Genomic DNA, 72,089 nt, shown 5'->3' with positions numbered 1-72,089 from the left:
TCCATCTATGGCAACACCTTTATTCACCACTGGACCAGTTGTGCTATTAACATGTTTGCCAAAGTGACAAACATATCCTTCAATCTCTATATAGGAAACTCAACATGTCTACCTGGCTAATTTGGTGCATATCTTTGATCTCATGCACCTAAGGCAACTTAGTGTTTCACCAGTTCATTCGGTGTGAGCCTTCAATCACCTGCCTTTAACCTTTTGTCTTATCTCAGAGGACTATGATGCATTCCATGCATAATAGGAGATAAGCTCCACTTACCGGTGGTAGTGGATCCTTGTCATCTGCATCCTGCAATGCACTCATGTGGCTTCCCTATTTGTGCAACATATCTTCAAATAGGCACATGTGATCTGATGTGGGAACATTCAAGGTGAATCATCTCTTCACATGGTGACTACATCTTCATCCGGTGGGAGTCATGTTGTTTTGCATCCACACAACATATCGGTGACCAATACATTCTTCTCCTCTCGTGTTGATGTGATTTAGGTACCATTCTGTTGCTTCATCATAAACAATAGCTCAAGTTACTTGGTCATCCTACTTGTACACTGGTCATATGCTTGCTGGTTGGAAACTACTCACTGTCAACACAACTCTTACCAGTTGACATCCTTTCCTTACCAGTGATCTACAACACAAGGTGATATCAAATATATCACATCCATTATGCATCCATGACAGTGCTACCCATACATCTCTTATATGGGTAGCCCTTCTATACCGGTTGACATCAATGATAACTCAATGCCAACACCTGTAATGTTTGTCAAGTAGTCATCCCAAGGTACTGAAGATGGAAGATAAGGAACATCTTATTGCAATGAATCACAAGAAGGAAAAACTATTGCTATATCTACATCATCAATTGCAATAGGTTATGTGCTATCAATAGGAGGAGATGAAATGCAAGGCTCAAGAATGGGGTCACATGTGAGAATCCCCAAGTTCAAGAACCCAAAATTCTCCTCGATATCTGAATCATTAGCATATGAAAAATTGAACTCATCAATAGGACCAAAATGTGAAAAGGAGCACAAGTGAGATGCATGATCAACCACCCTAGTTGCAATAATAGCTCTAGTCTCAAAGTCTCTAATGATAGTTGAATTAGGTGTGAACTCCACAATTTTCCTTGTTGCCCCATATGAATGATTTGATAGATGGAAAGAAGATTGTTTGTCAAGTGGGGTATGCACAACACATCATTAAAGGAGTTATCCCTAATGGCAATATATCCTTTCCTGATCACATCCATGTATGTATGATTTCCCATCAAAATTTGTGGCATGGTACAAGAATCAAATAAAGAGAACATAGACTGCGAAGATGTCATATGATGAGAAGCTCTTGAATCTAGAAGCCATCTCCCTGAATCATGACTTTTAGTAGCACAAAGATCTTGTCCTTTATTTGTCCCAAAAGTGTGATCCTTCCCTTTATCCTTTTCTTTGGAAGAAGAAGCCGAATTAGACATTCTGGAAGGCAAACTAATTTTATTCTTCTCAAGAAGATGTTTCAATTCATCAATATCCTTCTTGTACCAATGGTGTTCATCATGTCCTGACTTCTTGAAATATGCACAAAAAAGGTTGTCCTTATATGATTTCCTCTTAGGTGAGGATGCAAAATCACCTTGTTGTGGAGAGGATGATTGTGCTCCATCTTGTTGTGGCTTTATCTTAGATAGCTTTTGGTTCTTGCCTTTCCTTGATTGCTTTGATTCCCTTTATTAGCCACCAAAGCTTGTGACTTTGAAGATTTGAGAATCCCCATCTTGGTCAACTTAGATTGCTCAAGAATCAACATCTTTGTGAATGCATCAAATGATGGTGAAGTGTATGAGGTACCTTGATCCAACCAATGGGTGTGAAAGCTAGAAACAAAGGTTGCATACTCTGATGGAAGCTTGTCCAACATGTTGTAAACCAATTGAGCATCCTTCTTATCAATGCCACATTCCTTAAGCTTTTCTCTTAGCTCATTTTCTTTAGTGACATAATCTTGGATTGTATCAAAATTCTTGGGATCTAATGTTGTGAGTTCACCATCAAGCTTATAGCCCATAATCTTATCAACTTGACCATACAATTTTGCATAAATATCCCAAGCCTCTTTAATTGTAGTACATTTCTCAATGTGAAAATTGAGGTCATCTAATACATATTTTCTTAAAGTTCCAAGTGCCATAGAATTTTTCACGAGCCATTCAACTTGAGCATTAGGATCAACCTTAGGATCAAGTGGTGTTGTTATTGTTCCATTTACATAATGAATGAGTCTTTTTTCCATTAACTTACTCCATGCTTTAATTTTCCATGATGAATAGTTATGTGGAGTTAAAAGTGTAAATTGAGGAGAACCCATAGCACCAAAATGAAAAAACACAAGATAGAGAGAGGAAAAATCACACAAGATACCCTTCCAAATTACTCAATCAAAGAACCCCCCCCCAAAATAAATAAATAAATAAATAAATAAAAATGATGATTTGGCACTTTATACTTAGTGCGATTACAATGGGCCACTTGAAAAAAATGACAAAGTGGCCTTCAGATTTCAACTTTACAACTTCCTTAAATAGGCTATAAGGGACTCCAAAAAATACTTCAAGAGATATAAACTGAGATCCAAGAAAAATAAAAGTACCAAATAGGCCAAAAATGACCAAATAATGAAAGTACAATTTCTACTCAAAATCACTGCAAACAAATGGCAGATTATGAAAGTAGACGAAAAATTATGCACTTAAAAAAAAAACACTTGAAAAGGAGATCATATGAGCCCAAACGAAGCCTCTGAAGTTGAAAAATTGAGGATTGGACATGTATAGTCATGAAAAACTAAAAATTGTGAAAAATTTGTTCATCAAAATCAGAAAATTCCACCACCACTGTGAAGAGCACAAAAAAGTAGCCCAAATAAAATTAAAAATTGCACCAAAAAAGCAGCTAAAATGAGCAAGTTATGGGCCTCAAAAGTTAGCCTGTAAAACCAAAAATCTCAATGAGAGGGGGCTGATAAATTTTCAAAAATTATTGACGTAGTGCTGACATCGGTATTTTACGATGTTAAATTTGATGATCGTATGACTATCATCAGACTGTCGCACCCCCTACATGGCTATCTGTACCATACAAAAATCTGAAACATGGAAAATACTATTTGATTTGTATGGGTCATGTGTCATACAAAATGATTACATGGCTACTGACATGGACTGGATGTATGGTGAAGTGGCTGACTACATGGCAGTATGGATGCTGATTGGGTTTTGTGTGGCCTACTAATTGAGAAGGACCATACATTGATGTGGTATATTCATGGTGTTTGTACAAATATGTGGCCGAGTCAATCAGTGCCACCTATGCACTATTGTGGCACTGAGCTCGGAAAGGGAGCAACAAAGGTGTTGCGTAGCAGTGGGTGTTGGAGTAGGCACACACAAACGACGAAGCAACAACCATAGGAGCTACCAAAAGAAAGAGGATCCTGACCAGGAAGAAAATAGGAGAGTAGTAAGTGACATCAGGCATTAAAAAACCATAGGCATAGGCGCTACAGGGGTGGTGCAACGATGACCGCAGAGTTGCCGAAAGAGTGAGCAATGGCGGGGCGATGAAACCACGAGCAGTTGGGGGCGCCGATGGTTGGGGCCGACAAGAGACTGCCAAAAATCACAACCAGAAGTCTACAATGATTGGTCAGCAAGAGGTAGGGTTGTACCCTGCAATAAATAATTTTGCACAGGGGGTACAGTACGAGGGGGCGGGGACAGGGTCCCCCCCCAAAAAAAAACCAAAAAATTGATTTTTTATTTAAATAAATTTTTTATAATAATGACCTTTTACAAATAAAATTTTAAAAACTGTGAATTTAAAAGGATATAGAAATTATAAAATTCACAGAATATATATATATATATATATATATAAAATAAAATCGTATCGTCAGGCAGGTAGGTCGTATGGCCTGCCTGCAAATGTTTTTTGCCCTGAAAACAACTTTCACCAAAAATAGCCGAATTTATACTTAAAATTCATGGAAACTACCTCTTGGACTCAATGGTGAGGTCTAAATCACCATAGGATGCCCCCAAAATGTGCATCTTCCCAGATCCGAAATATGAATGGTCCAAAAGCTCTCCAAAAAGACTACTCAATGAAGCCCTAATGGCTCTAATACTATGTAATAATTTGTTGAAATTAACCAAGACTGAGAGCATATTGAATAGCACAAATGAGAGACAAAATATTTGATAAGAATAAACTCTATTCAAATCAAGTTGCAAAATATTGATCAACTGGATCATCAAAAGTTACATATAATGTAGATGAGCCTGCTTATAAAGGCAAGGCTAGGAGACAAGAGAGAAGACAAAGATGACTTCTAGCTGAATGAGATGCAAGGGTGGTGTTGACAGGTGTTTTTTCACACTCACTGATAGCTAGGTAGGACAAGAGAATATATACCACCTCTCTTGAAAAGTAGTCAATCTTGAAAGACTAAATACTCCAAGGTCTCTATAATCGGGTCACGACGATGTTGGATCACTCAGTGGATGATGTGATTGTACATGTCAAGGCGCCTACTAGTTGTAACTAAGTAAACAAAGTTCCCTTTTTTTGTATTTTTAAATTTTCACTTCAATCCAAAAAATGTCAAAAGATAGATCAGGGTAACAAGAGATGATAAGAAAATCAATGCTTAACAACTGAATGAACTATGAAGTCAATGTACCACAGTAAGGTATTATCAATAACACTTAATTAACATTCAACGTAATGCTCCAACAAATATGCAAAGTTAGACAACTTACATATAAAAGAAATGAATATCATAAGATCATATAATTGCTCTACCGTTTCATTCCTCATATACCATTAACATGCGTAATATGATTCACAAAATAATAAAGTTGAAAGGACAAGTTGCTGATTCAAATGGAAGAAGATACTAGACTACAAAGAACAATATCCAAGAGAACACATGTTGTAGATTAGGCAATCCACAAGTTGCTTTTGTATTAAACTTTGTAAAATGAATAACAATATTTCAAGAGTTTGTGAGAAAGAAATTGCATAAAACTAAATTCTCTAGCTAAATGGCCTTGAATCATCAATTCACGGACCCTCAAAATGACCCAAATTCTACAATTTATAGAGTTTTACCCTATACTCTAAGAAAGAATCATGCCTATAATCTAGGATTATAAAAAGGGAGGAGTCGTAATCGACATGCAAGTCGCTGCCTATGAACTCTAGTTAACTCGTACTAAAATACTGCCAGCTATTCATTTCTATGATGGTGCTCCAGAGGAAGGAACTTTGAATCATGCAAAAATAATGCCCAAAAAGAAAGTGTAAGATGCAACATCAGTTAAAGGCATATTTGTGGTGGTAGTGATGGTGATCTAACATGCTTTTTCTTTTTATAACTACCTATTTATCATTCGCTTCTTCTTATAGTTTTGGTAGTTGTTGATGAAACATTAAATGGAAGCGGTAGGTGGATCAACAATATATTTTATTCTAAACTTAGATGCTCTAAGTATCTCCTTTACACTTTCCAACTTACTAACCATATCATCCATTATTACCTCATGTCCCTAACATTGGAATACCACATACATATATCTGTTCATTGTTTCCACAGTGAATTCCATAGTGGCTACAAAGTGGTCAACAATATAAGATTCCCATCTACTGAGTATGTTCTCTTGATGTAACACACATGCTCCATTATTTTCATCTTTAAATCCAATTTATCTATACATGATTGCAAACTATTGATACCTTCTCCTCCTAGTAGGTCCTCTTTGGCAATCACATCCTTTCCTAATCTTCAGATTTCGTAAGAATCTTATGTTATTTTGAAAACCGAAGAATCTATCATTCCCATTGTGCAGAACAGTAAATAAGACCATTCTCATTGAAATGAGTTTCTTCAACTATCTCCATTGTATCTTGCAGGAACATTTTGACTTTACTCAACTGATCCTGAGCCTAGGTTTCAAAAGTAGTTGCCACTCTCCTCATCTCGTATAGTGCTTTTAAATCACCTTGTGGGAGGAATGAAGTAGATGGAAACGTGTCCTCAACCCTAGACTTAAGTGGTTTTTCTATTTTCCATAATCAATGGTTTATATTGCCTTAGTTGTGCTTTAAATTTTGCTTTGGTTTTATGCTCTTTCTCCATCCTGGTTTGAACAGTTGAAGTAGTAGCAAGTAGAGTGGCAATTTCTCCCCGCTTGGTCTGTTTACCCAAATTAACACCTCTGAAACTTGACACCTCGGGGTGGCCTAAGGTTTTCCTTCAACATCTTGTACCGGGGTTGCTATACTCGCAATTACGTCTCCCAAGTCAATTCTGAAAAGATGATGAATTATTTTGGTCCTCTTGGCTCTTCTTAGAGACTCAGTGATTGCTTGTTGTAGAGTGATACTTGGGAGGATGACTTTCTCTTTTTATTGAAAGTGAAATTCAACCATTGAGGCACATTGTTGTCTTTCTTCTTTCCATGTACAGTTACTTCTACAGTGATCCTATGGGCCTCTACATGTTGTTCTTGTTCTTCCTCTTCTTCTTGAAGTTCCTGTTGGACTAGAGGATTGTGTGGCTATTGTTGGAGTTTAGCTACCTGTTGAGAAAGGTTTGCTTGAAGAACTTTATCAGGAGTTAGTTGTTGTTTCTTAACCAGCTCCTCCAATCTCTCAATAACTTCCTCTCCAAACACCCTTTCTGATTCATCTGTTTGTTTCTCCTCACGTCCTTCTAACTAGATTAGTAGGTTCTCTTGGTCTTGAGGAGTGAGAACCATCCTTTCATCCTGTTCATTTGGTTCATCCTCCTCCACCAATTGCACCGATGCCTCCATGAACTGTAGTTGAATCATAGGTTCTTCTTGAGCCTTGGGTGTTGTGTGAGTTGTATCAGGCTACCTCTTGCCTTGTTTGACCCCTTTTCTTTCGTGCAATTACTGCAATAGGCTCATTGTCTTGGTCAGAATCAGTTTCAAAATTATGAATAATTAAATGTTCTTATGTTGGGATAGGGGTAGGTATTGATGTTTGTGTGATGGGAGGGACTTGTTCCTTAGTGGTTTCAGTATGCATAGTACCCTCTCCTAGTACCATTCCAATGGTAGGAACAATGGGATGAATAGAATCTTGAGGAACCGCTTACAATCCCATGGTAATCTCGTGCTAGACAACTATTTTAAGCAATTAAGACTCTTTCATTTTTGCATCCAATTACCTCAAGAGCTCTTGATCATCAACTGTTGGTGCAACAGTCTCAGGATCAATAGGAGTATTTTTTATTGATTCTGATCTCGTCCTACTAGTATACTCCTTGGTTGTTTTGCTTTGAGGATTATTCGTAGCTTTTCCTTTCTTATTTTATTTTTTCATGCTTGGTCTAATCCTCAAACCCAACCATTGCCTTGTCCTCTCTATCACCTTTTCCGAGACTATTTCTATATCGACAATTTCTTGGTCTGACCATCGGATAGGGGAGACTGGCCTCTTCTCAATCTCTTTTCTCTTGTATATTAGGTCTAATATTTCCCCATAATCTCTAAGTTCCTAAGGAATATTGGTTTCTATTTTAAAGTTCCTAATCTGAGGAACTATCAATTTGTGGTATCTTCTCTCACGAGCCTCAAAAATATCTTGTATGCCTGCACAAAAATCCTCCAAAGCTGGTTGGTGACCTATATATGAAATGGGCATCATCTGCTTTAGTTTTCCCAAAGGATCCTATTTCTCTCTTGCATAATATAATTCTTTTAAACTGAGGTCCTACAACTCTTGTTTAACTTCTTTAGTTGCTTACAAATTATGACAAAAATAATACTCTAGTGAAATGAGGAAGGTGACCCCAGTTTTGTGCTTGAGGGTTAGAAGGGATTGCAACCCTACAATCTGTCATGTATACTCAAGAATAATTATTTTATTATACAAAACCTAGGAAGGAGGAAAGGCCTTCCAACAATTCCACTTACCCTTATGCAAGTAGAGCATTGATTTTGAAGGAGCCAACAACCCCACTCCTTGATCATCTCCATTGCCTCTGGTGAAATTCTATACCCTACATCACCTATTAGTTTATATATGACTACATATATAAATGTGTCATTTATCCTCTTGAAATGAAACTTATCTTGTGTGATGAGTAATTGAGTGTAATATTCCCACACCTTGTTCTGCCTTGGCTCTTCTCCTAATTTGCCTTCTTTGTTTAGACCCAGGTATTTACTAGCTCGAGCTAATACCCATATGACATAAGAAATCATGAAAAACTTCTTCATTTGCAAAACTGTAGTTATTTGTTTATGAATATTATCAGAGATAATCTGCGACCAATAAAAATATTCTTTACTCTTAGGATTATGTGCATGTAGTGGAACATCCAAAGGTAGAAATGCTAATCTAGTTTACTGAAGGCACGAATTAGCATAATCACCAAATCCTTTGGTGCATCCTTGAAATATTCTCTTAGGATATTTGTTGCCTTTAAACATATCTTTCTAGGTTCTTCTAACCAAGATTCATTTATATGACATTTGTAATTAGAAACAGTCTTGTGGAATATATATGCCTCTTCTTCTGTAGTTTGATGAGCTTCATCACTTTTTGGGTTGCCAAATGTCATCCCAATCATCTCGGGAGAGAGGTAAACTATCACATTACCTACCACATCTACACACTTTCTAGTTTCCTGATTATAATGTTGAGCTATTGTGAGAATTAGCTCAGGAGATTGTACATCCTATGGGAAGATTTTAGCTTGGACTAGCCCGGATCTCTTAATCCATCTGTATGGTGCTTCTAGGTTAGTTTTTGTCACTTCTTTTTTGATGTCTTCAATTTCAATGTGACCCACATTAGTATCAATCACCCATTGCACCTCATTATCAATCTTGGACACCAAGGTTTGACCTTGGTACTGGTTCTTCATTGTAGGTCGGTTTTTCTCCACCTTTATCTCATCCCTTGTTTTCTTTTGATTTGATGCAGATGCTTCCATAAGAATGCTTTACTCTGCAAGAAAAGGCACATAATCGATTTACTCATTTTAGAAAAATACAACAGACTTTGGGATTCTGGGAATCCAAGATCCCGAGGTGTAAAAGTACCATTTACAAGCAATTTTGGGATTCCAGGATCCCGAGTTTACAATATAAGAATAAAAAGATGTTGTGGGGTTTTGAGATTCTATGATTCCAAGGTGAGAAAAGGAACTGAGACAATTGATTCCGGAACTCTGGGGTCTTGGGATTCCGAGGTGTAAAATTATCAAAAAGGGGGCATTTCGGAACTCCAGGGTTTCGAGGTTCTGTGGTGCTTCAAAACAATCTAAAGACAATCTTTAGGATCTCGGGGTTTCGAGATCCCGAGTTCAAAATTTGGGTGTCCCAAGAGAATTCTGGTTTTGAAATCTTGAGATAGGATAAGTTCTTTGGTAAGACTGATTTCAGGATTTTGGGGTCTCGGGATCTCGAAATGGGTAAACTTGGGCAGGTTTTAGGCGAATCAATACTTCGGGATTTTGAGATCTTGAAGTGGGAAAAATAAGGCCAAATTCCTAAGGGGTTGAAAAAAATTCTATTTATTGACAACAAGGAAATCTATTTTAAATCTAAACTAGGAAAGCAATGAAAAACATGAAACAAGAAAAAGAACACAAGACCAACCTGGACAAGGATGGTCGACAACAAACTCGTGCACCGCGGGAGAGGAAATCGTCAAAGGAGAGCTCTAGTTTCACGAAGACTGAGTGCACAAATGAGTTTAAAAAAATCATCTAACCCTATTTATACTCCCTTTGGGTGACCATATGGCTCTATTAAATGCATGCAATTTTGGGGTTTCGGGATTCCGGAATGTCGAAGTTGACAACAACATGCCACAAAGAAACTCAAAATTTTGGGGTTTCGGGATCTCGAGGCTCTAACAAAGGGACGAATGAAGACCACCTTGGGACTCCCAGGTTTTGAGGTGCAAAACAACACAAAGATAGAGAACACGGGATTTCAGAAGTCCGAGATTCCGGGATAGAAGGATAAAAATGACTAACAGACTTTGGGATCCCAGGGTTTTGAGGTTCCAAAATCTATTAACCAAGATAAAACATGAAGAACCCAGGATTTCAAAAGTCAGAAATCTCAAAGATTTTAAAGAAAATGACCAAAGAAGACTTTGGGATCCTAGGATTCTGGGATTCCAAGGTCTTGAGCAAGAAAATAAAAGAGAACAAAGGAAACTTTGAGATTCCAGAAACCTAGAGTTCTCAAGAACACAAAAAAGAGAGAAAAAGAAAAGAAAGAAAGAGCTTCGGGATTTCAAGATCTCAAGATACTGAAGTAGGACAAAGAAACCAAAGAAACAAAAAGAACACTCTAGGATTTGAGAGTTCCAAAATTCTAAAGGAGCTGAACAAAAACAAAAAAGGAAAATAGAGAAAACAAAAGGGGGGACCCGTATTTTCAAATCAAAGAAAATGATGGGGCTAGATATGAAGAGCATAATAGGTAGGTAAGGGTAGGTAAGAGAAATAATAAAATATTCTACATGAGGTGGATCACCCATCAAAGGTGGAATTATCATACCATAATAAGTGGATATGATAAAGTAACAACAATATCACACCATAAAAGATGTAATTTCTCCTAGATACATCATCCCTATATGCACACTTCCCTAAGTGTCTCATATCCAAACTACTATGAAATGCATTATCCTAAGTCAACATAAGTAAGGCGTAATTATATCCTATATGAATAGATAACTACACCAACAAGAACAATAGGGGCTTGGGTTACTTTCCTGTACCTAAGATCACTGTCACTGGTGCCCAATCAGAACCTCCTACTGAAGTCGAAGACTCTGACGAAGAGGAATTTCATGAAATTCCTCTTGAATATCTTGATGACATATTTGATGATGTCCACATTAACACCATCACTCCTATCACCCCTTCCACTACATTCAAACTCAAGCTTCTCCATCCTAAGATTATTTATTGGGATCAATGAGGACAACCCATTCTTGATATATATGTTGATGATGATTCCCTCTTGGCATTACTAATTACCATGCAAGATCTTGAGGACCACACATCTATTAATGGGATTCGACTTCATCTGGAAGCCTACTTTGGTAGTCAAGTCAATTTCCTCAGTCACAAAAATGAAAATGAAAAGAAAAATCAGAAGTCCCTTAGTGAAAAACTCTTGGAGGCAACTTTGAACGAAGAAAAAGTAAAAATAAAGGACACATCTTCTAGTGAAAACCTAGATCAGGCTCTAGAATATGGGGGTCTTGACTTGCCTACCATGGTTTTGTTGTATCAGGAAAAATCACCACACTTATTGAAGAGACCAACACCATCAATATGGGAACACAAGACAAACCAAAGAATCTACTTATAGATAAGTCCCTCACGGATCAAGAAAAACAAAATTTCATGAGCTTTCTATGAGAAAAACAAATCAATTTTGCTTGGTCTTATGCTAACATGCCAGGACTTGATTCTGAATTAGTAGTACATAATTTTGCAGTTTGACCAGATGTTAAACCTATCAAATAGAAGCTACGCAAGATGCATCCTCAAGTGGCTCTTTTATTCCAGATAGAACTACAAAAGTGTTAGACCCAATATGGAAAGCTAATGTATTGAGAGGGGAGGGGTGAATCAGTACTTAAAATCCTTTTCTCAACAATATCTTTATTGTTATGCATAAACCAAAAACTGCTGCAACATAACATAAAGCTAAAACAAATAGATAACAATCATAAATGATTCACTCCATAACACATATATTTTGGTTATGCAGAAACTCTTGGTTAGAGAGAAAAACTGTGGTGGGGATGGCACCCACAACTTCACTACTACAATAATAAAGAGTGCTCGGTTAGAGCTACATGTTTAGCTATTTCTGATAGCTTACCCTGTTAGGAGTATCAAGATCTTTAGATCTACCTTGCTAAAGGATTTTACAACACTTATTCTAAATGTTGCACCTGGTTAAAGGCTTTACAATTTATAGACTTTGTTAGAGTCTTTTACCTTGTTAAAGGTTTCTCTTACAACTTCAAAATATTACAATAAAATCTTTACAAATATCTGCAACTTTACATATGAGATGTTATAGCAGATTCTATGTGCTCAAAGTGAAATTACCTTGCTTATAGCATACCTCGATAACCCATAAAGTAACTCGGTAAACCCTTATGTTTACTCTGTTCTTTGACTATTCTCTGAAATCCTTCTCGGTGACCTATGTGTCTCTGTAACAGTCATAACACTCAATTCTTTCTTATGTATCACACATGTCTTGCTTCATACACCTCTATATCTCTCTTTACACACAATCTGATCTCAATCCATGCTATATAAATAGATCTCTTATGTCGGTGATCTGATTCATTGCTTCGATCTTACAAACATGATTTATCGAATGAATAACTATACAAAATATTTCATTGGTTAAATGACCTCAAAATCATACACAATCCTTAAGTGCAATTTCCAATGTGATAATAGTTCTATGTTCCTCGATCTCGTAACACGTTTCCACATGTGTGTCTAGGTTCAATGAACTTGGTAAAACGTTTCACTCGGTGTATATCAACTCGGTGTATCATTATTGTTGCTCGGTAGACATACAATGTTACTTGGTAGACAGCTCGGTGTATAATGGGCTCTGTGAATACTTTCTTCTTTAACCCGTTGTTCTGTGCATACCGACTGAATGTTTCGGTAGAGGTAACCAACTAGAGTATATGGAATGACTTTGGATATAAAACTAATGGCAACTTAATAAGTAGTAACAATCTCCCCTTTTGACATTAGTTGAGATGTTTGACAAAACTACTTTCAAAGTCATAGCTCAAAAATCTATATACTTGCAAAATTTGACTAAACAAACAGTATATACATTAGTCAATGAAATAGTATATTAAGATATACTCCCCTTATCACTATACTGTACAAAATTTTGATTCTGCATGCTCGGTGATCAATGTTCTATGATGACTGCTTGGTTCACCATTTTTCTGTCAAAATTAACTATGCATATGAATACTCTGTTCTTCTCGGTATACTCCCCCTGTATACTTTGATACTATACTCACTCCCCCTTTTTGACAAACATCTAAACTTAGGTACCATTCGGTGGTGGCAACTGGTCAAAAACAGATTTGTACTTTGTCTTGGCATCGGTAAGGGCGGCAGAGAGGGCATCCTTGACATTGTCCATGAGTGAATTCTAAGTTGTAATGTTAGCTAACAGTGAAATTAGTCCATCTAAGGTGCTTCCCTCTTGCTGAGTGGATAGGGAGGTAGCTTTGTTGATTGATTCTTGGACGGATGAAAGATGAGGAATGAATAATGTTTGAAGTCTCATTATGTCCATCCTTATCTTGTGTTCTTCATTCCTTAGTTCCAATTGTTGAGGCATGAGTTGTTGTAGCTTGGTATAAAAATGCCGAATAGAGTGTGGCTCAGTGGTCAACTTATTTGAGAGATTAGTGATCTCTTTCTCAATCACTTCAATTTTATTTTTGATGTCCTTAATGAATAGAGAGAATGTATAGAGTTTCAGAAATAAATAAATAATGTGCTTGAGTTGAGGGGACAACTCAACAATAAATTTGACAAGTTTAACTTTTCCAATGGCAATAGCTTTTTGTACCTCTTCAATCATTTTTGCAGTGAGCTCCTTGTCTTTTAACTTGCTCAAATATTCAGATGCATCTACTCCAGATGTCTCTATCTTGGTTAGGAGTTCATCCAGTTGAATGTGGATGGCTGCATCTTTGGTTACTGTAGCTTCAGGTAGCATGTCGGTTAAGAGTGCTTTCACCTTCTGAAGTACTTTATTTTTCTTTTGAATAGCCATTTGCTTCTCCTGTTTGGCTTTGGCTTTGCATAGTTCACCGAATTCAATGAGTGCTTGCCCTTTTAATTTGGATATATCAACATTGGGCAACACTATTGGTTTAGACAAATCTAATTTGAAACTATGCTTTTTTATCTTCTTTTCTTTACCTTTCATCGGTTGAACTAAAACAATGGCTTGTGAGGCTTGGTGACCCTCGGTAGGTTGCTCGGTAGAGGCAACACTTTGGTCAGTTTCTTTAGCCTCTGATGTAGCCTTTGTTGTGTCCTTCGGTGCTTCTGTGCTTGGGGTCTCAGATGTAACATTTTCAGTGCTAGAAGGAGCTTGTGAAGACTGTTCCCTGGTGGCTTGAGAAGCAGTTTCTCCTTTTGTAGATTTGTGACCTTCTGTCCCTTGTTCAGTATCTTGAGGGGCATCGATTGAAGTAGACTGAGTGACTGGAGGATGGGGCTGAACTTGTTCCAAAACTAACTCACTGGATACCATTTTGGCATATGCATTCCCTTCTATCATTTCCTGTTCAGGTGCCTCAGTGTCCATGATATCCTCATCTACTTGTATAGTGTCAGCAGGGTCCTGCTTGGTGATATCAGGATCTTGCTTGGTGACATCAACTATTTCAACTTCAACTTGCTCACCATCATTCTTGTTTCAAAAGATTTCTTGCCACTTTTCTTTGGTCTCATTCTCTACATCCAAGTAAACGCCATTCATCAATTCCAAGGCTCTTTGCTTGACTAGGAATTTTGTGTGGTAGTTTTTTAGATGTTCGATGATCTCATCTACTGACATGTCTAGGAAAAGATGTACCTAACTTCTTTCTCTCATCTATTTCTCTAAGTCCATGGCATACTTCCACCTGTTGTCAATATGCAAATTTAATTCATTTGGAAGAGATTTAGATAATTCCAATGGAGCCAATTGAAATTTCAATAGTGTGCAGATGACAGCTTCTTCTATTTGTCTCTTTTCATCATCAGATCTGGATTCATACTTAACATATCTGAATGCTCCAAATCCACCATATTGCTTCAGATTAGCACAAAAATTTTCAACACTATGTACATTTACCTTTTTACTCTTGACAATCTGAAATTTACTTGCATCTTGAGATTCAGTGTCACTAGACTCTCTAGCCAAAATTAGCCTCCGAGTAGATTTCTTGTAAGTTTTTGTTACCTTTGGTGCGGAAACATTCTTTGGTTTCTTACTCGGTGATGCTGTAGATGCTCTTGTGTTAGGTCGCTTTGCTGGAGGAGTCAGTGATACCTTTGATGTATCATGTTTCTTTGTTTTCAACACTTTTCTCTTAGGCAATTCGATGCTCAGTGTTATAGTTGCCTCTTGGGCTTCAGATTCCTCTTCGGTGATTACTAAAGTGCCCTTGACACGTGTGGAGGAAGAACCTTCTCCAAATTTCTCTGTTAATGTCTTGATCATTTTTGTTGCCTTCCTTGTAGCCTTGGGTACTACAATGCTCATTTTTACTTTTTCCTTCACTTCTTCATATGTTCCATACCTCAACTCGGTAGCATGCCTTGGTAATGTCAGAAAAGCATCTATCTGCTATTGTGTGATGTTAAAATCAATCTCGTAACCCATAGGTGGTAAAGATTGGGTTCTTGATTCCACATCATTAACATAGCAGTAATCGGTGTCCACTTCAAAACATATGTCATCCTTGTATTTCTCTACTAACTGGGGTGGGATTCGATACCTGTTATGCATCCTTTCCTAAAACTTGCTAAAGTAATCATCCATAATATCATTAAAATTATCACCTAGCTTGTTGATGAAGTCATTGATTTGATGGGTGATTGGTCGGTGTAGCTCCCAAACTACTTTACCGACTGATGGAAAGAATTTCTCAAAATAGAAAAACATGCATATTAATAGTGATCCAAACTTCAGTGTATTAGCTGAATTGTTCTTCTTTGGTTTCCTTATGGTATTGAGATTCTCAAACAGGTTTTTCAACAATACCTCACATAAATCAATTTTCATGCCTTTCTTCACAATTTTATAAGCTAAGTCTACTGCTGCACAGGGTACACTATTTTCCCTTGCTGATTGGAAGAAACAATAACCTATTACTCTAATGGCAAACTTCAGCTCTGCATCTATTACATTGTTCAATTTCAGTCCTCTGCAATCAGATTCTACTCTGGTTAAACTGATCAATTCCTTATGTGATATCATTTTCTAAGCTCGGGCATGATCATAAATAGGGTACGGGTGATCAAATGAATGATTTCCTTGGTGATCTTAAATGGTTGCTCTTCTAGCCACATGAAGTCATCATAAACTTTGCTTAGAAAAAACTTAACCCATTGGGGTTTAAAGACATGGGGATAGGTTAGGGCTTTGGTCAATCCCTTGATTTTGATGTGCTCAAATTTGCTATCCATTTTACCATCGGTACACAGTTCATCATATGTGTCTTTGATCTCAACATGACCTAACTCTTCAACACGACACTTAGTGAAGAATCTTACATCCTCGACTAATAAAACTCTATCCGGAATGAGTGAAAATGCAGATTTGTCATCCGGTTCAGATGCAATTTTGGGAGTTAAAGAGTATTTCAGTGAGGGCTTTTCGTTGTTCTCAACAACAATGGGATTCTGGATCGTAGGTGCCATTGCAGATTTTAGATAAATACTAATAGAAGATCCTTAGGGTTTGAAAACTTTCAAATGAGAGATGCTTTCTACTTAGCAAATAATAACAACTTGATATGATCGGTAAACTATCTTGATAATGCATTGTGATTGATGTAAATACCTTTGAATTTGCCCGGGAGGTAGTTTGATCACCTTGAATCGCTTTGCTTTGCTTTCTTGAAAACTTGGTAAGTGTAAAATGACCACGCAAAAGCTTTAAGTACACAATATACCTTATCGGGCTTCGTGCAGTTAGGTCAAAAGACATTAAATGCATTCGGTACCACTTCCTTTCTATGCTTTTACTAAGTAGCCAGTCTTCCTGTATTTACCGACTAGACAAGCTTCCAAAAGACTTGATAAAATTTCAAATTTTCTAATGCATCTTTAGTTATGCAGATTTTGAATTAAGTGCATGATAAAATAGGAACTGTTAAGATTTAACCTTTGAGAGAATGCAGTCCCTTCATACCTTTACCAGTTAATTTGGAATAGGTGCACCTAACTCAGTAGGTAAGGTGCTTTCTTCATTTGACACAATTTCCTTCTTTTTCCAAATCATTTGTAATTTGCCTTTTATTTCTTCAATATCTCCTCTAGGTTGATCTCTGCAATCTCTAGCCAAGTGTCCAACTTTGTGACAATGAAAACATGCCATACCAGGATTTCTCCATGATCTTCAGTTGTTCATTCCAAACCTTATAAAGCAGTTGGCACTTATATGTCCATATCTTCCACAACATTCACACCATATCCTTGTATTGTAATCCCATGGTACTGTAGAATACTATCGGTAAGGATCTATGTGAGTTTGGTAACCTCTAGCATTTGCTCGGTGTGCAGGCCACATATAGTTCTTTTGCTTAAGCCAACACTTCTCGGTATTATGTGCATATCTATGGTAGTTTTTACAAAACCCTTTGAATTTTGCCTTCTGATAATTGTTTACAGACTTTGTCCTACATTGATTAAATGTGTGACCATATTTATTGCAATTGTAACAATAACCGTTAGACTTAGTGACATTCCATTGCTTACCTTTTCTGATTCGGCACAAGTTAGCAGTATGACCTTGATTTCCACAGTAGTTGCAAATAGGCTTCTTTCCTTTGATATTCTTCTTATTTCCAACTTGCTTAGATGATTCTCCTCTCTCGGTTGTATGAATTCCCTTCTCAGTAGAGTCTTTTCCTTTGTAACCAAGTCGTGCATCTTTGTTGGGTCTTCTTGTATTCAGTTGCTCATCCAACATCTATGATGCTTCATAACTCTTTTATAGTGTTTCCTTGGATTTCTTCTCTATTTCAAGTTCATTGGTCAACCTTGATACTTCAAGTTTCAATGCTTGATTCTCATCATCCTTCAGATTTGCTTCATGATGTGCATTACCTAATTGATCTGACAGATTTTGTTGAATCCTAGTCAACCTTGTGATTTCATCATTCTTTTCAGACACTAATGCTTCAAGCTGTTGTTTTTCTCTTTCTAGATCTCTTACTTTATCCTCAGTTGTCCTTAATGCATTAAGATTCTCAGTAATCTGTGTGCTAAAATGTTCATGTCCTCTTTTCATTGCTTTTAGCTGATCAGTGAGTACTTTGTTCTTTTCTTTCAGTTGTCCAATCATCTCTTCAGTTTCTTCAGATATACTGTTCTTAGATGATGTTTCAATTTGTTCCACTAACTCTTGAGGGTCCTGCAAATCATCAAATAATCTTCTTCTCACTTTCAATGATTTTTGCATTTGTCTTTGCATGTCTGCAATCACTTGATTAGCATGATCCAACTCTTCTTGTAGATACACTATTCTCTGAGATTGTTTATAGCCTTCCATTGATAAGATCTTTCTCTTTTGGCTGTTAAACCCTTTTCCAAGACTCAAGCTTTGATACCAATTGTTAGGCCCAATATGGAAAGCTAATGTACTGAGAGGGGAGGGGTGAATCAGTACTTCAAATTCTTTTCTCAACAATATCTTTATTGTTATGCATAAACCAAAAACTGCTGCAACATAACATAAAGCTAAAACAAATAGATAACAATCATAAATGATTCACTCCATAACAAATATATTTTGGTTACACAGAAACTCTTGGTTAGAGAGAAAAACTGTGGTGGAGATGGCACCCACAACTTCACTACTGCAATAATAAAGAGTGCTTAGTTAGAGCTACATGTTCAACTATTTCTGATAGCTTACCCTATTAGGAGTATCAAGATCTTTAGATCTACCTTGCTAAAGGATTTTACAACATTTATTCTAAATGTTGCACCTGGTTAAAGGCTTTACAATTTATAGGCTTTGTTAGAGTCTTTTACCCTGTTAAAGGTTTCTCTTACAACTTCAAAATATTACAATAAAATCTTTACAAATATCTACAACTTTACATCTAAAATGTTATAGCAGATTCTATGTGCTCAAAGTGAGATTACCTTGCTTATAGCATACCTCGGTAACCCATAAAGTAACTCGGTAAACCCTTCTGTTTACTCTATTCTTTGACTATTCTCTGAAATCCTTCTCGGTGACCTCTGTGTCTCTGTAACAGTCATAACACTTAGTGCTTTCTTATGTATCACACATGTCTTGCTTCATACACCTCTATATCTCTCTTTACACACAATCTGATCTCAATCCATGCTATATAAATAGATCTCTTATGTCGGTGATCTGATTCATTGCTTCGATCTTACAAACATGATTTATCGAATGAATAACTATACAAAATATTGCATTGGTTAAATGACCTCAAAATCATACACAATTCTTAAGTGCAATTTCCAATGTGATAACGGTTCTATGTTCCTCGATCTTGTAACATGTTTCCACATGTGTGTCTAGGTTCAATAAATCTGGTAAAATGTTTCACTCGGTGTATATCAACTTGGTGTATCGTTATTGCTACTCAGTAGACATACAGTGTTACTTGGTAGACAGCTCGGTGTATACTGGGCTTTGTAAATACTTTCTTCTTTAATCGACTGTTCTGTGCATTCCGATTGAATGTTTCAGTAGAGGTAACCGACTAGAGTATATAGAATGACTTTTGATATAAAACTAATGGCAACTTAATAAGTAGTAACAAACAGATGTTGGATATTGGTTTCATCAAACCCATAGATTATCCTAAATGGGTTTCAAATATTGTACCTATTGGCAAACCCATTGGGGGCATCAGAACTTGTATAGACTTCAAAGACATTAATAAAGCATGTCCAAATGATGACTTTCCTCTACCAAAAATAGTCATGATTGTAGATCTCATCGTAGGGCATGAGATGCTTTCCCTAATGGATGGGTTTTCTGGGTACAATCAGATTAGAATTGCAGAAGAGGATCAACATAAGACAACATTTACAACTCTTTGGGGTACCTTTTGTTACCAAGTTATTCCCTTTGGCCTCAAGTACGCAAGAGCAACCTATCAATGAGCCATGAACACCATCTTCCATGACCTTTTGTATAATATAATGGAAGACTATGTTAATGATCTCCTAGGAAAATCCAAAACAAGAGAAGAACATATTCTAGTCCTAAGAAATATGTTTGAGAGACTTGAGAAATATAAGCTATGCCTAAATCCTAAGAAATGTGTCTTCAAGGTTACATCAAGAAAACTCCTAGGGTTTATAGTCTCTTGCAAAGGCATAGAGGTGGACCCCCAAAAAGTGAAAGCTATAATGGAAATGACTTCTCCAAAGACACACAAACAACTTCATAGGCTTCAAGGGAAACTCCAATCAATCCACATATTTATTGCACAACTTGTAGATAAGTGTCACCCATTCACACATCTTGTAGACAAGGATGCAAAATTTAAATGGGGTTGCTTATGTCAGAAGGCCTTTGATAAGTTAAAATAATATTTGGCCTCCCCTCCAATTCTCATGCCACCTACTCCTAGAAAACCTCTCCTTTTGTACATATCAACAACTACAGTGGCACTAGGGGTATTACTAGCATAGACAAATGACCAAGGCAAAGAGAATGCAATTTACTATATCAGTTGCATACTTGTAGGGTATGAGCTCAATAATACCCCTATAGAAAGAGATTGCCTTGCATTAATATTCAGCACACAAAAAGTAGGACACTATATGCTCAATAATAAGACTGAGTGAATAGCAAAGATTGGTCCTCTAAAGTACATTTTATCTAAATCAACTCTCACAGGTCGCACAACTAAATGGATCATTCTCTTGAGTGAATTCGATATTGAGTATGTAGACTATAAATCCATCAAAGGACAAGTTATAACAGATCAATTGGTCAACGCTCCTCTTCAAGGTGACCATACCCTCATAACAAAGTTTACTGATGATGTCATTATGGTTGTCACCACATCAACAAAATGGCAGTTATACTTTGACAGTTATTGTAGACAAAATGGATCAAGGGTAGACATATTGTTAATAACGCCTCAACGAGACTGCATTCCCAAGTCATACAAAATAGCCTTTTCCTGCACTAACAATAAAGTAGAGTATGAAGATTTAATCACTGGGTTTCATCTAGCTATACAATGGAAAATCATAGAGCTGCATATCTATGGTGATTCTCAACTTGTCATCAAACATGTAAATGACGAGTATCAAACTAAGGATGACAAGTTACTCCCTTATCACTGCATGGTTGAAGATCTCAAATAACATTTTATTCTCATTCAGTTCAATCAAACAATAGAGTTGTCGATGCCATGGCTACAATTGGTTCCCTCTTGTAGATGCTAACAAATAGTCAAAAGTGCGAGTTCTTGGTCAAGCAACTCCTAGGACTAGCATATGATGTTCCCAAATCAAATATGGTGTGTGTCCTCATTGGTCCTAATTCCCCATGGTACCAAGAAACCTTTGCCTACCTACAAGACAAGATTATAACCCCTCATCTTACCAAAACCCAGGAACAAACCTTCATCCGCTGATCTACCCGATATTATATCCTTGGTGATACCTGTTGGCATTTTTTGATGATTATGTTGTGATTGTCATTGATGGACACACACTTGCATTGAGATCACTTTTATATGTATGAGTTATGCTCAACCGACAATTGTTCCCAACCGGTATGATGCATTATAGTCTTTAGACTATCGGTGTTTTGCAGAATGTGTTTACCGGTCTGAAGCGGTATGAAGACCCCAAGCGGTTCGAGGATCTCAAGAGGTACGAAGGAACGAAGCAGCATAGCTCATATTTCCCAGTCTTCATTTTGTCAAACCGGCAACCAGTATTTTTCTTTAACCGGTATTTTGTATGAACCGGTAATACTTTGTGATGAGTTACCAACCGGCATTTTGTGATGAGTTACCATCCACCGATTGTTTGACGGTGCCGACACTTTAACGGTGCTTTTTGTGTCATGTTAAAGAATATGTCTAGATGCATTCAACCTAGGAAATTGTAATGTAATCCTATTTGGACCGACATGAAATCAAATCCTTTATAAGGACATCATGTCTAGGGTTTTATGTTGTTGCTAGGGTTTAAGGTGGTTGATGAGTTAGAGAGAGTGTGAATGTGTTGAAGACTGAAGTAATGCTGGAATGCATTAGGAACGAGCTATCAAGGATCTAACCAAGCAATTTGTGCTATTTGCTAGATCACTCACTTGTTGATTACTCACATCTTCGACAAGTCTGAAGCCCTTAATTGGGTAGGCCCAAAAGCCTTTTGTAAATCCTCTAACAAGGTGGTTCACATCTATGGATCTAAAATCCTCTAGCAAGGTAGTCCTCAACCAGACTTATCTCCTAACAGAGATTGAGATTCCTAACATGATCTATTCTGGTAAAGAACATTGTATGACCTTAACCGGTCTGGTTCCTATTCTGGAGATAGTTACTTGTGAGTTCCATCTCACCATGGTTTTTCCCATTTGGGTTTCCACGTCAAAATCTCTTGTGTTATGGTGTTTGTGCTTCTGTGAGTGAATGCATTATTTTCTATTTGGTTTTCATGTGTGCTAACCGGTTTGTCTGCTAAACTATTTTACCAGTTTACTGGTAGTCTAGTAAAGTGTTTAAGTACAGTGACTTTTGGCATACTAATTCACTGCCCCTCTTAGTATTCATCAATTGGTATCAGAGCCAACCTTTCTATAAGTCTAACCACTTGGAAAGAGATATGGGGGAATACACTATGAGGGAACTTACTCATAAGCTCACTCAGTCTAAGAAAGCCTATGATGATCTTATGGTCAAATATAAGGCCTCTCAGGCAAAAAGGAGAGAACATGCTAAAAAATTGATGGAGCTATCTAAAAATAGTTCTTCTGATGAAGCGGACATGGAAGCCCTAATTCAAGAAGTAGAAAAGCTGAATGAATCCAATTCCAACCTAAGAAAGGAGTTGGAAGGACTGACTATTCAAATGTGCCAAGAGCTTGAGAACCGGAGGAAAGCTGAAGATCTGGTCAAAGACAAAGATCATGAAATCTCTAAGCTGAAGCAAGAGATTAGTGCCCTAACTGCTCAACTCCATGCAAGCAAAGTGGAAAAGGAAGACATGCAAGGAGAACTGAACATAGCCATCTTTGAGAATGCAAACCTGATGGAAACAAATGCTGCTATTTCCAAAGAACTCTCTGAGTCAAAGGAAATACTTGCTAAGTTCAATAAGAGTACTGTTAAGCTAGAGCAAAAGCTTGAATCTGCCAAACCTGTCAAGAATACTGATGAACTTGGTTATTTCAGTCAAGAGGAAGGTGATACCTCTAGTAAAAATGTTGGAGCATTGAAGAAACAACTGACATCAAAGGATAAAGGTAAACAAAAGTTTAAACCTATTCACTTTAATTGTCTTAAAGAAGGACATACTGCCAATGTGTGTAGGAGCAAAGCCTACAATAATTTTCCTTACTTTATAAACAATGTACCTAGATCTAATAAGTCCAATGGTAATTGTTATGCATGCAACAAGTTTGGGCATAGAGCATCTGAATGCAGGTCTGTTATGAACACCACTGGAAGATATCCTCAGAGGACTCAGGGAGTTGGTCCGGAACCTTTTGTGAACCGAAATCACAACCGGTTTAATGCCTTTAATCATCAGTCAGGAAGCAATGGCTATCAAGCGGCAACCGGATGGAGAGCAAACTATTTGATCAGTCATGGTCATGGTCACACAATTGCAACATGCAGAAGGAAGAACAATAACATGAATAATAGACCTTGGAGAGCACCTAGAATGGTCTGCTATCATTGCAACAAACCGGGCCACATTGCCAGATTCTGCAGAACAAGAAAGAACATATCGGATGACATACCGGTTACTCCGGAAGGAAAAATTTATGTTGAAACCATTCAAGCAGATATGAACAAAACTTGGAAGAAGAAACTAGTGGTGTTGCAAGAAGAACCGGTTTCTATACCTAGTGTGGAAATCACGGAACTGACAAACTAAGCTTTAGAAAAGCTTAGGGGGAGCAAATGGTGAAATGTGTCAAACCCCCAGTCTATATTGGTAAAAGACCTTAATCGATATGTGATACCTGTCATTTGGCAAAAGACCGTAAGCGGTAACAGGAAAATTAGGGTTTATGCCCTAATGGTGGAGCATTTATTACGGTAGGTGAGGAATATGTTTAAAAGGAATTTTCAAATCATTTCTCACTATCATTTTTCGAGCGAAGAAAAAGTTCTTGTGTTGTGATTCAAATAAATTTTGAAACCCTGAAGAAGATTAAGAAGCAAATATCAAATAGTCAAGAGAAGAACTCAAAGCGGTGATTCAACAACCAACGAAGTGTGAGGTGAAGTGGAATTAGCAAGCCCTAAATTCTTGATTTCCGAAAGGTATTTCTCGAGTTTTCTATTTTATCATGGCTTCCACATCACATGCTAGCTCTAGTGCACCTGTTGATTCTATGAACTTCATTCAATGCAAGTCCAAATACAATGCCCTATCACAAGTACCTGCTAGTGTAATAGTGGAAGAAGGCATTTCTGATTATATGGATTGTAAAATTGAAGACCTAGGGTCTCTCGCAATCCATTCTCAGCTAGGTCTATTCTATGGGAAGGATAAAAAGATCAAACCGAAGTATAGCATCTTGGAGGAGAAGAAGCTTCACAATGTGGTTTACTTACTATAGGATTTCATAGATGACCACCTTAGAATCATTCTGAGTAGAGTTAATGGTGACAAGATGTATCTTGAGAGAACACATGATATCACACTACAAGCTATTCATGCCATCATCAGTTTCTGCAACGTCAGTGAAGTGCCAGCCTTGAGGAAGGTCATCAAGACCGAAATGACCAAGCTCACTGGTTCAGTGAGCGACTCATGAGGAATGACTGTCAATTCCATCAAGGATGACCTGGTGAAATATGCGTGTATGGTGAGAGGATACCAGACATTTCATGCCATCAGAATTAACTCTGTATCTGCTGCAGCAGTAAATGCCGCTTACAGGATGATCAAGGAAGATGCATCGTTTGATCTGTGCACCTGCATGCAAAGACAACTTCTGTTAAATCTCAAATCAATCAAACAGGATAGTGCATTGAAACTTAAGTTTGGACAACTACTGGTAGGGTTATTCTTCTACTTCCAAGGTTATTTCCCACGAGTTGGAGATATTCAGTGGTTTGCCGATCAACCGGTTACCAAGCAGATCAAAGAGAGCTTGCAAGCAGTTGGAACCAGTTACCCTGAAGTTATGAACAAGTACTTTGATGAGTTTAGAAGCAAGATGAGCCTAAGGATGAGGATATCCAGTGACATTGTCAAGAAATATGAAGAGGACATCTACTTTATAATCAAAGTGGGTGAATGCATAATGGAGGCCGTTGAGCCTAGACAGGAAGAAGTGGAGCCTATGGGCTTTGAGGTGATGAATGATATGCTGGATGGGTATGCTTCTACCCTAATCACCTCACCCCTTGATCCTAAGGCAAAGAGAACCAACACCTATCTGGAAAGGGTGACACCAGTTAAAGAACCCTTAGCAAAGAAAGCGAATGCAGTGCCTTCAGCATCGGCACCAGTTACTCCATCAAGTCCCAAAGTGACCAAGCGGTCACCTGCAAAGAATAAATTGAAAGCGGCACCTGCCAAAGTCTTCGAGAGGAAGAGGAAGACAAGGAATAATTCACTGGACTCAGAAGAAACTGTGTTTGAAGAAAAAACCAAGAAGACAAGACAAACAAGGAAAAAGACAAAGAATGAACTGACATCATTGGTACCGGTAAATATTGACATTTCTTCCTACAAACCTTTGACACATTGTCAAAGCACTATTAAAAATATTAGGAGAAAGTTATTGAATGATTTATTAGATCATTTTGATGATTTCAATGATGAAGAAAAGGAAGAAGTTGAGCAGGAAATTATTAAGTATTTGTGTACTAATGACCAGTCGCCTTCAGAAATTAGATCTGAGACATCAAACTCTTTGTATAAGTCTATAGACAATAAATGGCACATTGCCATAGAGAAGGAATAGGAAATAAGGGAGAAAGTTTTTGCCCAACACTTTCCTGACTTGTCCAATTCTGAGCTATTTGAAGTCATCAATGAAAATAAAGGACTCTTCTTCACTAGAAGGAGAAGACTCTAGTTATTAGAAGGGAGAATTGATGATGTCGAAAAGGACACTCATCTGCATATGACAACTGCTGTACAAACACACAAAGTGCTTCAAACCAACAAGAAGGCTGAGCAAGAACCGGTAATAATAAAACTGGATGAAGTGTTTGATAATGAAGGAAACCTGGTTACTGAACCTATAGACACTATTGATATCGATGCTCTGGATGTAGAGGATGTTGCTCAGGGTACACCATTAGAAGCAACAGGACAGGAGAAGCAGGCAGAATAGGTAGAAAAGCACAAGGGAGCAGAGGACAAAAAGGAGGAAGCAAAGAAGAAAGCAGAGGAGAAGAAAAAGGAAGAAGATGAGGAGAAAAGGAAAGAGGAGAAAAAGAGAAAAGAAGATGAGGAGAAAAGGAAAGAGGAGGAAAAGAGAAAAGAGGATGAGAAGAAAAAGAAATAGGAGGAAAAGAGAAAAGTGGAAGAAGAGAAAAAGAAACAAGAAGATGCGAAGAAGAGGATAAAGAAGAGGAGAAGAGAAAGGAAGAGGAGAAGAAGAAAGCAGAGGAGGATAAGGAAGAGGAGAAGAGAAAGGAAGCAAAGAAGAAGAAAGCAGAGGAGGAAAAGAAAGAAGTGGCAAAAAGCACTCAGATGGAGACTCCAAAGGCAACCGGTAGTCATGCCAAACCAGCTGACCTCACTAGTCCTATTGACTTCCAGTCTGCAAATGAAATGGAGCTGCTATAGAGCATTAAGGTTGCTCAAGAATGCCTTGAAGTGAGAAGGAGGAAGAAGGAGCAAGATGTGATCCAAGCTGCAGTGGACACTCTTACCAGTTTGTTACCTGGCACAAACCTCCCCAATACTGATTCATCACTGGCACAATTGAAGCTCCTATGCACCGTAGTGGATGATTAGGTGCAGAGCCTAGAAGAGGTAGCAGAGGCAAATGCCAAGAAAGAGAATCAAAAGGATCTCAACATTTCCCTGGTGAAGAGGCTAAATGAGCTCCGGTCTAATCTATGAAAAGCTCAAAAAGTTATAAGGGATGCTCTCGATAAGGGGAATCTACTACTGAGTAAGATTTGCCAACCACATCTCTTCTATGATGATGTGCTTGTATAGAAGCAAAAGCTACAATTTGACTTGCAGTTATACATGAGCACCTTCAAGCTGCCATATGACTCATTTATAGCTTATGGGCAAACCATTCACCGGTTTCATATCCAGTCTGCCAAAATAGAGTTGGAAATCAGCAACCGGACTCGAGATTTGCAAGAACTCCAACTGGTTCTACTCCCATGCCTGCAAATATTTTAGAAAAGTTATCTCAATCTGGATGCCTTAACGGTGACTCAAGAGATGAGCACAATAGACGCCATGGAAGAACAGGTCTCCCAGATGTGGATAGAGAAAGAAGTAGCTACCTCCCTACTCGAGTCCTGGTCCTTATCTATGAAACAATTTTTGCAGGATTTTAAATCAGTTTTTGACAAGTTTTATTCTTTATTGTCATAAACTCTTATTCTTTTAATACTAATGCAACAGGGGTTGGTCTGCAATATTATTTTTGTTGTCATTGTTGGCAAAGTGGGAGAAGTATAAATTTTGAATGTTTTGATGTATACTTTCATGTTAAGAAGTAGTATACATTGTATTTTCTACAAAAGGGATAGTGCATATGCTTAGGGGGAGTAATTTTGATTATGGCATATTTTTGTTGTAAAACACTTAGATGTCAAAATTTTCTTAAGTGTTGCCATCAATGCCAAAGGGGGAGATTGTTGGCATTTTTTTATGATTATGTTGTGATTGTCATTGATGGACACACACTTGCATTGAGATCACTTTTATATGTATGAGTTATGCTCAACCGGCAATTGTTCCCAGCCGGTATGATGCATTATAGTCTTTAGACTATTGGTGTTTTGTAGAATGTGTTTACTGGTCTGAAGCGGCATGAAGACCCCAAGTGGTTTGAGGATCTCATGCAGTATGAAGGAATGAAGTGGCACAACTCATATTTCCCAGTCTTCATTTTGTCAAACTGGCAAATGGTATTTTGCTTTAACCGACATCTTGTGTGAACCAGTAATACTCTGTGATGAGTTACCAACCAGAATTTTGTGATGAGTTACCATCCACCAATTGTTTGAAGGTGACAACACTTTAATGGTGATTTTTGTGTCGTGTTACAGAATAAGTCTAGATGTATTGAACCTAGGAAATTGTAATGTAATCCTATTTGGACTGACATGAAATCAGATTCCTTTATAAGGACATCATGTCTAGGGTTTTATGTTGTTGCTAGGGTTTAAGATGGTTGATGAGTTAGAGAGAGTGTGAATGTGTTGAAGACTAAAGTAATGTTGGAATGCATTAGGAACAAGCCATCAAGGATCTAACCAAGCAGTTTGTGCTATTTGCTAGATCACTCACTTGTTGATTACTCACATCTTTGACAAGTTTGAAGCCCTTAACCGGGCAGGCCCAAAAGCCTTTTGTAAATCCTCTAACAAAGTGGTTCACATCTGTGGATCTAAAATCCTCTAGCAAGGTAGTCCTTAACCGGACTTATCTCCCAACAGAGATTGATATTCCTAACAGGATCTGTTCTGGTAAAGAACATTTTATGACCTTAATCGGTCTGGTTCCTATTCTGCAGATAGTTACTTGTGAGTTCCATCTCACCGTGGTTTTTCCCATTTAGGTTTCCACATCAAAATCTCTTGTGTTATGGTGTTTGTTCTTCTATGGGTGAATGTATTATTTTCTATTTGGTTTGCATGTGTGCTAACCGGTTTGTCTGCTAAACTATTTTATCGGTAAACTGGTAGTCTAGTAAAGTGTTTAAGTACAGTGACTTTTGGCATACTAATTCACCCCCCCTCTTAGTATTCATCAATACCCTCTTTCAAAAACATTTTGATGGATGCTTCCTAAGATGTTTAGACAAAGAGGAGGTTGAATGGGCACTATGTAAAGTGCATGAAGGTATTTGTGGAGCACACTCAAGCGACCCCACTTTGGCTAAGAATATTTTACACACAAGATACTACTAGGAAAGAATGGAAGAATATGCATATCACTATGTAAAGAAATGTATCACTTGTCAATAACATGATGACAAGATTCTTGTGCCCTCAAGATTTACAGCCATTTATCATACCTTGGCCCTTCTCTTAGTGGGGGCTTGATCTTATAGGGAAAATCCACCCCGCCTCATCCAATGGACATAAATTCATAATAACTGCCACAAAATATTTCACTAAGTGGGTAGAAGCCATACCACTCACTTTTACAACTAGCAAATAGATCTCTAAATTCATCCTGAATTACCTTATCTGTCACTATGGAGTTCCCAAATTTATCATCCTAGATAATGACAAACCTTTGAAAAATTAGGATGTTAAGGAATTATGCCAGAAATTCTCCATCCAACATTGTTTTTCCATCCCATATTATCTGTTTATGGTGAAAATGGATAACAATGATAACAATATTGAAAGACTAAAATGGATTCAACCACTAAACCCTAGCCTAACAATGAACAAAGATCCACCATAACATATGAAGATAACCTAAGACAATGCAAAATAACTCAAAATCACAAAGATTATACCATCACATGTCCAATAGGGTTTTGATCTCCATTCTTCCTATCTCCATTGATCTTGTTTGATATGTTTGCTCTCAGATTTTTGTATGCACAAGAGCTCAATAAAGAACAGAATGTGGTTGCAAGTGGAATTGTAGTGTAGCCAAGTTGCATGAAAGATCATTAGGATGTGTCATTAGGGTTTGACAATGAAGAAAGCATCTCCTTAAATAGAAGACACAATAGGAAATGGAGGGTTAAGATTGAGAGGTGTAAAAAGAGAGGTCGGCTAGGATTAGAGGGTAGGTAAAAGAAATAATAAAATAATGAAAGGGGTAGGTAGTGTATGAATTAAGAGATGAATGACATGTGTCATAGGTGGAAAAGGATAATGAATTAATTAAATAAATAAAGATTTATTTAATTAATAGAAGAAATAGGACAATTAAATAAATAAAATATTTATTTAATTTAGGAAAGGGGTAATTTAAATAAATAAATGTATTTATTTAAATTAGAAATAAGGCTAGAAGAGGATAAATGAATTAATTAAATAAATAAAAATTTATTTAATTAATAGAAGAATTAGGCTTAGATAATTAAATAAATAAAATATTTATTTAATTAAACATGACAATTTTGAGTGTCTACATTTTGCCCCTCTTTGAGACAATGCGGCTTGTCGCGTTGTTTCAAAGAAGATAAGATGAACTGATACAGAGTTGCCCCAGAATAAGGAATTGTATGCCCCCTCGAGAGATTGGATGAAAATGTCTGAAAAGATTGCAGACAATCTCTCGATAAGAAAGATGGGATAGAATGGGTTGATCGGATAGAGTGACAAAGTCACGGGATGAAGAATACTGACTCGGGAAATGAGGGCGAGGGCTAGGGTAGGCTATAAGATAGGCCACGGGAAAAAGACATCCTCATTGTCATCCACACCCTTAGAAGATCACAGTGCAGAGCGAGAAAAGAGAAGCAGCAGTCAGCAGCGATGGCATTCATTCATAGATTCGACTGTGTTCACCGATTCTAGCGACCAGCCGATGCAGGAGAGCCGGTAAGTACCCGAAAACCTCCTCATACTTTCACGCATTTCAAGTTTTATCATAAATGCATGTTTAGGAGCAATAAATGCGCTAGGAATAGGATAGTTGAAAAGTGCAAAAACACGCAACCACGTCTGTGTCAGTTCCAGGCACGTCTGTGTCCAACAGGTGCGTATGTGTCGGGTCCAGGCGCGTCTATGCCTGGAACCACGTTTGTGTTGAATGCGGACGCATTTGTGAAATGTAGCAGCGTCTGTGCTTTTTAGGAGCGTTTATGTCATGTAGGGACGTCTGTGTTCCCTGGTCGCGTTTATGTCTGGCATAGGCACGTTTGTGTTCAGAAAACGCGTCTGTGTCACAGAAGCACGTTTGTGCAGTCTATAAGCGCGTTTATGAGTTAAAAGCGCGCGTGTGTGTTAAAAGTGCGTTTGTGTGTTTAAATGCATGGTTTTAGTCTTTTAGGTCAAATCGGCAGTTCTGTGATGAACATACGCTGTCGATTGGATAAGCTGCTGAGAGGATACACTCAAGCAAGTCCTCTAGGAAGATTAGGATAGATCAAGGCACTTTGTGATGAACAGGGAGCACCAGGATAGGCAGCACTTTGTGATGAACAGGGAGTGCGAATGTGAGTGACACTTTGTGATGAACAGGGAATGTCACACACGTAGTACTTTGTGATGAACAGGGAGCACTACTTAGGGTAGATAGCAACACTTTGTGATGAACAGTGAGTGTCACTAGGATAGATAACCAGATGTATTTAGGTAGCAAGTAGCATTTTGTGATAAACAGTGAATGCCACGATAACTGACAAGATTGATTGTGTGACTGCAGGAGTATTTGCCGATGTTAGAGTCACGGGAGAGATTCCCGTCGACTCAGAGACTGCGACCAGAGTTGTCGATCCAGGACATGATATCCATTGAGGAGATGGGTCTCACACATGTGCTCTATGTGCTTGAGTTTCGGGCAAACATGGGGTTGCTGACTGCGTTGGCCGAGAGATGGCACTCGGAGACGTGCACGTTTCACCTGCCGATGGGTGAGATGACAGTGACATTAGAGGATGTCTACAGGATACTGCATATCCCCATTGATGGAGAGTTGATTCCCTATGATCGTGATGGTGACAGGGAGGCATTGAGATGGGTGTTTCAGGATCCCAGTTTGGAGATGCGAGCAGGTCATGTAGCCTGGGATACCATGACTGCCACAGGTTTAGCATTGCCGGCAGTTATTGGGGGAGTCATCAGTAGGTACTTGTGTCCAGACAGGGCCACACGAGGATTTGCAGTGGGTTGGGGAGGGGCATTGGAGACGCTGATGGCAGAGCACACTAGGTATGCATGGGGGCCATGTGTCCTGGCACATTTATATTATGAGCTGCATCAGTTTGTGTACCATGGATCAGTGGGTTTGGGCTGCGGCGTGACTCTCTTGCAGGTGTGGGCTTATGAGCACCTTCCCATCACACGGCCCATTCATTTCAGAGGCAGAGGACAGGGGCGGAGCTTCATGCACTTGTACGACATGATTACATCCCAGCCTCGGATTGGTAGATTGGAGCATTGGAGGCGCGTCATAGATGACATAGACATGGTCATCTGGAGGCCGTACCTAGGGTGCGAGGAGTGGGATGACGACGCATTGGAGCTACCCTATGTATTTAGGAGCAGGTATCTGATTGGGCGGATGCCCTATATTCTGGAGAGGCAGCTCGTAGACAGGGTATGCAGGCAGTTTGGGCGGATCCAGCGGATGCCACAGGGCTCGGGCATGTATGCCCGTACGGTCAGAGATCAGGTGCAGTTTGGGCCACTATTATCTTATGATCAGGCGGTGACATAGCTAGCAGAGATGATGCCAATGCCCTGGGACATGTGGCCAGAGGTAGATGATGCAGGGATGGACGCAGAGTACTCTGCGTATTAGGCAGAGCATCCATTTCCCAGGTTGACAGATCCGGCAGAGCCACTGGAGGGAGAGGGTGGAGGAGATGACGATGATGGTGGAGGGGATGGAGGTAGGGGTCGGCAGAGGTGGAGGGGAGTGGTGGGAGAGAGGTGGGTGGCACCTCGGAGGGAGGGAGGATAGGAGAGAGCAGCTCCGGTGGTGAGGGGTCGGGGTGGACAGCCCCTACAGGTGCCAGCAGCACAGGGACCGAGACAGGTGCAGGCAGAGGGACAGAGACAGGTACAGCCACAGGTACCTATACAGGCACAGGGACAGGTGCAGGCAGAGGCTGAGGGACAGGCACCTGTAGGGGAGGAGCCACAGGCAGAGGCTGAGAGCAGAGATTCTGAGGAGGATGAGGTGTTGAGGCTGCGAGAGATCTGCCAGGGCCAGGCAGATGAGATTGAGGATTTGGTGCGGGAGAGAGACCACCTCAGGATCAGGGTCAGAGACACAGAGCGGGAGAGGGATCAGGCCATCCAGAGATACACAGAGGCCGAGACAGCTCTGAGGGCAGGGAGGCGGGCAACAGAGGATACAGGGGCAGGCTACGCATATGTTTTACGAGCCGGAGAGGAGATCGCCTACTGGAGGGATCTATAATATGCAGCCATGCCAGCAGATCAGCGGGCTAGGAGCTTCCATAGATCGTTGTGCACAGTGACGGCTACGGGAGGGAGTCGCAGGAGACCGACATCCAGCGGTGGGGTCATGGGGCCTCCACCACCACCAGAGAGACAGGGGGATCCTGGAGCGGGTCCATCTATAGCTCAGACTCCGTTGAGGCCAGGCGGCTCCGAGGGAGGGAGTTCCTCATAGCTACAGTGGGCTCCCATTGTATCAGTATATGTACCATTGTTGTATTGTAGACACCTGCGGGTGATTCTTTGTAGCCATATGATTCTTTTGACATCATTGTATCCTGACACATTGTGATTATATATGAGAGATGATCCATTTTTGCGGCAGTTATATGCATGTGTACCTTATGTGATGAGATGCTTCTATGATGTATATGTTTTATGATATGGATGCTTATATGATGCAATGCAATATATCTTTGTTCTTTTATGTTTTATATGTGTATGCATGATGCAAATGTGAATGTATGTAATGCAAATGAATATGATAATGCAAATGTAAATTGTGCTAACAGGTGTTGTGTGCAGGATGTGATGCAGTTGTGATATCTATATGTATGTATGAAATGCTTATATGTGGTGATGTAGGTGCAGCTAAATGAAATGCAAATGTTTTTGGTGTGTTATTATACTCAGTCATGTGATAGCAGGCTACGTGGACTTGAGAAGGACGATGGAAGTCAATCAAGAAAGGGGGATGGAAGATAGAAGATATGAAAGTGAAAGAGCTTCTTGTGCGTTATCATCATTGAGCTTATTATGGCAAAATAGGTTATGACAATCAAGGCATATGTTTGGCCCAGAAAGTCATTGTACCTGTTTGCATGAAGATAAGACAGTCACAAACAAGGAATGCCCCAGTTCATACTAGACTCACAGTGTCCTCATATCCTTGGACAAGCCATAGCATTACTAAAAGACAATCCACAGATAGCAAATGCAAATAGGTGACGATACCCCATCCTCACCTTTCTAGTCAAAGACATCCTGGAAAAGCTAAAAGACATGTCACCAAAAAGATAAAATCAAAAGAAAACCAAGACTCGACACCAACATCCATTGTAGTCCTCAAGTTTGTGTCTCTTGTCACTTGTATAAGTCTTATTTGATTGTGGTCACAATGTTCACTTTCACAAAAAGGATAGATAGCACTGAACCATATGTTGTCTGAGTCTGTTGAAAGATTTGATTTTGTTGAAGCTCATTGTTGCTGCTGTGTCTTATCTGAAACTGACTGAATCCATGAAACTGATACTTTATTGCGGAGAAGGCGGAACTTTATTGTGGACTCGCGATGCAAATGCTGCTTTATTGCGAATTGTGCGCGGACAGACTGAAGAAAGCTGGAAGAAACTGTACTCCTTGAACACGTGACGTTCTTAGTTCCACACCCATTACTAGACTTAGGAATTGGCCGTAGTCACAGATAGGATCCGATTTATTATGGATGAAAAGGGGGTGAAAAGGGAGGGTTATGGATGGCTAACCAATTTTAGGTAGATCAATAACAAGCCATGATGGGAATGGGTAAGTTTATTGTGAACAAATAGGTTGTGAGTGTGTGCGAAGTGAAAGGATGAAAGAGAATCCTGAAAGAGGGAGGAGCAAAGTCTCTACGCATGGCGCTGGTGACCCAGTTTTCACCATGGTACTTGCCCAGGGCGCCACCGAAGTGGTTTTCACCGTTGGACGAAATTATTTCTCTTTACTTTTTTTGATTTTTAAATTTTTTTTGTGTCACAAGGCACCTGTTTGCCAGGTTTTCACCATGTAACGATTTTTTTGTTTTATAATTTTTTTTTTTTTGTATTTTTGAAATTTTTTGATTTTTTTGTATTTTTGAATTAGGATATTCTGAAGGGCTATGTGTAGAACCTGCGAAGGTGCATGTTGTTGATAGGATCCTCCAAGGGTTCACCTTTTGTAGTTGAGAGCTGATATGCCCCAGATCCATATACTGCTGTGATGATGTAAGGACCAAGCCAGTTGGGTTCAAATTTGCCCTTCTTATCTCTATCTTGCTGATTCTTGGGGTTCTCTCTGAGGACTGAGTCACCTACCTCAAATGTGCGAGGCTTGACCTTGTGATTGTAACTGCGACTCATTCGTTGTTGGTAAGCCTTGAGATGATTAAAAGCAGTGTGTCGTCGTTCCTCCAGCAGTTCTAGTTCTTGTAAGCGAGAGACCCTGTAGTCTTCATCGTTGATTATGTTTCTCAAGGAGACCCGTAAAGAAGGTAACTCGACCTCAATAGGCAAGATGGCTTCAGCGCCGTAGACAAGTGAGTAGGGTGTAGCTCCTGTAGGTGTGCAGACACTTGTGCGGTAGGCCCAAAGTGTAGGATTGAGTTGGACATGCCAGTTACGGCCAGCGTCGTCGACTGTCTTTTTAAGGATTTTGAGAATTGTTTTGTTAGACGCCTCAGCTTGGCCATTACCTTGGGGGTAATATGGTTTGGAGAAACGATGAGAGATATGGAAGCGCTCACAGAGTTCACGAACATCCTGGTTCTTGAAAGGACGCCCGTTATCAGTAATAATGGAAGTAGGGATCCTGTATCGGCAAATGATGTAGTTCAGAATGAAAGTAGCGATTTGTTTCCCAGTAACTTGTGTGAGAGGCACGGCTTCAATCCACTTTGTGAAATATTATGTGGCTGTGATAATGAATTTATGTCCATTGGAAGAAGGAGGGTGAATCTTGCCTATGAGATCGAGTCCCCACTGACAAAAGGGCCAAGGAGATGCAAGTGGCTGTAGTTCCTGTGCTGGTGCATGTATAAGGTCTCCATGAATTTGACACTGTTTACACTTCTTGACAAACTGATATGCATCTTTTTCCATAGTAGGCCAGTAGTATCCAGTCTTGATGAGTTTCTTGGCCAAGGTAGGACCACTAGTATGCGGACCACATATCCCTTCGTGCACTTCTCGTAACGCAATTTGAGCTTCATCACTCTCTAAACATCTAAGGAGGGTGCCATCTAGACCTCGTCGGTATAGGATATCAGCTAGGATAACGTATCGGGAGGATTGGCGAATGAAAGTGCGGCGTTGGTTGTTCGATAGATCGGGAGGTAAGATATTGTCGCGAAGGTATGTGAATATGGAACCATATAACTGGGATTCAGAACCAACAACACATATCATTTCCGTAGGAGTGATCTCATATGACGGAATCAGCAAGTTGTCAACCAGGAACTCATAGCAGGTCTCATTTTGCGGTAGATCCATGAGCGAAGCAATTGTAGCCATGGCATCAGCAGCACGATTCTGTTCTCTTGGTATCTGCTCAAACTCTATCTTTGCAAAGTGTTGTTTCAGATCATCTACCAGTTGTTTGTAAGGCATTAGCTTTTCATCCTTTGTTTGATAATCATCAGTTGCTTGACGAATGACCAGTTGAGAATCCCCAAAAACACGAAGTTCTTGGATCTTCCACTGAACTGCAATTCTTAGCCCAGTTGTTAATGCCTCGTATTCCGCTATATTGTTGGTGCAAGGAAATGATAAGCGGTATGACTTTGGTATAGAATCGCCTTGAGGAGTTATAAAGAGTATACCCGCTCCTGCCCCATGCTGTGTGTATGAGCCATCAAAGTATAGTTGCCATGGCTTTGCAGGTGATATTGTTAGAATGGACTCATCTGGAAATTCTGACTGTAGAGGAACATCATCTATCATGGGAGCATCTGCCAGTTGATCTGCGATGGCTTGTCCTTTTATGGCTTTTCTGTCCACATATTCAATGTTGAATTCACTCAAGATCATTACCCACTTGGCCAGCCGCCCAGTAAGTGTAGCTTTGTTGAGAAGATATTTTAGTGGATCAATTCTGGCAATCAACTTAGTCTTGTGAGTAAGCATATAATGTCGTAATTTTTGTGAAGCAAAGACCACAGCGAGACATGCACGCTCAATTGGTGTGTAGTTCAGCTCATATCCCACCAATGTGCGACTGATATAGTAGACCGTTTTTTCCTTGCCGTCAGGTATTTGCTGTGCTAGGAGTGCCCCCAGTGCTGTTGGAGTAGCTGATATGTAAAGTAGCAATGGTTGATCTAGAATTGGTGGCATCAAAACTGGCGGGTTCAAAAGATAGTCTTTGAGTGCCTGAAAAGCCTGTTGACAGTTCTCATCCCATTTGAACTTGATGTTTTTGTGTAGCAAGTGCTGGAAAGGATTGCACTTATCTGCAAGTTGTGCTATGAATCTTCGTATGGACTGGAGTCTCCCTTGTAAAGACCGAAGTTGACTGATATTCTTGGGTGGCGGCATGTCCAAAATAGCCTTGACCTTTGCTGGATCAGCCTCTATTCCTCTTTTAGACACAATGAATCCTAGGAGCTTCCCGGAGGTTACTCCAAAGACACATTTTTTAGGGTTTAGTCTTACCTTGTACTTTTCCAACCGATCAAAAGCGACTGAAAGTATGTCCAAGTGTGTATTTCTGCCTATTGATTTAACCAAAAGATCGTCAACATAATCTTCCACGGTTATGTGCATGAGATCATGGAAGATAGTAGTCATAGCTCGTTGATACGTGGCACCTGCATTTTTCAGCCCAAAGGGCATGACATTCCAGCAGAAGGTTCCCCATGGACAAGTGAATGATGTTTTATGTTGATCTTCGGGTGCTATCCTGATTTGATTATATCCAGAAAATCCATCCATTAAGGATAACATCTCATGGCCTGCTGTGAGATCAACAATTAAATCAATGTTTGGTAATGGGAAATCGTCCTTTGGACAAGCCTTGTTGATATCCCTAAAGTCTGTACATATTCGGATGCTGCGATCTGGTTTACTAACAGGTACTAAGTTGGAAATCCATTCGGGATAATCAATTGGGCGTATGAATCCAACATCCAGTAATTTCTCCAGTTCTGTCTTGACTAATAATGCCACTTGTGGATGCATTTTCCTCAATTTCTGCTTTACTGGTTTTGCCCCCAGTTTGACTGTTAAATGATGCATTACTAAATCGGGGTCTAGTCCAGGCATATCAGCATAAGACCATGCGAAGTTAACTTGTCGTTCCTTAAAGAAGCTTATGAATCTTGCTTTCTCGGCCTCTATCAATGATTGAGCCAAAAATATGTTGTGTGGAACCTCTGCTGTACCAATGTTTGTCTTTATAGTCTCCTCTACCAACATGGATGATTTTTCCTCGTATGATGCTGGGAGAATGTCAAGCCTTCCATCTTCGGGTGCCTCAGAGAGGTTTTCACCCTCAGATACGTCCTTTCTTTTTACTTTTTTAAAGTCAGATAGCGCCACAGTGTGGTTTTCGCCATAAGACCCTTGTTTTGTTTTTATTTTCACATTTTTGCGACTAGAAGGCCCGACACCCTCACCAAAGTATGCCATGTTATTAAGCTCTATGGCGTATCCTTCTTTATGGTCTCCAAGAGGAAGATCATCGCGAATGCCAAGATAATCGACAATAGCTTCGTCATTTTGAAATGTATCAAGCTGTGCTAGTCCATCCTGATCCCAGTCAATGAGTTGGGGGTGTACGAGAGGAAGGTCTTTAGTGTTTTCAGAGTTCACAAGGCTAATAGTGAAGATGTGGTTATATTCAGGTATGTCAAGATAGTCATCGAGGTCGTCAATGGCACTCTCCTCATCAGTTTCGATCGTGAGTGAGTCCAAATTATCATCACTAGTAGCACCCTCAGGGACAGGTGTCCTCATCCTATGTGATCTTGACCTAGGGCCTTGAAACGACGACTGTGTGGGATCCTCATGGGTCGGTTCTTGACCAACTCTGAATTTCTTGTAAAACTCCTCCTCCTCTATAGGTTCCTCTGGCTCTCTAAATGTCTCGTTGAGCTCATAGTCGCTGGAGGATTTGTCTGAACCCCATTCCCATTTGTTGGAATCTGTAGAATAGTCATCTTCTTGTTGAACTTCAGCCACTTTGACTCGCCATATCTGTTTTGTTCTTTTATTGTGAATCTTGGGATTTAGAAAACCAAGCCCCTTGGAGCGTTCCCTTCTTGTAGTTAGCTCAGGTTGTAAAGGCTCCATGACACCTTCTTTGCGTAGTCCAAGAGGACTTTTTCCATCATACCCGAATCTTTGCAGAATTTTGAAACCTTTGCCATAGTTCTCACAGGGTATTATAATTTGATCATGTGTATCCTCTTTAGCGTCCTTATATAGTATTTTATATAAATTTTCTTCCTCTAGTTCGCCCCATTTTTGAAAGACGGTAGGATCCCATTTGAGTAGCATGATGGAGATTTGCTTATTAGGATGTGGCCTCCCATATTCCTTGGGAGAGGTCATGACTTGTCGTAAGAACATTGTTTGATTCAGAGTGTATTCTCCCATGCCTTTGTCTTGAAACTTGGCTCTAAGTTCACCTTGTTTGGATGTCGAGGGCTTTAATGACTCAGGATCAATATATGCTGAAGAAGGAGTAGCCTCACGATTGCTGGGAATGATAGTCTCAGTATGTGATCTCAAGTTATTGCAATATATGAATGGATTTGGATCACCATTGACCGTTACCTCGACTCCATTATGAGGAAACTTAATGCATTGGTGGTATGTTGATGGGACTGCCCTCATTTCATGAATCCATGGACGTCCTAGCAATATGTTATACGTGAGGTCTAGATCCAGGACTTGACAAACCACGTCCTTTGTGACTGGCCCTATTCTTAGTGGTAAGGTGACTGTACCCTTGGACGAGCGCTCTTCATCATCATAAGCCTTAATAGTGATTTGGTTTGTAGAATTCACAACTTTGTCAGAATATCCCAATTGTCTGATGGTGCTCAATGTACAAATATTAAGACCTGCTCCTCCATCTATCAGGACTCGTTTTATTCGGTGTTTATGTATGAAGGCTTCAATGTGTAGAGGTGCATTATGAGGCTGACTTATGGAGGCGTCATCGGCTTCTGTGAATGTGAGGGAGTGTGGAACGGATAAATATCCCACCATGGCTTGAAACTGGTCCACGTTCAGATCAGTAGGGACAGCAGTATCTCTCAAGGTTTTATCAAGGATAGCTTTATGTGCAGGAGATATACGTAAGAGCTCAAGAATAGAGATGAGTGTGGGTGTTTTCCCTAATTGCTCTACAAGGTCATACTCAGGCTTAGTTGACGGAAGATTGGTATTCTTAGTAGAGGTACCTGGCAATGTAATCTTACCTCGACGGGTTGTAACATGACATTCAGAGGTAGATGTGGACGAAGATCCCACACCTTTTAGGACAATTTTGGGTCTTTGAGAAGAATTCTCAGGATTTTTATTTTTGATAGTAATGGTAGAAATATGATTGTCCATTGAGATGTGATTAATAGTGGAATCATAATTGTAAGATGCTCTAGTGTAATTGGCTTGATCATCTGTGACTTTGCCTTTTCCCTTGTCATGTTTTGGGAATGGTTCCTTAAACACCTCATGCTCTTGGTTAGATGAATGTCCCTCAATCTAAATATCTCCTCTGTCAATGAGATCTTGTACAATGTTTTTCAATCGATGGCAATTACTTGTCTTATGACCCTTGCTCTTATGAAATTCGCAAAATTCATCATCATTCCACCAATTCGGTTTTACCTTTGGTTCATATGGAGGAAAATCTGGGACCGTGATCACTTTGTTTGCTACAAGCTTTTTGAATACTGATTCAAGTGGTTCTCCAAATGGAGTATACTTCCTTCGTGGTTTAGCAGCCGTTTGATTGTTCACTTGATTGTTGGTAGAACTTGAACTAGAAAAGATGAACTTTGGTCTTACTGTGTTGGCATCAACAACACCATCATTAACCGTGTTCTTGTTCTTGTTCCAAAATTTTGGTTTGTCCTTTCCTTTGAAGTCCTCTTTGTTTTCTTTGAATAGCTTGATAACTCCTTGTTCAATTAAGACTTTTTCTGTTGCTAGGCCCTTTTCAATGACATCCTTGAATGTAGACAAACAAGCTTTTCTGAGATCATAGCCAATAGCTTTATTAACGTTTTGTGTGAACATCTCCAACATTTGTTTTTGTGGGATCTCACAAGAGCATCTGCTAGCTAAGTTTCTCCATCTCTGTAAAAATATTGCGAAAGATTCTCCTTCCTTTTGTTTCGTATTGCACAAGGTAGTAACTGAGACATCTGTTTCAATGTTGTAAGAGAAATGTTGAATGAATGCCTCTGCCAAGTTGCCCCATGACTTAATACCGGGAGGTAATTGAGAAAACCATTCCATCGCTTGATCTCCTAAGCTCTGTGGGAACAACCTCATTAAGTATGTTTCTTCTGCGGCTACCTCAATGCAAGCTGTGAAGAATTGTCTTATATGTGCCTTGGGGTCTCCTCTCCCTCTATATTTGTCAAATTTTGGTGTTACAAAGTGCGGAGGAAACGGAGGCATTGGAATGCTCTTATCGAAGGGATAAGGGCATATATCTCTCATAGTATATGTGGGTTTTAATGTGCCCATGTCTTCTACTTTCTTTTGTAGATCTCTAATTTGTTGCTCCAAATTATTTTTGGGAGGAGATGGATTTCTTGTAGCATATCCCATGTTTGAAACACCCATTTGAGGAGGAACTTGTTGCATATATGGATGATACTGATCGTAGATATGTCCATATGGAGGTCTATATTGTTGCGACATATGTGGAGCACTTGGCATAACTTCTTGTTGAGGGACCCCATATCTGTTTTGTGTATATACACCATATTCAATAGGCTTTTCATTTTCCATTGTGTTGCCCCCAATTTTGACATGGGGTCTCCTTGTGTCAAAATTTTGAGGATGTCCTTGTGTATCCACTTGTCTTGATTGATCCATACCTTGAGCATGTGTTTGAGCATAAGGCCTCCATGATGGTCTTTGAATGTAAGTATCATATGTTTGAGCTTGTGTATGTGGGATTGCTGGTTTTTGAAGCAGAACTGATGGTGACTCAGGCATCATATTCGGTCCTCCACTATTTGGTCTCCTTTGATCCATGTTATGTTGAGTTTGTTGTGAGGGTCTACTTTCCATAAGTTGAGATAAGTCAAAATCATGCGGTATTTTGGCTCCACTTTGTGCCATCATGTTTAGAAAGTATTGACGATCTCTCCTCATTATCTCTTCAACCAATCTATTGAATTGAGGATCCATTATAGATTCTTGTATGTCTACTGATAGTATTGAAGAATTGTCCACGGTGTCATTGTGTGTAGTATTGTTGTTTATAGCGTTTGCGCTTTCCACATTTGGATTGTGTCTATAAACATTCATGTCTAGTAATGTAGTGTGCTCAGGATTGTAGAATAGATCATTGTCATACTCATAAGAACTCATGTTTACAGATTCTTGAGCTTCTTTAGCTATTCTCCTAGATTTTTGAAGGCGGGTTTCAACCATGAACTAGGTGTTTGACCAATATGTGAGAGACTAGATGAAAAATATGAAAAGAGTATGGAAGACCAAGAGTTGTATGGAGTGTAAATGAATCTTAGGTGTACTTGCAATGTCCAAAGTGTAAGACCAAGTATGTAAGTAGTAGAGTAGGTGTGACTTCCAAAGAGAGGATAGTTTCTCTTGATGAGGTAAGCTGACCTTGACTCTAAGTAAGACCAAATGAGACCCAAAGGTAAGAAACCTTGATGAGGGACCACTTAGCCAAGTGTAGTTGTATGTAGTGTGTTGACAAAGTATGATGAGGACAAGCGAGTGACCTTTTGACTCAAGTTTAGACAAGTATGAATGTAAAATGAGGTATGAAGCAATGATGGACTGTGTAAGACCTTAGAATAGGCTGAATGTTAGATTAAACCTGAAGAGACAACCTAGGAAGCTCGGGTATGCCGAAACTGATTTTCTTTGTTTGCTTGACTGTTAAAATTTTCAAATCCTGACACAGACGCCTCTGTATACTTCACAGACGCGGTTTTAAGACACAGACGCTACTCTGTTTGACGTAGACGCGGATAAAAACACAGACACTATTTTGTACTTCACAGACGCGTTTATCCGACACAGACACGGTTCGACCAGACACAGACACGTTTCTGTAACCTTAGTGCGATCTTTCCTATCTATGAAGTTGTTTTGTTGTGACCAAATCTGATTTTTCGACTGTTTTTCGTGACAAGAGGACACAGTGTTGATGACTCAATGTTTGCAGACTATTTAGACTCCAAAAATTGTGTTGTTTGATGTAAAAAGTTTTTGCATACACTTGAAAACACAAAAGACACAATGTTTTGCTGTTTTGTCTTGAATGTTTGAGTGTTTAGCATAAGACAAGCACAAATCTTAGGGCTGGCCAAGACAATAGTTGTTGATCCCACATAGGGTTTTACCCCCGAGGCTATGCTATTCAGAGCGGATACTTAGATGCTTGGCCTCACTGGCTCCACCCTCGGCACTCACTTCTCGGGTCAGCCAAGCATCAGTCCCCATGAAAACTCCCCATGGCGAACTTTGTATCTCTACTAAGAACCATATGTGTGTGGGCCGCTACCAGAGGTCCGACCTCCTGCCTCAACAACTAGAAGGATTTGGGCATCTAAAACAAAGAGGTGCTAGTAAGGGCATCCGCTCGTGTGGCCATACATGCGACACTTTCAGCTCTGTAAATACAGAAGGCTCCCAGCCGGTAGGGGTTACGCCCTACAAATGATCAAATAAATTTGATCAAACGGGTTTATGGGGAGACATAGTGTCGGTATGAACTAATCAGCACACGTTATTCATAGTTTTCACCATGAATACATTTGATTATAGTGGTTTGGATGAGGTGGGTTTTCCTCGCTACCACTTGGGTCGTTCTCTTCTCACTAGTAGTCCTAATGACCACACGGGAAGACAGGCCCTCTAAAGAGTAAACAAAAAGAGCCTATTGCTCAAGACACAAAAGATAATGATTCAATTTTAGTGCACCAATTGAAGTGTTTACTAAGCTATGAAAACAAGGCACATAATAAAAATTACAAAACCCTAAGGCCCTGCAACAAAATTGTTAGTAGTTTGGGTTGTTTCAAATGATAACCCCTTCCTGCAAGCACACAAGTTAGGTAAATTTTAGAAAACCCAAAAAGACTTTGTGAAAAGGGGCCTTCAACAAAAATGTATTTGCCTCCAAAGCAAGCTGCACAAACCAGGTTAGCTAGATCTGCAAAGGTTAGCCGAAAATAAACCAGATCTGAAACCCTAAGTACAAAATCCGAAAACCAGAATCAAAGAAACTTGAAAAATTTGCAAAACAGAAAGCACAGACGCCTTTATACGAGACACAGACGCATCTGAACTACACAGACGCGGTTCTGTAGTTTACAGACGCGATTAAAGGTCATAAACGCGACTCAAGAACGAAGATGCGATGAGATCCGGCACAGACGCGGTTAAAATTCTCAGACGCGATTCCAGAAACCTGCAAAAATAAAAATTTGGCAAAATCACAGGTGCGATTAACGATATCACAGACGCTTCTGAAACACAAAAACGCGATCCGAACACTCGCAGACGCAGAAAAAACCTAAAATGTCGTCGAAATCGTCCGATCTGCAACTTCAAAAATGCAAAATCTGCAAAAAAATGTTAAATGCAAAGGGACAAGAGTCCCACCGGGCGTGCCAAAATGTTTATGGTGAAAATGGATAACAATGATAACAATATTGAAAGACTAAAATGGATTCAACCACTAAACCCTAGCCTAACAATGAACAAAGATCCACCATAACATATGAAGATAACCTAAGACAATGCAAAATAACTCAAAATCACAAAGATTATACCATCACATGTCCAATAGGGTTTTGATCTCCATTCTTCCTATCTCCATTGATCTTGTTTGATATGCTTGCTCTCAGATTTTTGTATGCATAAGAGCTCAATAAAGAACGGAATGTGGTTGCAAGTGGAATTGTAGTGTAGCCAAGTTGCATGAAAGATCATTAGGATGTGTCATTAGGGTTTGACAATGAAGAAAGCATCTCCTTAAATAGAAGACACAATAGGAAATGGAGGGTTAAGATTGAGAGGTGTAAAAAGAGAGGTCGGCTAGGATTAGAGGGTAGGTAAAAGAAATAATAAAATAATGAAAGGGGTAGGTAGTGTATGAATTAAGAGATGAATGACATGTGTCATAGGTGGAAAAGGATAATGAATTAATTAAATAAATAAAGATTTATTTAATTAATAGAAGAAATAGGACAATTAAATAAATAAAATATTTATTTAATTTAGGAAAGGGGTAATTTAAATAAATAAATGTATTTATTTAAATTAGAAATAAGGCTAGAAGAGGATAAATGAATTAATTAAATAAATAAATAATTATTTAATTAATAGAAGAATTAGGCTTAGATAATTAAATAAATAAAATATTTATTTAATTAAACATGACAATTTTGAGTGTCTACATTATCCACAAGGTAATGGTCAGGTTGAGGCTTCAAATAAAACCCTTATCAAAATTCTTAAGAAAATAATCAATGAAGTTGGTCGTGATTGGCACTTGCAACTCCACCCCACCCTTTGGGCCTAGAATGCAAGCATCCTCACCCCCACAGTTACCACCCCATACTCCCTAGTGTTCGGTTTCAAAGTTGTTGTCCCCCTTGAGATCGAGATCCCATCACTTCAGGTATCACTACAGAATATCCTTCCTAATGAGGAATACAGAGTTGCCAGATTACAAGAGCTAGAAAGTGTTGGATGAAAGGAACCTCGTGGCCTTAAAACATCTCTGGGTGTATCAAAATGACCTTCGGCTAGGCTATAACAAGAGATTAAGAACCCAAGAATTTGACATTGGTGACCTAGTAATTATGGAAAATTAGAAGAATCTATAGGCTCGTGAAAAGAAGGCAAGTTTGAGCCTAACTAGCTTGGACCTTATGTGATAATTGCAAAATATGGATCAAGAGCCTATTGGTTGGATACTCCAAAAGGATATCCCTTAGATGAGCCTATTAATATCATTAATCTAAAGAGATTCTACACCTAAACTTCAGAGGATTACCAATTTTCAAAAATCAGAAAAATATAAAAAAAATTAAAAATAGCATAAAAATACAAAAAAAAATGAAAAAAACAAAAAAGTAAAGAAAAATCAATTCGTCCATCAGTGAAAACCACTTTGTGGAACTATGGGAAAGTGCCTTGGTGAATAAAATGGTTTCAGACATCAAGGTAGATAAGATAGATATGTTATCTTGCAGGATAAACGTGTTTTTGTCACCCCCCAAACTAGTCTCCATATTTCATTAGTGATGTCAGGAATTAATTCACCTCCAATCCATTATCTTCTAGTCCATTTCTACATCCATAATCCTCTTTAATTCATATCATGGGTTTACTCCACATATGAGCATGTGTGCAGGATGTTACCATTTTGATCACTCACCCCACTCCCCCTATGCTTCGCTTCATCCCTTTGCACCTATTCGTAATAGAATTAGAATGCTATATGCATATCAACAATTAATAAAAAGTAATTATTATGACATCTTTTGTATTGTACACATAGCTTTGTAATCCCACTCCCCCTACCACTTTGCTTCATCCCTCCTTCATGAGATGATGAGATTTTGTCTGAACTTTGAATAAAGATCATCCCAGTAAACTGACCTTTTATCCCATCACACTGAAATTCCCCATATTATCTGAGATTTCTTCCCAACAAATTGAGCTTCCTCTTGACTTGCGTGTCATCCAAACACACATATGCATGAGCCTGACCAAGTCCTAATAGTCAGTCCCATGTCCGCATTTGTTTGCACATCCCATCTGCTCTATTGCCTAACCAGTCTTGTCAATTACCTATTCTCATTGAGATGCATTCTTCCCATGTCCAATGTTATTATCCTAGTCCTACTCTTGGCAAGAGATGTCAGTTAGCCATGTGCATGACATTTGTGTGGTTTGATTTTTTTTGCTTCAATTGGCATCTTTATGTTCCATGACTACTCCTACCCAAGGTTTCCATGATCATTCTATATCTTGGTATGTCTTGTTTATGTGTATACTAGGACATGTTTTGTGATATGGTGTGTTTGAGGGTCTCTCTTGTATGAACCTATAGCCCCACATTCACACCATCATAGTTTTTGTGAGGTTGTGTGCAGAAGATACCTATTGTTTGAGAGTCTAGTCCATGCCTTGGATCCTTACAACATCCCAATTCCTATAATCAGTGGTGTAGATCATCCTTGGCAAAATCAAAACTAGGTTTTCTCTCCACATATACACAACAACAAATCCCCCCCACTTCATCACTTCATTTTGCATTCCATCCCACCTCCCTTTTTCATTATGGAGACCTCAATTTATTCACTTCTTCCCCTTCTTCTATTTTAGTCCTATATCATTGTATTATGGTTGGCACATTACGCAAAATTGTCTCATTATCATTTATCATATTGCATTTTTTATTGCATCATCACTTATTTGCATAATCATTTAGATTTCATTTTAATTTTGTGTACTCATTATCATTTTAGGTTAATTATTATCATCTCATATTCTATTATCATTGCATCTTTATTATCGTTTATTCCCATTATCATTACATCGTCATAGTGTCATATTTTATTAATAGTTGCATTCATTACAATTCATTTCATTTAGTTGCATTTAAAATATCATAGTGCATCCATCAAATCATATGTACATTAGATCAAATCATGAATTCAACTTAAATGTAATCAAGGTATGATACGAAAGATAGGAGTTGAACTAAAGGCAATTACATTGATTTGAGATGCACTAAAAACATGTAGAACATCCATTTGCATTACATACGTCGCAAATAAAAATTGTTGGCTTGATGATGATGTTTTGATGTATTAGGTTGATTGATGACTTGTTTTATGTTGTCACTGATGGAAAATATGTTTTGATAGTCATCTAAGTCTTTTAGGCAAACCAGTAAAGCATAACCGGTAGAGGAGATAGTTTATTAGTGAACTGATAAATAGGACTTCAACCACTAAACAAGAACAATGTTGTATTAAAGAAACCGGTATGAGCGATCAATGAAGAGTTAGGTGATGTGGTTTTGCAGGAGTGTTGGATATTGTATCAGGTAGCTATGTTTCATACCAAAGTGGCAGATTGAATAGGATGAGCAAGTTATGTTCTATAGAGTAGTCAATCATGAAGAACAACTAGCTGGTAGAACAAAGTCACTAAGATCGGTAAACCGCTACACATAATGTTTTATTTTTGAGTTGTTATGTCAGTGGCCGACATAATTAAATCGTGTAGTGCAAGATTGACTAGATTCATTGAACCTAGGAAACTATTCCAAGGTTAGTAGCTGACTAAGTTGATGCTTATAAAAAGTATGATGAGTTATGAGATGTAGTATGAGACTGTGAGTGAATATTGAGAGTTTGATTGTGCGGTAATATGAGAATCTTTGTATTGATGTGTTGTTGATGTATTGAGAATAATTGAAGCAGATCTCATCAAGCACAAAGGTGCTACATGCAGATCATTTTACTGTTGTTTTCCTAACAGTTGCAACACTCAAATCGCCTAACCAGGTAGGTCCTGATAGGCCTGAAATTATAAATTCCCTTATAGGTTAGCTCATTAACTTGAGTCTAAATCCTCTTGCAAGGTTTCTCCTAATAGGGTAAATATTTTAACAGGGTTGAGGTGAATCCCTTAACTGGGTGACTCCTAAAAGGGTCTTCTCCTAACCGAGCATATTTGTAAGACCTTAACAGGTCAAATATTTCTATTCTACAGATAGTGAATCATTTGGGTACTAACTCCCACTGTGGTTTTTCCCTTTTGGGTTTCCATGCATAAATATTTGTGTTATGTGTAACTTGATATATTGGGTGTTAACTTATGTGGTGATATTTCTTTTATCTTTATTAATCTATAAATTATTTAAATTGGTGATCAGATTTGTGTTATTGTTTTTGCTTGCACTAATTCACCCCCCCTCTTAGTGCCTTATAAGTTTATCAATTGGTATCAGAGCCTAATTCCCTTAAAGCTTAACCGCTTGGGAAAGATCCCTAAGGCTATCATGGGGGATATGAATTATAGAGAGTTGTCTAACCGACTCATAGAATCTAAAGAAGCCCTAGATACATTGAAAGGTAAGTATAAAGCCTCACTTGCTAAGAGAAGAGAGCTTGCAGAACAATTGATGGAGTTTATTGAAAATAGTTCTTCTGCTGAAGCAAACATGGATGCATTGGTTACTAAGGTGGAAAATTTGAATGATGAGAAGGCAAATCCGAGGAGAGAATTGGAAGCCCTAACCATCAGGATGAGTCAAGAGCTTGAAGTAAGGAAGACAACTGAAGATAAGACTAGAGAAAAAGAACATGAGATCTTTAAGTTGAACTAGGAGGTTGGAACCTTGTATGCTCTTCTTCATGAGGAATAAGAAGAAAAACAAGAAATAAAGTTTGATCTAGACATGGCAATGTCTCTAAGAGAAAGTTTAGTGAAAAAGAATAAAGATCTTACAAAGGAACTTTTTGATGCTAATGAAACACTTGTAATGTTTTAACAAGAGTTATACTATGATTGATGAACAAATCTAGTCACAAAGGTATAATGGAGATACACATGGCTTGGGATACACTACTCTTGAGAAAGGTGAGCCTTTTGGTACAAAGGACAACATTGAAGAAGGTAAATATGCACCTAAGATCCAAAAATCCACTGGTAAGAAACCCTACAAACCAGTATGCCTTAATTTTCATAAGCCAGGACATACTGCTAATGTTTGTAGATCTAATTCGACCAAATGCCTATCAAGGATACAAACCTAGAACCTTTAATGGATATTGTTACACTTGCAACATGTATGGGCATAGAGCTATTGAATGCAAGTATGGAGAAAATAATCCAATACCCCACATGAATCAAAGATTTGGTCGAGTTTGGCAAATAACTTTTAATGACTAGAGAAATGCAAATTGGTAGAGACCCTACGCTAACCAGTTTAGTCCCTATGAGATGGAAAAGAGAATGAATGTGATTTGCCCAATCTATCATAAATATAGTCATGTAGCTTTGAATTGCAGAAGAAGGACTGGTAGAGACAATGCTGAACCCTGAAGAGCATCTGGTATGACATGTTTTCATTTTCACCAACTGAGACACCTTGCAAAGTTTTGCAGAGCTAAAATGAGTCAGTCAGTGAATCAATTTTCTGACCGGAAAGGGAAGAAGAAAGTTGATGTGGAAGAGACCAAAGTAGAGATGAACAAGATCTGTAAAAATAAGTGATGAGAAAACTGAAGACAAACCATCGAAAGATCCTAATTCTTCACCTAGTGTGGAGAACTCATCACTAACAAACTAAGTTGTTAAAAGGCTTAGGGGACCTTAATGTCAAATCCATTTCCGGATCCCCTATATGATATGCAGTAAGATAAATTGGCATATCATGATGCATTATGATATTGTGAAGTGTTTTTATGATCAAACCAGTAGGTTTGATGTGATATAAGAACCGATAGTATGTTTTTGTGTTGAATGGCGTTTTAGGGTTTATTTCTTTATACAACCAGGAATAGCATTTAATGCAGTACAACAAATAAAAGGACTTTTTTGAATATCATTTGTCACTTTGCATTCTTGAGAGCATCCAGATAGTGAAAAGAGAAGAGAAGAGCTTGTGTGAGCAACATTTGATCAGTTTAACAAAAGATTTGGAGTGATCTACGATCTGTAATCGGTGAAAGTGCATTCGCAGTGTTGAAACCCTAGTTGTGGAAGCGTTGAAATGCATTTATCTGATGTGGAGTCCCATATGGAGTTTTGCATGTAGAGGATATTACATCATACATTCACTGTAAGTTGGAAAATCTTAGAATTTTTTTTATATTTGATCAATATAGGGTAATGTGTGACAAGGATGGAGTATTGAAAGAACAATATAGGAGGGTTACCGATAAAGGTTTTCACCATGCACTAAATTCTATTGATGATTTTGAAGATGATCTTGTGAGATATGTTTTGAGTCATGTGCATGACTAGTTTATGTGGCTTGATCGACCACATAAGATTACCAAAGAAGTGATTCATGCAGAAACTTGATTGTGTTCCACTGATGAAGTTACAGTACTGAGATCAGTTCCTAAGAATGATTTTGCTGACCTAACCAAGTCACGATGGGATGGAAGAGCTATGACTGTTAATGAGATTGATGATCCTCGGTAAAATTTTCTTCAATGGTCATAGGATACCGGGTATATCATTCTAGCAGGATGAACAACATCCCTGCTGCAACCCTCCATACTCCTTACTAGATGATCAAAGAAAATGTTGATTATGATTTGTATGAGGTATTGAGAAGTCAGTTGGTGCTCAATCATGAATCCATCAAGAAAGACAAAAGACTGAAGTTTAAATTTGGACAACTGATGGTTGGATTGTTCTTCTATTTTTAGAATTTCTTTCCTAGTATCAGTAATGTTAAGTGGTCTAAGGACACACCAGCATTGTTACAGATGAAGAACAACATCAGGATGTTGGGTAATGATATTGGTAAGATTGCTTGGGGTTATTTCAAAGATTTTCAAAAAAATGCATGCAAGAGAAAGGATATCGACACAGGTTGTAAGAAGATATGAGGATACCATCTATTTTTTGGTTGACACAGACACATGTCAAATGGAGGCAGTTGATCCTAGGATAACGGGTGATGCCTATGGGTTATAAAGTTGAGAAAGATATTTTGGTTGCTTATTTTGAACACTTTATAGCACAAGCAGTAGATACTACTACTAAGAGGTTTAGAACCTATAAGGAGAAATCTATTGATGTGCATTATGTGCTTGCAAGACCGGTAATTGCTAAGAAAGTGAGAAAAGAAGTTGAGCAGTTTGTCAAGAAACAAGGATTTACTAAGGAGGCAATAGCAGAGGCTAGAGAAAAATATGAAGCTAAACAAGGAGCATCTAGTGCCCCAACTAGTACCAACACCAGTATGAAGACAAGAAGTGTTGAGGTTAAGAAGGAAAAACCTTCCAAGATACAATTCAAGAGAAAAGGTAAAGTCATTGAGCCCCTACACCTAAAGCATCGGTAACTACATAGAAGAGAAAAAAGGAGAAAGCAAAGAAACTGGCAGCTGATGATGAAGAAGAAACTGAATCAAAAGTTGAGAAGAAAGCTTTGAGAGCTAGTGGCAAAAAGTCAAAGGTTATAGGAGAATCTACTGTCAAATCCGTCAAGAAACTGGTAACTAAACCTACACCTTTTGAAAAGTTGTTAATGCATATTAAGGAATATGGTGTTCTTAAGGGTTTGGATAAGTTGTATGATAAGTTTAATAAGGATGAAAAAAGGAAGATAGAGGATGCAGTTGCTTTTATGATTAATGAATATAATAAATCCCTAATTGAATTGCAAGGGCAAATTTGAAATTCTTTGTATGATAAGATTGATGGTAGATGGCAGGCAACCATAAAATAGGATAGAGAATTTATTCTTACAAACTTGCAACTTGAAGCCACAGAGGAGGAGATAGATGAAATTCTTGCAAAGGCTAAATCATCTTTTAGATCCAAGAAAAGGTTGACAAGACTATTAATTGGTGAGACCCAATCAGTTCGAATGGAAACTAGGCAGATATTGAAGAAGTTATTGGGTTTGATACCTGATACGGAAGAAGAGAAACCAAAGAAGTTTAAGGCAGAAGATATTTCGGACAATGTTGATATTAGTGATTTTACACCTGATGAGATTGTTATGGGAAACCAACTGGTAGATGAAAAAGAAAAGACAAAACTAGTAAATGTACAAACTGAAACAGTTATAATTCTAGATGATGATACAAAAGTTAAGGTAACCAGTACCGAGGAGGAAAAGAAAGATCACATTGAGGATATATAGGATGAAGGTGTTATATACAAATCATTTTACTGTTGTTTTCCTAACAGCTGTAGCAGTCAAATCCCCTAACCGAGTAGGTCCTAACAAGCCTAAAATTGTAAATCCCCTAATAGGGTAGCTCATTAACTTGAGTCTAAATCCTCTTGCGAGGTTGCTCCTGATAGGGAAAAGCTTTTAACATGGCTGAGGTAAATCACTTAACCGGGTGACTCCTAACAAGGTCTACTCCTAACTAGCCATATTTGTAAGTCCTTAACCGATCAAATATTTCTTTTTTGCAGATAATGAATCTTGTGGGTACTAACTCCCACCGTGGTTTTTTCCTTTTGGGTTTCCATGTATAAATATTTGTTTTATGTGGAGCTTCATCTATTGGGAATTATCTTATGTGGTGATATTTCTTTTATGTTTATTAAGATTTAAGTTATTTAAAGTGGTGATCAAATTTGTGTTATTGTTTTTGCTTGCACTAATTTACCCCCCTCTCAGTGCCTTATAAGTTTATCAAATCCATATTATACAAGTAACCATGTCATAAGCATACATTATAGGATAAACATAATCACAACACGATAGATGAACATCGTATATCATATAGGTACACAAAATAAATCACATGCACATACCCTGCATCCACCACAAAGTTCGGCATGATCATAAACATACATATCATATAGGTCATACACATCCTGCATCACTAAAAATGTTAGCACACATGTACCATCATCATAATAAAAATCCAAATCATCATCCACCACATATAAATAATGAAGTCCATAACAAGTCCATAATAAAGTACATATACATCCCGCCACCAAACTGCATCTCATCTCATATATAAAAAAATAATGATGTGTCCAACAATAATACAATGGTATACCCCCAAAGGGTAAAAATGTCACACATGTATCTTTGAGCACTAGCCTATGCTCTCCTTGTCACTTGCACCTACACCAGAGGGTCCATCTGGCCCTAATCGTAGCACCCTCATCCCCACAGAGGTGCTCAACTGCTGGCTTTGAGTCCTATGCAATCTAGTGCTCTTGACATAGGAAAGAGCTCATTGATCCCCTAGCACTGCCTGATAATAAAGATCCCTATAATACTAGATCTCACAACCCATCTTCTTTGCCCGTTGTCTAGCACCTATGATCTCTAAAAAAAATGGGACCTAGTCCTCTCGGAATCAATAACTGTCATGCCACATCCCTCTCCCCCTTGAGTTTAGTAGCATCTACCTCGACTCTACTCAATCTGGCTCAGAGGGTCTCTATCTCATCATCCCTACATTGCATCTCATCTCTAAGATTCCCTATAGGTCATCCACTCCTCGCTTCTTCTAATATCCTCTTGGCCTCATCCGCCTTTGTCCTTAGACTATCCCTCTCTGAAATAGTCACCTCTAGGTCCCATCACAGAGCATCCCCCTCCTCCCAAACCCTAGCCAACTCCCCCTATAGGTTGTCAACTTGGGCTCTCTCCTGCTCTACCCTATGCCTCTTTATAGCTAGTTGATCCTCCAGGTTCGGTGCCCTCACCCTCTCGGTGTCTTGCTCCAAAATGGCCTGGTCAAAATTGGCCTGTGGTACCTTCCCAGCTTGTCAATCTTTCCCATCTTGTCCCCTCTCCTCAGCCGGTATGTCCATTGGCTTCATTCCCCCTAATCCCTCCTCCTGGTGAGGACCCGCAATCTCCTAAACCGATACCTTTACCTGTAACAGAACTGCCACCACTGGTACTTGTCTCTGTCCTTTCCTCCTCTGTCCCCCTCTTTGTCTCTATCATCCCTAAGGCACCTGTCACTTTCCCCTAGCTCTTCCCACCACATCACCCTCCCCTGGCTCATCCCCCTCCCTATCGACGATCTCATCCACTGATGACGCAACCTGATCTACCTCCAAAATTCTAGGAATAGTAAGCCAGACTGGACGATGTCCATCCCACCAGGCTCATGGGGGCTTCACTGGCTAGGCAATATTACATCATGTGCATTCATATTGGGAATTTTAGTATCACAAAAAAGAGGGTGCAATATATTGCCTGTCGATGAAAATAGGGGGGTTTTTAATTTTGACTATGAAAAATACAATATTTAGTGAAAATAGGGGGGCTTTTAATTTAGGACGTGTATTGGGAGGGGGTGACAAAAAAGGAGTTTAGGGCAATATTTTTTGAAAATAGGGGGATTCTTTAGTATGCCATTAACACACGTGCTATAACCCAGATTCACTAAGTGAAGCCCCCGTGACTAGGATGCATATGCTCTTGTGCACCCTGGATCGTCTCCCACCTATAGTCTCTCATCCCATAGAATGGTGGCTGCTTCCATCCAACTTAGAGGCACCTCAAATGGACCTTCGACCTCCCCCCATGTGGCGGCCTCCCTATTAATGCATGGATGCGTGTGCTCATGCCCAACTATGTCCTGTGACAACCCAAATTGCCTCATAACCTGATGTAGCAGTTACTGATCAATAATATGTATAGTGCGCTCAAAGAGCCATCACTTAGTTTGTACCCATGCCAGCTACCAATCCTCACTCCATCGCTCACTATCCCTGAATGGTTGCTAGGTAAAACTTGCTAGCTCATCCAGTATCCTCCTCCAAAACCAAGGGGCACCAACTCGAGTGTAGTGAAGCAATCCCTTGTACCTGTCTATGTATGGAAATTGTTGCCTTCGCTCATGTACTCCTAGTGGTCATGTGATAGCGATATGCTCTTAGGCCCAGATGTGTAGCAGAGTAACTCCTATCTCAAGGTTCTCATAACCTGGGTACACACACATGTGCATATCGTGATATAGTTGGCCGAGCATTATGACCCCCCATGCATACTCTACCCCATCCTCTAACATATAATAGACACATCTGCTCCATTTGATAGAAAAATCGTTCCCACTCAAATCTGACACCATATGCCCACTGATCAACCTATAGATAAACAAAACCAGGCATGAAATCCTTCGCATCTGCATCGCCTCTTGGAGCTGCATCCTCATCCTATCCATGGGCAAATAATCACACTCACATATGCTTTGCAGGTAGTCCAACCCACGATCCAATCTATACTTTGATATAACACCTCTAATAGGTACCTTCAGGATCCACCAAACATCTAGAAGGGTGATGCAAGCCTCACTTATAGGGAGATGAAACATACAAGTCTATCTATCCCGTCTCTACTAGCGCCATCATCATGGCGGTATGCGCTCTGATCCATGACCATCTCCCAATGAAATCGAGTCTTAGTGTGCTCAAAATGGCCCATTCATCTCCACACAACTATCTGAACAACCTCATCATTGGTGGTCAATGCTCCCATGAAGTGATAATGATAGGATCCTCTCGCATTTAGCAGAATCGCCTCATTAGCCCTCTTTTTCTAGCCTTTTTCTATCCTATTCTATCCCTAGGGCATCTAGATGATCGCCGAAACCCTTACTTGTTTTTCTTCTAACCCTTTTTTACCCTCTTTTTCCTCCTAGGCAGAGATGACGTTTCTCCTAGGTGGAGACGCCGAAACTGTGCCATGTGCACCGAACTATAGAACAAAGATACCATTATGTAGTTTTCTCCCTTTTTTCCCTCTACAAACCCTTCAACATTTGTGCAAATGATTTTTCACATGCGTAGACAGGGAACACATGCACAGATATGGAATGCTCATGCACACATTGATCCCCTGTGGAGACGCAGACTTGGTGATCGACGTCTTTGCCCCAATAGACTTTCTACCCCATTAATTACACCTAATTAATGCTAAACCTATTAAATGACAAAGTTAGGTTGGGATACATACCATTGGGCCGTACTCGGCCAATCATTGGAACCATCTGACTCTCTTAGCACGGTGCTCATGGTGTGTAATGTAGGCCATCTCTTCTAAGTGCTCTGATCTCTCTTAATCTCCAAGGTGTATGTGTGAAAATGACCTCTCCTTGGGCCCCGTGTGGCTTATATAGGGTCCCCCTTCACCCCATTTTTTGCTCCTTCACTATTTTTCTTCCTGTTTCCTACCATATTCCTTTTTCTCCCTCTATTTTTTATTCTTTTAATCATTATTTTCTTCCTTTCAAGAATTTTCTCAAAAAAATTTCAAAAAAAAATCTGTTTAAATTCTCGAGGGGGCATATACCACCTGCAGTTTTTTAATGCTGGGGCATCTTTTTCTGTCTTTTACCCACGACCAATTTTATTGCTGCATAAAAGAGGGGCAAAATCTAGACATCTAAAATTAATTAAATTAAATATTTAATTAATTTATCCTTTCTACATAATTAATTTATATAATTATGTTATTCCCATTCCTCTCAGAATTAATTAAATTTAATTAATCTTGCCACTATAACCCAATAGTTAAATATATCAAATACATTAATTATTTTTTATTCTTCTAAATCCCTTTAAGTTAATTAAATCTAATTAATTAACTTAAGTCATGTGATTCCTACAAATCACCTCTTCTAATCCTCACTTAGCCTAATTAATTCTTCTAGAAGTATACTTATCATTATTCCTCAATTTTAAATTCCTCCACTCATTCTCCTTCCTCATGTCACATCCTCCTAACTTATCCACTTTCTCTCTAATCTCTCATTAATCCACCTAATCCCCCCTCTTAATCATTTGCACAATCCTAATCCCCATGATTAAGATCAAAGTCAATTACTTGCCATAAATGGCTTTCCCCTATTACCTTCCAAACCTTAAATGCACCAACTTGGGTCATTTCAAGGATTTCAAATTCTTCCACTTCCCCATGCTCTCTCACTTCCCAAGGAATTTTTAATTCCTTTTTTGTTCCATTTCTCCCATGCAATCTTCTATTTTGGAATTTTTAATTCCTTTGTCCCTTCCCAAGGAATTTTAAATTCCTTTTATTCTTCCAATGTTCATTGGGGACTCTTCCCTATGCACCTTGAGGAGTGTGGAGACAAGAAATGTCTTTATGTAAAATATCTTGGATCCCACACCTTATCCTCTCAATCCCTTCCATCATTTTCCTTCAATCCTCACCCTCCATTCCAAATCAATCTTGGCCCTCCATTTTCCTCCTCTCAAATCTATAAATTGGGGCCTCCTCCCCTTCATTTCATCATCCATCATTTGTGCAATCTCATGCTGCTAGTATAAGCCTAGAATCAACTCCATAAGAATCACCACTATTGTCAAACTAGTTCTGATACTTAATGTAACTACAAATCCAATAGCTAACAAGATGAGAGGGGGGGGGGTGAATCATACAAACTTAATCTTCCATAAAAACAACAGATTCAACCTTGGTAACATATACTTCAGTAATATAACCAAAACTACTAAACATGCAAACTCAAAAACATATAAACATCATAACACTCATAACACCAGATTTAATGTGGAAACCCAAAAAGGGAAAAACCACCGTGGGATTTCAGACCCACTAAGAAATATACTCTTCTAGAGTATCCTCAGTTAAAAGCAAATCCTATGAAAGATTACAAACACATTGCTAGATGTGACCCGATTAAGGCATTTTCCTCAGATCTGTTAGGATCTTCACCTTGTTAGAAGTGACCTTGTTAAAGGATTTCAAACACTCAATCAGAATGTCACCTTGCTAGAGGGTTTTACAAATGAGACTGTTGAGTCCACTCTATTAAGAGATTTTCTGTCACTTCACAAAATAACAATAATAAAAATCTATCTGCAACTTCACATCTAAAATGCTAAAGCAGATTCTTATTTGCTCAATATAATATAGGACTTATCTTGTCGATCTGCTGGGCTTTATACTCTGTTATTCAAACAAGTCTTCAAGCTTCTGTGCTTGGTAATCACTATGTAGCATCCCTATGCATACACTTGCCCGCATACATTGTTTATCAATAGTTCCTTATTTATAAACAATTTGTTGACTGCTTAATCTCCTTGATCACATTTCCCATGATCAATCATAGCCATCAGATCTTCAACCTTTGACCAGGTTCAATGTATCCTTTGATCTGAAAAATGTTTTACCCCGCCTTGGAACTTGCATATATTTCTTGGAACTTGTGCTAGGGTATTGTGGTTCAATCTGAGCTGTAGATCTTCCTGCCAATTTTCCTTTGCCATAGATTCCTTAACAAACTTCATGCACGGCATACCAATCATTTAATCATAGCCAGCTCATCAGCTTCCTTCATTAAATAATGCTTTTATTCATTCAATGCATTTTGTTACTACTCGGTTGCAACTCAGTAAATACTAAAATTCACTCGGTAGACATTCTTCCTTCATTAACCGATAGCGATAACCTTAGGGTTTACTGACTGGGTTCCTTAGGGTTTACGGACTAGGTTCTTTGCTCGGTAACATAGTATAGTATTAACCTTACAATCAATAACATATGTAGGATATCAAAACAATCTAAACATCATGATCTCATCATTGTCTAACTCGGTAATAGTTGCCCATTGAATAACTTATTCCTCCCCTTATTCATCACATTCTTTCTGTGTCTTTTACCAACATCTTTATACTCATCAAATCATACTTTTTAAGATATGGCAACATCATATTGAATTAGAAAATCAATTTCTTGACATCAATGACAAAATAATAATATTAAGACAGTAAACATCCTTAGTCAGTTATATCCATAATCATCAACAACCTTCTCAATATCCTTATTGAAATGCCAACAATCTCAATAATCTCCCTCTTGTCTGTTATAATGCCAACAATCTCCCCCTGTGGCATTGATGGCAAAACCAATTGATTTGACCTAATTGATTCGGATTCGGATTGTTGTGAGATTTTGAAATGTTGAAATGCTCTCCCCCTGTCATCAGTCTTCTCCCCCATACATTGGTATCCACTCCTTTTCTCTAGTCTTCTCCCCCTTTGACAACAATGCCAAAAAGTAAAGAACTAAAACATAATTTCTTCCTGTATGAAGTGATTTCCTGCTGTAATGTCAACTTAGTCTCGGTCAAAGCATTTTGTCTTCAATTCCTGTTTCCTATATTATTTCTTGCTCCCTATATTGTTTCCTGCACACCTTTAGAAAACATCCTAAAGTGTGTAAATTAGCATCAACTCCTAAAAGATATTTTGTAGAGTCATCGAATTGATGCTTTCACCGAACTCGGTTAGTGAATGAAAGATAGGGGTAGGACCCCTAACTTACTTCTGAGATACTCAAAAGTGTCCCTTGGCAGTGGCTTGGTGAAGATATCTACTATTTGTTCCTTTGTGCTAACATACTCCAACACCACTTTCTTCTATTGAGCTTCTTCTCTAAGATAATGATATTTGATAGAGATGTGCTTTGTCTTAGAGTGCATAACTAGATTCTTTGAAATGTTAATGGCACTAGTATTGTCATAGAATATAGTTACTGGCTCGGTAAATTTCTCATTTATACCTTCCAACAGTTGTTTGATCCATGCTATATTGGTATAATGCAATGCTGCAGCAACGTATTCAGCTTTTGTGGTTGACTGTGAAACACGTCCTTGTTTCTTGCTAAGCCAACTCACTAGTCTTTCTCCTAAAAAGAAAGCTCCTCCACTTGTGCTTTTCCTATCATCAATGTTGCCTGCCCAATCAGCATCAGTATAAACTTTTAAATCAAAATCATTTCCTTTCTGATATACTAAGCCATAATCCTGAGTGCCTTTCAAGTATCTGAAAATTCTCTTGATTGCTGTCATGTGTGTTTCCTTAGGATCTGCAGAGAATCTTGCAACTATACCTACTGCATGTGTTATATCTGGCCTGCTGTGAACAACATATTGTAGCTTTCCAATCATGGATTGGCAAAGTGTCTCATCAAAAGATGCATATTCATCATTATTTGATAGTTTACAATTGGTAGTCATAGGAGTACTTACTGGTTTTGAATCCTCCACTCCAAATTTCTTCAAGATTTCCTTTATGTACTTGGATTGAGTAATGAAAATCTCATTTTTCATTTGCAGTATCTGTAAACCTATAAAATACTTTATCTCACCGATTAATGACATCTCAAATTCTTTGCTCATTTCATTTCCAAAGTTCTTGCATAAAGAGTCATTTCCACAAAAGATAATATCACCAACAAATATGGCTGAGATCAGTATTCCATTTTTATCATTCTTCATGTACATATTGTTGTTTTTACTTGTTCTTATAAAACCAATCTTGATTAAATAAGAGTGCAATCTTTCATAGCATGCTCTAGGTGCTTGCTTCAAACCATATAAAGCTTTGTTCAATTTACATACCTGATCTTTATTCTTGTCTTCAGCAAATCCTTTAGGTTGTTCAATAAAAACTTCTTCGTCTAATATACCATTCAAAAATGCAGATTTGACATCCATTTGATATACCTTGAAATTCTTGTAAGCAGCATATGCCAACAATGTTCTTACTCCTTCAAGTCTAGCCATAGGTGCAAAAGTATCACCATAATCAATTCCTTCTTCTTGGGCATAACCTTTGCAAACTAGTCTTGCTTTATTTCGAATGACCTCACCTTTTTCATTCAGCTTGTTTCTGAAAATCCACTTTGTACTGACTACATTTTTGTCCTTCGATATTGGGACCAGTGTCCATGTGTCATTCTTCTTGATTTGATCAATCTCTTCTGTAATAGCATTTATCCATTCTTCACTGTTAAATGCCTCTTTCACTATTCTTGGTTCAAATTCAGATATCAGACATGTGTTCTATCTTAGTTTGTTCCTTGTCATCACTAGATCATCCTTATCTCCTATAATCAAACCTGATGCATGATGTCTTTTGACATACTTGGCTAATACAGTCTTGGTAGGCTGTGTATGATCTTCTTCATCACTCGGTAACTGGATATTCTCTTCATTTCCTTCTACAGTTTTCTCGGTAAGACTTGTCGATTGAACATAGACAAATTCATCATAATCTTCTGGTTCTTTGGAGTTTCCTTCATCATTTCTTTCTGCAAATTCATCAATTTTCACATTTGCACTTTCTACTATTATGTTAGATGATTTGATCAGACATTTAAATGCTTCACTTCTAGAAGAATAACCAAGAAATGTTCCTTCTTCACTTTTCTGATCAAACATGTCATTTCTATCATCCTTATGTACATAGCATCTACTTCCAAAGATTTTGAAATAACTTACATTAGGTTTCTTGTCATACCAGATTTCATATGGTGTCTTCAAAGTTCCTTTCTTCAGTTGTACTCGGTTCAGGGTGTAAACTGTTGTGCTTATTGCTTCTCTCCAAAATGTTTGTGGCACTTTCTTTTCAATCATCAGGGTTCTGGCAAAATCCACAATAGATCTATTTCTTCTCTCAGCTATTCCATTTTGTTGTGGATTTCTCAATGCAGAGACCTGTCTTTTAATACCATGATCATTGCAGAATAAGTTGAACTCATCATATGTGAACTCTCCTCCTCTGTCTGATCTAAGACATTTCAGTTGTCTTCCTGTTTCATTTTCAACTCTTTCCTTGTACCATTTAAACATTTGAAAAGCTTCTGATTTATCTTTTAAAAACATAACTAACATCATCCTTGAGTAATCATCCACAAATAATATGAAATATTTATCACCATAATAACTTTGAACTTTCATAGGACCACAAAGATCAGTGTGCACAAGATCTAAAATTCCCTTTGAAGTGTAGGACTTACTTGTAAAGCTTGATCTTGTCATTTTACCCATATGGCATCCTCGGTACATAGCATTCTTAGGCTTTTCCAAACTTGGTAGACCCCTTACTCGATGCTTCTTACTTATTTTGATCAGACTATCAAAATTTACATGACAAAACCTTTTATGCCATAACCAGGTATCATCTATCTTTGCATACAAACACTTGTTCTGAGTTGAGTCAAGGTGAAATGTGTTACCTTTTGTTTGTGTCTCAGTAGCAGCTAACTTTCCATGCTTGTCATGAACTTTGACAATTCCTTTCTAAAATTCTATTCGGTAACCTATGTTGTTTAGCTATGCTACACTTAACAAATTGTATTTCAATCCTTTAACCCAATAAACATCATTGCATTTTGCATAGTCAAGAAGTGTTATAGATCCTTTACCTTTTACCGAACATGGTACATCATTACCAAATCTTACATAGCCTCCATCATAAGCTCTAACATAACAAACTTGTGTTTATCACCTGTCATGTGATGTGAGCATCCACTATCTATGATCCAAGAATCATTAGTATTTATGTGAGATATTAGGGCTTTTTCTTCATACCTTTCTTCATCTGATCCATCTTTGATAGCCACATAAACTACTTCCTCTGTATGAGTTTCATCTGATTTATCATCATTGGATTGCTCATCAGCTATTAAGAATGACTTTCTATCTCTTCTTTTGAAGTCTCGGTATCCACTGTAATGATTATCTTTCTGTCTGTCATCTTGGTAATCTCTCTTTTCAGTAGATTCTTTGTCAGGACAGTTAGAAGCCATATGTCCTATCTTATCACAATTGAAACATTTCAAAGGTAGTTTTCCTTTATACTTACCTTTGCCTCTTAGTAACCTTCTGGCTAATAGTGCTTCAAACTCTTCTTGCTTTCTGATTTCTTCATACAGTTTGTGTACTTCTTCTATGTTCTTGCAAAATCTTTCACTTGCTCCACTGTGATCCCCTTTAGTGTACTTACTCATTCTATCATTGTAATCATCAGATTCACCAATATGAAAAGAACTAAATGCAAATTCAACTTTATTTACCGATGACCCACTGTTATCAAAGTTACTTAACTCAAATGCATGTAGCTTACCAATAGTAGCATCTAAAGAAACTGGCATATTGGGTACAGACCTTAATTCATTGATTGCAGAGACTCGGATTGCATAAGCTGGTAGAAGGGTTCTTAATAACTTACTTGTTATATCCTTTTCTTCAATAGTTCCACCTCCTCCTTTGATTTGATTGACAATCTCCTTTAGTCTTGTACTGAATTGGGTTATGTTCTCACCTTCATTCATCCTCATAGATTCAAGTTGTCCTCTTAGACTATCCACTTTTGCTCCTTGAATATGTTCATCTCCACCATACACAGATATGATCTTGTCCCACATTGCCTTTGCATCATTGCAGCCTTCTAGATCATTAAACTTTGAATCGGTCAATGTAGATGTTATTTCAATCATTGCTTGAATATGTTCTTACTTTGCTTTTATCTCTTCCATTGTCAACGAATAGGTGCTTGGTGTAATGAAATAATTCTCTAGATAATATACAACATATTCTCCAACTCCTGATAGGTGTAGCTTCATCCTTTTCTGCCATGTAGAGAAACTAGACTTGTTCAGCTTCGGTGCATCCCTATTATACATCTTTAGATCTTTGCCTCAAGTACCTTTAAATTTTTCTTCCGGAGTCCAATGCTCTAATACCAATTGATAGTTCTGATACTTAATGTAAGTACAGATCCAATAGCTAACAAGATGAGAGGGGGGGGGGTGAATCATACAAACTTAATCTTCCATAAAAACAACAGATTAAACCTTGGTAACATATACTTCAGTAATATAACCAAAACTGCTAAACATGCAAACTCAAAAGCATATAAACATCATAACACTCATAACACCAGATTTAACGTGGAAACCCAAATAGGGAGAAACCACTGTGGGATTTCGGACCCACTAAGAAATATACTCTTCTAGTGTATGCTCGGTTAAAAGCAAATCCTGTTAAAGATTACAAACACATTGCTAGATGTGACCCGGTTAAGGGATTTCCCTCAGATCTGTTAGGATCTTCACCTTGTTAGAAGTGACCTTGTTAAAGGATTTCAAACACTCAATCAAAATTTCACCTTGCTAGAGGGTTTTATAAATGAGACTATTAAGTCCACTTGGTTAAGAGATTTTCTGTCACTTCACAAAATAACGGTAATAAAAATCTATCTGCAGCTTCGCATGTAAAATGCTAAAGCAGATTCTTATTTGCTCAATACAATATAGGACTTATCTTGTCCATCTGCTGGGCTCTATACTTTGTTATTCAAACAAGTCTTCAAGCTTCTATGATCGGTAATCACTATGTAGCATCCCTGTGCATACACTTGCCCGCATACATTGTTTATCAACAGTTCCTTATTTATAAACAATTTGCTGACTGCTTAATCTCCTTGATCACGTTTCCCATGATCAATCATAGCCATCAGATCTTCAACCTTTGACCAGGTTCAATGTATCCTTTGATCTGAAAAATGTTTTACCCCACCTTGGAACTTGCATATATTTCTTGGAACTTGTGCTATGGTATTGCGGTTCAATCTGAGCTATAGATCTTCCTGCCGATTTTCCTTTGCCATAGATTCTTTACCAAACTTCATGCACGACATAAAAATCATTTAATCATAGCCAGCTCATCAGCTTCCTTCATTAAATAATGCTTTTATTCATTTAATGCATTTTGTTAATACTCGGTTGCAACTTGAGAAATACTAAACTTCATTCGGTAGACATTCTGCCTTCATTAACCGATAGCAATAACCTTAGGGTTTACCGACTGGGTTCCTTAGGGTTTACCGACTAGGTTCTTTGCTCGGTAACATAGTATAGTATTAACCTTACAATCAATAACATATGTAGGATATCAAAACAATCTAAACATCATGATCTCATCATTTTCTAACTCAGTAATAGTTTCCCATTGAATAACTTATTCCTCCCCTTATTCATCACATTCTTTCTATGTCTTTTACCGACATCTTTATACTCATCAAATTATACTTTTTAAGATATGGCAACATCATACTGAATTAGAAAATCAATTTCTTGACATCAATGACAAAATAATAATATTAAGACAGTAAACATCCTTAATCAGTTATATCCATAATCATCAACAACCTTCTCAATATCCTTATTGAAATGCCAACAATCTTGACAATCTCCCCCTTATCTGTTATAATGCCAACAAGCTCTCCATACTTTGCTATTTCAATCATCCATTCAATCATTCATCTAGCCATTCTTGTTGTGTAGTGGAGAGAATACCGAATCATAGAACCAATCCAATCAAGTGAGGAAGGGGTGTATTCTTCACTTCACTGAATGTCCAATCCGAGGGAAGAGAAGGTATAAGATTTCTCACTTGCATTTTTTTTAATTAATGGTTTTATATGTTTTTATGAATATTGTATACATTTGATTCCTCTAACCATTTTCTTGTCTTCAGCTTCATTCATGCCACAGATTCTCTCCTCTCTTGATTGTTGGTAATTTTCTTCCCCCGTGATGTGTTTTTCTATTATGTTAGGTTCTCTTTGGATGACCCTTGTCACTCCATTTGTGCAAGGTAATAAAGAGGCAGAATTTGTTTTAACATTCTTTTATTTGTATCTCAATTCTTCTATTTGTTGTCCCATGTTTTGTCTACTTGGGGATGGTGCAAAACATTGAGATCTCTTTTTCTCTCTTCCATGTTGACTCAAAAGACACATTTTCCCTTCTTCCATTGTGTTTGTGGATCCCTTATGTGTTTTTTATGTTTTGTGACCATTATCCTTTTATTTGTCCTTTCTTGGGGGCATATCATTGTGGTAATGTGCTTGTTTTTGGATGCATGCTACCTTAAAGCAATTTCTCCTGATAAGGTGTATGCAATCATTTTAATGTGGTGGCATACTCTCCACTCAATGTTTCACTTTATGCACACACCATAACATGTTTCGATATTCAAGTTACTTTGCAAACTAAGCCTTTCACTTTTTAATTTGGTATTTTCTTTTTCATGTCTCATAGTAAGAAAACCTTACTAGGCCAGCAGTCATGATTCCTCTCTTTTTCCTCTCTTATTATGTCCCTTTTAACTTCAATTGAAGTAGTAAGATCCTAAAGTCCCTTGGGGGCTTAGTGTGTCTTGTCTCTTTGATGTCTTGATAAAAGTTTTCAATGCAAATCTTTGTACTTTACCATGAGTATGCTTAGTCTCATACTCCACTAAAGTGATAGCTAAATGTAGCATCCTAAATTATACTCACCTACAATTTTGTCCTTACTTAGGCCTCACTTTGGCATTCATCCTCTAAGGCCTGCTTGGAGCTATGATTCTGCTCACACCAGTTACCAAACTCAACTTTTTCACTGTCTGCACTTTCTCCCACCTTAATCTTGGAGCCTTGATGTCCAGGACCATGACATTGGAAGCCATTGCCATAGTCCTCTAAAAAAGGGCCCATTTTTGGGGCCTCATAATGGTCACCCAATTTGGGCAGGGACCTAGATCCCATGTTGGCTTGTGTCAGAAATTTAATTTGTTTTTAGACCAAAAAATATAAAAGAAGGTCTACCCCTCTCATTTCAAACCTAACAAATTCAAGATCTCAATTACACTCTAGCAAATTTGAGTGAGCAACCAATTAGTCTTGTATCAAGCATTAGAGATGACATTCATGTTCTATGTTTTATGAAGGTTATCTACATGAAACCTTGATTCCTTGTGAAGACAAATAAAACTTCATTAAAGGTATATCATTAGTGTTTCAGACATTTTTCAACCTTTCCCTCAGAAGAAAAGTATTCTACTACAATACTTCATTTACATTTCAATTATATTTCATGGGTTTGACCTAAGAAAAACCCCTATTCCAAACAATTTTCCCCTTTTCATTGTGTGCAGGAATAGGTACAAGGTTGTGTTTTAGAGGATCAACAGGGTTCACAGAGATGAACAAGTTCCCCTTTGGACAACAAAAAATTTGGAAGGACCAAGGTGACCACCACCATTGTCCTGATAGTTCAGGACAAATTTTTGGGAATAGATCCAAACCTTCATCTATTGCTCAGATTCAGGTTTGTGGCTCCATTTGACGACTGTAGCTCACTGTTTATGCATAATTGCTTCAATAATCCACCATTGTACCCTAATCTTTAATTAATTCAAATCTAATTCAATTTCAAGGGAAAGAAGAGCCCTAGTTAGGAGGCCTAGAATCATATCAGAATCTAGGTCTATTAGGCCTAGATATATCAAATTCTTGTCTTTCCCTAATGTGATGGTAATTAAGAAAAAATAGTGGTCTTACTACATTCTATGGTGAAACCCTAATTTTTCACCATTACAACACCTAACCCTTCCTTGGTACATTTACACACCCTTATGCATACACCTTGTCCACTTACTTATCACACCTATGTAGCTAAATCCATTTATATATATATGTGTGTGTGTGTGTGTGTGTAGCTTGAGTTTGACCATTATCTCATTTTGAGATGAGTTTGCAGTTATAATAGTGACCCATGGTTGCAAACTTGTTCCTCTCAATTTAAAAAAAAAAAAAATCAATTAATTGATTTCACTCTTTCGCCCATCTACCTTGAATCAAATAAATACATGCTTGGAATTCACTACATCCATTCATTCTAGAGAGAAAACAATAGCCACATTTGATTTGTGGCAATAAAAGGGAAAATTTACATAATGACAAGTCCTTGACCATTTAGAAAAAATAAAGTGGAAGATTGTGTATCAAGAAAAGTTGCAAATCAAAATATAACTAATTTCTAGGATGAATCAAGAGCTCAAGTACAAATCTATAACCCCTAATTCACCCCAACTCCACAAACTTGTCCTTTGATAGATTAGAGATCCACAATAGGGATTACTACTAAGTTTTACATTAGATAGATTATATAATATTGTTCACTTGATCTCCATTCTTTTGTTATCAAAGTATCATCCCCAATCTTATTTAATTTTCAAAAAATGTTGCACAATTTATTCTTTTCAACCATATTCAATTAATAAAAATGAATTTTATTTATTTATCTACACATATTTCATAAACATAAATGAACCTCTTTAAAAACAAGTTAATTTTCTTATCAATTTTATTTTATTTCAAAATTAATAATTAAAATGAAACATAATAAACAAAGATAATTTATAATATTATTTATTAAATATTAATTCAATTACAAAGATTTAGTATAATAAATTTAAATAAATAATAATTACATAAATTAATAGTAATTTATAATTATATAATATTTTATTATATTATAATATCATTAAAATATCAATACTAGCTAATATTTCTATTATGTAAAGCGACATGGGGACTAAGAGATATTTTTAAAGGATCTTTATTACAAATTTTAATGGGGAATTTTTATTTCTTTCAATTGAATTTTTTTGTAGAGTTTGATTATTAGTAGGTTTATTAATGTGTGATGAGATAATAATTTTATATTGTTATCATAATATATTATGATTAAAAGAATTTCAAAAATTGATATATTGTGTAACATGTTAATTTTTTTATGTTGGAAATGACTTTCATCATAAAAATTTTTAGATTGCAGGAATTGGGTAAACTTTGTAATGTGATTGTAGGAATTGGGTTAACTTTGTAATGTGCAATACATCCTCTAGTAGCACCCTTGTTTTTTATGCTTCTTAATATAAAACACATCCTCTGATATTACATGGATTGGGAGGAGATTGGATCTGTGACCTCATGCTTTACCACAAGAACTCTTCCCAATTGAACTTTCATCATAAAAATTCACATATTAACACCATATCAATTCTTTTCACTAAATGTCAATTCAATAAAATAATTTGAAAAGTTACTCTTATTAATATTAACCAAAATAACAACCAATTTTCTACTATAATGACAAGAAAATGATGCAAACACTTTTCATTACCAACAAAACTATCAAATACTAAATTTGCAATATTGGATTAATGTAAATAACTAATGTAACTATTTTAGTATTGGATTAGCATGATTGAGGAGGGAGAGGCATAGAAAGATAAAGATAGAGATATGAAGTGATATATACAAAGGTAGAGAGGGGGCGAAATATAGAGGTAGAGAGAGATAGAGAGATGATGAGACGAAGAAAGATGTAGAGAGATAGATGGATAGAGATAAGGAAACATTTTTATAGATAGACCTAAGGAGAGATGAATATAGAGGTAGAGAAGGAGACCGAGGAGATAAATGGATAGATATAGAGAGAAAGGTAGATGGAGAGATAACTAGAGTGATGCAATTCGGCTACATAATTGATATAAGATAATACGATATTTTATCTTGAATGATCTACATGTGTCAATTACCTTAGAAAACTAATATTTAATTAGTTTTTTTTATCAGATTTGCATTAACTATATATGACCCAAGGATGAAGATAAATGATTTCTTGATTTAAATGAAGTATGGTCTTGTCAATGATTATGTAATGACACTTTTTTCCAAGACTTAATTAATTATTTGCAATGGAATCAATAGATTAAATATTAATGTTAAGTTCCTAAATATTAAAGGTAATTATCATTAAATTAGATGTAAATAACTAATGCAACTATCAATTCTTAATGGAAGATATTTTTTATAACAAAACAAAACAAGATATTTTAGATACCTTGTTTTATTGTATATTCTTCTACGCAATGATAGCTATGAGAACATACATTAAAGTTGACTTAATTGGGATATGCATATTATTCTAGAAGGGTGAAATTAAACTTTGAAAGTGTTTAACTTTAAATATTTTTTAATATTTATGGGTATAAAGTTTTGCTCAAAGTTATTATTATATTTTGTATTAGGTTAGTGGAAGGATTTCAATTATCACCTTTCAAATGTGTCATCAAAATTGATGTTTAATAAATTTTGATTCAATTGAATAAATAAATGACACATTTTAATAATATTTATTAGGATTTAGGGATAGTAATAAAATTGTTTTCAGTAATATTTATGTATAAATGTTAGTTAAATTATTTTGAATGATTTATTTTTTATAATCTTGAATTTTTATTAAAAATTTTTATTGAAAAGTTAATTTTAATAATTTTTATGAGAACAAATAATTTATGATTTTTAAAAATGGTAACAAAGTTGATAAACATTCTTGACAAGTGTCTAATTTAGATTCGAACATATTTTAATTCTTGAACCTTATATTATAAATCTTGATAAAAAAAAATTTAAAAATGATTAAAAGAGCATAAATTGCCATCTTTCATGTGTTATCTAAAATAAATGTTGTTCATTTAGAAAAAAATATCAAAAATTAATTAAAAGATAGAGGAAATAAATGAGGAAAGACTAAGTGAGTTAATTATAAAATGTATAAAAAAGGGCACACACCATTTTGTTTCATGAAGACAACAGTGTACCATATAATTTTACTTTTAGATAAATGTATAATAATATGTTTATAGATGTTACACCACTATATGAAATTGATATTTTGTATAAAATCTAAAGTTTTTTTGACTCCTTTAATCTTTTGTCATCTTATGTGAAAAGTAAATGTCATTATGACATTTTTTTTCTTCTTTATGATTTCAATATTATTGATATTTTGAATGATAATTATGATATATTCTTCTATTAACAAAATCTTCATATTTCTTTCATATGATTACCACGATGAATATTTCTCGCATTATTGATTGTTATAAGTCAATCCATAATCAACCAAATCTTTAAATTATTTACAACAAATATTATATCTTAATGTTTTATAGAACTATATACAATTGTCTTAATTTATCTTTAATTTTAAACTAATATATAGACCTTTTAGTTAAGTTGTATGAGTCTAACATTTTCATGATAATAGATTTTAAGTAATATATTTTATATTAAATAAGATATTTAAATATTTATTTTTATTTTATTGAATAAGTTTTAGTAATAAATATTTAATAATATATAAAATTACTATAATTTATTATTTTTGATGGAAGATTACAAAATAATTATACTTAGTAGTTTTTACTTCTTTTAGTAGCATATTAGCTACTTTATTGTACTATTGTGAGTCTGACAATATAAAACAAGTGTCACATAGTGGCGAGTACTTGCCTTTATGGTATTGTAATAAAAATATTTGTTATAATTCTTAATTATTATAATTTTGAAATTGTTTTTTTTTTGGGGGAAGGTGGCAATGCCACTTGAT

Source organism: Cryptomeria japonica, chromosome 6 (assembly GCF_030272615.1).
Source record: "Cryptomeria japonica chromosome 6, Sugi_1.0, whole genome shotgun sequence".
NCBI classification, from domain to species: domain Eukaryota; kingdom Viridiplantae; phylum Streptophyta; class Pinopsida; order Cupressales; family Cupressaceae; genus Cryptomeria; species Cryptomeria japonica.
Note: the sequence above shows the minus strand (reverse complement) of the source record.